General features: G+C 44.6%; 2 protein-coding genes and 1 pseudogene across 3 annotated transcripts; 2 read left to right on the top strand and 1 right to left on the bottom strand.

Annotated features, from left to right (window-relative positions):
- Positions 1-21532: 21532 nt before the first annotated feature.
- Positions 21533-31451, top strand: LOC138768765 (fish-egg lectin-like; annotated as a pseudogene).
- Positions 31452-41260: 9809 nt separating this feature from the next.
- Positions 41261-48654, top strand: LOC138768764 (fish-egg lectin-like). Its single transcript, XM_069946720.1, has 4 exons — positions 41261-41318; positions 42235-42465; positions 45353-45686; positions 48503-48654. Exons 1-4 carry the CDS (start codon positions 41261-41263, stop codon positions 48645-48647), a joined length of 768 nt encoding a protein of 255 aa, XP_069802821.1. The 3' UTR covers positions 48648-48654.
- A 2168-nt stretch (positions 48655-50822) lies between these two features.
- On the bottom strand, positions 50823-64628 carry CD79A (CD79a molecule). 2 transcript variants are annotated; one of them, XM_069947509.1, is made up of 5 exons: positions 64514-64628; positions 61911-62219; positions 60554-60672; positions 52306-52368; positions 50823-51460 (listed from the first exon to the last, which is right to left on the bottom strand). In XM_069947509.1, the coding sequence occupies exons 1-5, from the start codon at positions 64566-64568 to the stop codon at positions 51347-51349; spliced, it is 660 nt and encodes a 219-aa protein (XP_069803610.1). In that variant the 5' UTR covers positions 64569-64628; the 3' UTR covers positions 50823-51346. The 2 variants fall into 2 exon arrangements, with proteins under 2 accessions (XP_069803610.1, XP_069803611.1); XM_069947510.1 differs by lacking the exons at positions 50823-51460; positions 52306-52368 and adding an exon at positions 57814-58544.
- Between the last annotated feature and the right edge of the window lie 7461 nt (positions 64629-72089).

Genomic DNA, 72089 nt, shown 5'->3' with positions numbered 1-72089 from the left:
TTACATAAGTGTCCATATACCCCAATACGTCCTATTGCAGGATTAACCCCTAGACGACCCTGGACATAAATGTACGTCCTGGAAGTTTGTCACGAGACGACCCTGGATATAAATTTACGTCCTGGGTCTCTAGGGAGCTATGAAGCGCTCACCGTTAATGACAGGCTGCAGCGATCGAGCTGCACCCTCTCATTAACCCCTTAAACGCCACGATCGGGGCGCTACCGTGGCGTTTAAGTGTAAGTGAAAGGGGCCTCTCCTGTCACTTACTGATAGGGACCTGTGGGGGTCCCGATCGCTTTAATGGACTGCTGGAAGTCTCTTACCTTCCCCCGTGCGGTCCGATCGGCGTTCTGCTGATTGTGTCTGCCACAAGCAGGCTCAATCAGCTGAACGCCTATTGCACTGATCAATGCTATGCCTGTGGCATAGCAATGATCAATATATGTAATCTAGTAATTGTATGTAAAAGTCCCCCAATACCCCAAAGCCCCTCACCCAATAAAAGATAAAATCACCCCCCTTTCCCATTTAATAAATAAAACATATAAAAATAATTAAATAAACATATATTATAGCGTAGCGTGCGTAATTGTCCAATCTATTAAAATATAACAATCGTCATTGCGAACTGCGTAAACGAAATAAGGGAAAAAAGACCACAGAGATTACCAATTTTTTGTTACATTGTATATAAAAAAAAATTTAATAAAAAGTGATCAAAATGTCCGATCTACTTAAATAGGGTATTAATAAAAAGAAGAGATCTTGGCACAAAAAATGACACCCCATACAGCCCCATAGGTTAAAAACTAAAACCGTTATAAGAGTCACAAAAGGACCATTTCATTAATAACTAATTTAAAAAAAAAAAAAGGATTTCAATAAAAAAATAAATAAAAATAATGATCAGAATATCTGTTTAACCTGCATATGGTTGTGTTCAGACTGACCTATAGAATAATGGTATCATGTCGCTTTTACCATATAGTGCATTACGTGGACACAGGAACCCCCCAAAAGTTACCATAATGCATTGTTTTTTCCAATTTCATCAATTTACATTTTCATAAATAATATATTTGGGATTCCATCATACATGTTATGGTAGAATAAAAGATGCCATTACAGAGTACACCTGTTCCCACAAAAAACAAGCCCTTACATGGCCCTGTAGATAAAAAACTGAAAGGGAGGAAGAAAAACGAAAATGCATAATTGAAAATTGGTGCGGTTCACTAGATCATCTTGGGCTTCAAAGGATTAAGCACAGGTCAGGTGACTTCTTCGATAGCCTTTGTAACAAGGATGATTTAGGCAGGAGTTATAATGTATTTTTGTTTTGTTTCTAGTGTCCCCGGAAAGCAATGAAACCAATGGACATATTTGTGAATCCTGTTATATTAAAGACCACGGTAGCTGCACTGGTAGAGATCGTATCGCTTGTACCGGGAACGAAACGCAGTGTATTTCTTATACAAAAAGTGTAATAGAAGGTAATAAACAATTTAATTTTTTAGATTTTTAATCTGTGCACAATGGGGGTTGGAGGGTGGGAATATTTTTTTTACCTTGTCATTTAAACTATGTTTAAAATTCATATGATCAAAAAACAAGAGTTTCCATCCTTCTTGGTGGTCTTCTAATTTTCTAAGAGAATCCTAAATGGTTGTCAAATAAGGGCAGTATTAGATGACCCAACTGGTGCAGTAAGCAAGCACCAAGGTGCTAGACCAATGTAACTCAATAATCAGGCTGGCATTGGGCATCATTAGCGATGCCCATAGAGCCCTGCTTTAAAGGGGTACTCTGGCGTCAGTATATATATATATATATATATGAATAGATGTTATTCTTACCTCTCCACACTCCCCTGGTGTCGTCATCTTGCTGTGTCGCTTGGTCCCCATTGACTGCAGTGACAGCCCACTCAGCCAATCATTGACTGGGCAGTGTTGCGGCCAGTGATTGGCTGACCAGGCTGTAACTGCAGAAACGGGCTTATCTGCGGTAGTGGCAGCTGCTGTGATCAAGGGGCACCCAGAGACCAGGCACGAGGACACTGGGGGAGTGTGGAGGGGTGAGGATAGCATCTTCATTATTTTCTATATACTGATGCAGGAATACCCACACATTAGCTGCTGCTGATCTAGCTGAAGGCTAGATTAAGTTGAACTGGAAATGATCTGACCGTCGTGGTCAGTGGCGGATTAAAAGTACCCTGGGCCCTGGGCTGTCCACCCAACCTGGGCCCCCCCCAGTCAATTCGCCCACATTATAATCCACTACTGCCCCCCCAATGCTGTCCCCAATAAACATTGCCTGCCTCCCCTCCCTGCTGGCCCCAATAAACATAATGTTCGGTCCCTTGCTGCTACCCCCAGCAAGCATTGCCCACCCCACCTCCACTGCCCCCAATAAACATATTGCCACTTGTTCCCCCGCTGTTGCCCCCAATAAACATATTGCCACCTCACCTGGTCCCCTGATGTTGCCCCCCCCCAAGGTCACAGCAGCACAGAGGATGTCAGGAGAGGAGGGTGCTGATCTTATAGGGGAGGTCGCAGGTTCCCACAGCACAGAGGATGTCAGGAGAGGAGGGTGCTGATCTTATAGGAGAGGTCACAGCAGCACAGAGGATGTCAGGAGAGGAGGGTGCTGGTCTATAGGGGAGGTCACAGCAGCACAGAGGATGTCAGGAGAGGAGGGGGCTGATCTATAGGGGAGGTCCGAGCAGCACAGAGGATGTCAGGAGAAGAGGGTGCTGATCTATAGGAGAGGTCAGAGCAGCACAGAGGATGTCAGGAGAGGAGGGTGCTGATCTTATAGGGGAGGTCCCAGCAGCACAGAGGATGTCAGGAGAGGAGGGTGCTGATCTATAGGGGAGGTCCCAGCAGCACAGAGGATGTCAGGAGAAGAGGGTGCTGGTCTTATAGGGGAGGTCGCAGCGCCCAGCAGCACAGAGGATGTCAGGAGAGGAGGGTGCTGATCTATAGGGGAGGTCCCAGCAGCACAAAGGATGTCAGTAGAGGAGGCTGCTAATCCTATAGGAGATGGTCCCACTTTATAGATGGTCTCCCTCTTCCCCCCCTTATAGATGGTCCCCCTCTTTCCCCCCTTATAGATGGTCCCCCTCTTCCCCCCTTATAGATGGTCCCTCTTTCCCCCCCTTATAGATGATCCCCCTCTGCCCCCCCTTATAGATGGTCCCCCTCTGGCCCCCCTTATAGATGGTCCCCCTCTTTCCCCCCTTATAGATGGTCCCCCTCTGCCCCCCCTTATAGATGGTCCCCCTCTTTCCCCCCTTATAGGTGATCCCCCTCTGGCCCCCCTTATAGATGGTCCCCCTCTGGCCCCCCTTATAGATGGTCCCCCTCTTTCCCCCCTTATAGATGGTCCCCCTCTGCCCCCCCTTATAGATGGTCCCCCTCTTTCCCCCCTTATAGGTGATCCCCCTCTGGCCCCCCTTATAGATGGTCCCCCTCTGCCCCCCCCCCTTATAGATGGTCCCCCTCTTTCCCCCCTTTCCCCCCTTATAGGTGATCCCCCTCTGGCCCCCCTTATAGGTGATCCCCCTCTGGCCCCCCTTATAGGTGGTCCCCCTCTGCCCCACCTTATAGATGGTTCCCCTCTTTCCCCCCCTTATAGATGGTCCCCCTCTTTCCCCCCCCTTATAGATGGTCCCCCTCTTTCCCCCCTTATAGGAGGCCCCCCTCTCCCCCCCCCCCCTTATAGATGGTCCCCCTCTTTCCCCCCCTTATAGATGGTCCCCCTCTCCCCCCTCCCTTATAGATGGTCCCCCTCTCCCCCCTCCCTTATAGATGGTCCCCCTCTCCCCCCTCCCTTATAGATGGTCCCCCTCTCCCCCCTCCCTTATAGATGGTCCCCCTCTTTCCCCCCTTTATAGATGGTCCCCCTCCTTCCCTCCCCCCGTATAGATGGTCCCCCTCTTTCTCCCCTTTATAGATGGTCCCCCCAGTCAGTAAATAACACAAAAATAACAAAATACAACTCACCTGCCGTCTGTTCCCCCGTCGATCTTCTCTCCTTCTGCAGTCTCCGGCTGATGCGCGGCTGCCGGGGGTGTCCCGTCCTCTCCCCGGCAGCGCGCGCATCACACAGCTCCTAGTGCCGCCTGGGCCCTGACTTCCGGTACAGAGAGCGTCAGTACCGGAAGTCAGGGCCCCAGGCGTACAGGGAGCTGTGTGATGCGCGCGCTGCCGGGGAGAGGACGGGACACCCCCGGCAGCCGCGCATCAGCCGGAGACTCTTGTGACCGCAAGCGAAACAATGCTTGCGGTCACAAGAGTGCAGTGGCGGGGGGAAGGGGGCCTCCCGGGTGGCATTATAATGTGGGCGGCGTGGCATGGGCCCCCCCGGAGCCTCGGGCCCCGGGCGGCCGCCCAAACCTCCCACATTATAATCCGCCACTGGTGGTGGTCATATTCTAGTTTTCTTTCACAGAGGTTCTTTAGTAACTATGGGGGAGATTTATCAAACATGGCGTAAAGGGAAACTGGCTCAGTTGCCCCTAGCAACCAATCAGATTCCACCTTACATTCCTCACAGACTCTTTAGAAAATGAAAGGTGGAATCTGATTGGTTGCTAGGGGCAACTGAGCCAGTTTCACTTTACACCATGTTTGATAAATCTCCCCCTATGTGTATTATGGCCGACTCCTCCCCTTCTTGCTTCAATGTCAAATCTGGGCCTCCACTTACCATGTGCCAGTTACTGTATAATACTAGAGGCTTCTTATGTGGCCAATGGGCAACAAGTCTCTGTCAGAGACAAGACCTACAGCCGCTATATAACCTATAATCTACACCGCTGTATGGATGTGAAAAAAAATTTAAAACTCTCTCATACTACCTATAATTATTATTTTTATTATATTTTATCCACAGGGGCTTTTACAAGCAGAGAAATCTTCCATGGCTGCGCCCATCCCAGTATATGTCATGGTGGAAACATAAGTGTCACCTATAACCATAGAACCTTGGAGGAAACAAAGATGTGCAGAATTCCAGCAAAAAGCAGTGTACAACTTCCAAACATCCTATGCGCTTCCATCATGCTTATGCTATGGTCAAATTCAATATAAAAAAAAGATTATTCAAGGGTAAATATAGTCACCACTGACACCAGGGATAAGCAAATCCTACTAAGAGGAGTGGTAATTTTTTTTTTTGCTAAATATATTTGAATACCTATGTCTTTCCATAATACAGCATATTTCCTACGTAAGGGACCTGAAGGGCTGTAATTATCAGCAGGCAGGTAACGATAGGGTGTGCAGAAGGAGCAGCGCACCTGTGTTCTTGTATACAGAATCCCCTGTGCCTCATAAGAATAAAGCAGGAATGGAAATGGTAAAGGTTGGAGATCCACGCTGCACAAGTTATATCTCTGATAAATAAATGAATGTTGGATTCCTTGACCACTGAAACGTTCCAGAGTCCCCCCCCCTTATGAACCAGAGAGAAGAGCGTCTACCATTATATTATACACTAAAGCAGGGCCCCCACCAAACATCTCCCCATTTTTGATTCTCTGCAGCATTTACCCCTTGTATACATCTCCAACAGAGTTGACACCATAGACTGAGCTGTCTGTGCTGACCTCCATAATGCTCAGGTTTCTCTCTACTCGCGGCCTTTTAAAGTGTCACTGTCGTTTTAACTTTCAAAATTTAAATCAACAGTAGATGTGATATAGAGCAAGTTTGCAATTTGCATTCATTATTATTATTATTATTATTTCATTTTAATTATTATTATTATTTTATTTTAGTTATCATGGAAAACACGGCACTTCCTGTTTTCTGACACTTTTATTGTAAAAAAAAACAAAACAGGAAACAGTCAGAAAACAGGAAGTTCTGTGTATCTCAGGCCATCTGAGCGCTCACAGAGAAGGCAGTCATGTGACTGATGGACAGATTGAGCCGTGACTCTTTGTACTGGCCCAATAGGCTAAAGAGAGATGAGAGGCGCCATAGGGTAATACCATAAAAGCAGAGGTAGTAAAGGAAGACCAAATTGGCTACTTGTATGTTGTACAATAAACGGCCGCAGCAGCTGGTCCAAATGTTCGGTCAGGGATCCTAAGCCACGAGATCCAGGACTTTAGATAAGTAGAATAGTGTCACAGCCTCATAGCTTACCGAGGATGAGATGGAGTGGACCTGTTACAGCGCTGAATGGCACTAGTCACAGTTGGTAAAAGTAACAGTTTTTTAATTGTCTCATACAATGCGTTTCAGGGTCTGTGCCCTTTTATCAACTTAAAAGAGACAGGAGTTCTGGGCTCCTGTCAGTGTGGTTTCACAGGGAGTGGTGTTATATAATGGTTATTTAGCCATTTAAATAACCATTAAATTAGCCGTTTAATGGTTAGGTTGTTAGTTAGGATGGGATATTTATGTATATTGTATGCTATTGTGTATATACATATATATATATATATATATGTGTATATATATCTATATATATATATAGTGGTGCCTTGGATTACGAGCATAATTCGTTCCGGGACCATGCTTGTAATCCAAATCCACTCTTAAACCAAAGCAAATTTTCCCATAAGAAATCATAGAAATGCAGACAATTGGTTCCACACCCCAAAAATAATGATTTATTATTCTGAATAACATGTAAAACAGATTAAACAAACATTCAGAAACAGCAGAATATGTGATATTATAAGTTACTGGAGAGTAATGGAGAGGATGGGAAACACAAGGATGGACAGAGACTGCAGGGAGCATGAAGGAATGAGCAGGACAGATGTGGGCACATACATGCAACACTCTGTCCGGGGAGAGAGGGGTTACAGCTATGGAGAGATTACCTCCACAGTCCTGTCCCCTGATGTAAGCCCCAGCCTGAGGTAGATCAGCTATGATTTGGAAGGTGAGGGAGACTTCCTGGGTCAGAGTACAGGACTGTCGACCAACCTGTGCAGACCATGTCCCCCCTCCACTCCCCCTCCCACCCACTACAGGGAGCTCTTACACCAAAGCAATGCTCTTAAACCAAAGCAATGCTCTTAAACCAAGTTACTCTTAAACCAAGGTACTACTATATACTGTATATACACTGTGTGTGTATATATATATATATATATATATATATATATATATATATATATATATATACATACACTCACCGGCCACTTTATTAGGTACACCATGCTAGTAACGGGTTGGACCCCCTTTTGCTTTCAGAACTGCCTCAATTCTTCGTGGCATAGATTCAACAAGGTGCTGGAAGCATTCCTCAGAGATTTTGGTCCATATTGACATGATGGCATCACACAGTTGCCGCAGATTTGTCGGCTGCACATCCATGACGCGAATCTCCCGTTCCACCACATCCCAAAGATGCTCTATTGGATTGAGATCTGGTGACTGTGGAGGCCATTGGAGTACAGTGAACCCATTGTCATGTTCAAGAAACCAGTCTGAGATGATTCTAGCTTTATGACATGGCGCATTATCCTGCTGAAAGTAGCCATCAGATGTTGGGTACATTGTGGTCATAAAGGGATGGACATGGTCAGCAACAATACTCAGGTAGGCAGTGGCATTGCAACGATGCTCAATTGGTACCAAGGGGCCCAAAGAGTGCCAAGAAAATATTCCCCACACCATGACACCACCACCACCAGCCTGAACCGTTGATACAAGGCAGGATGGATCCATGCTTTCATGTTGTTGACGCCAAATTCTGACCCTACCATCCGAATGTCGCAGCAGAAATCGAGACTCATCAGACCAGGCAACGTTTTTCCAATCTTCTACTGTCCAATTTCGATGAGCTTGTGCAAATTGTAGCCTCAGTTTCCTGTTCTTAGCTGAAAGGAGTGGCACCCGGTGTGGTCTTCTGCTGCTGTAGCCCATCTGCCTCAAAGTTGGACGTACTGTGCGTTCAGAGATGCTCTTCTGCCTACCTTGGTTGTAACGGTTGGCTATTTGAGTCACTGTTGCCTTTCTATCAGCTCGAACCAGTCTGCCCATTCTCCTCTGACCTCTGGCATCAACAAGGCATTTCCGCCCACAGAACTGCCGCTCACTGGATGTTTTTTCTTTTTCGGACCATTCTCTGTAAACCTAGAGATGGTTGTGCGTGAAAATCCCAGTAGATCAGCAGTTTCTGAAATACTCAGACCAGCCCTTCTGGCACCAACAACCATGCCACGTTCAAAGGCCCTCAAATCACCTTTCTTCCCCATACTGATGCTCGGTTTGAACTGCAGGAGATTGTCTTGACCATGTCTACATGCCTAAATGCACTGAGTTGCCGCCATGTGATTGGCTGATTAGAAATTAAGTGGTAACGTGCAGTTGGACAGGTGTACCTAATAAAGTGGCCGGTGAGTGTATATATACACATTGTTTATACCATGTATGTTATTTGTTAATAAATGGCTGCTGTGGCCACTTTTACCCAAACAGGTTTCCATGTCCTATTTGGTGGTGGTGGGGGGGTTGGCCCAACAGGGTCCAAGGGGAGTTTGAGGTAAGGGGATGGGTGAACTTTTAAGGATAATAAGGCAATGGTCTGTTCTACCACTGTCAAGATTTTGGGGGATTTAGCTGCCTATGTGTTAGTATTTAGCTAGTTTTTTTTTTCCTTTTTTGCCCCAGAGTTTTAGGATTTAGCTTTCTATGTATATATTTTTTCTTCTTTTATTTGCTCTTGTTTTTTGGACTTAACGGTCTATAATAATGATAAAACTCTGAACGAAAGCAGGGAACCTGACAGGTCAGCGCTCGTTTGCTCCTCTGAATTAGGGGCTTTAGAGCTTGTACCCTCTACAGTTGTGCTGTCTGTGGCATGTATACATTGGCAAAATAGGATTCTGTCAGAAAACTACTAGGTGAAAGTTCAGCCCTATACTCAGTGTAACATGAGGGAAGAGAATGAGGCTGGTAACCAGTGTATGTATTATTTGAGATGATAATAATTTGATTTCACTAATGCCAAAAATAATATGATCCGTTCAGTCATTAATGAGGTAAGTGTTATAGATGGGGTTACAGGTTTTTCGTGTTTACAAATCATTATTTGCTTGCCTGCTATAAGGGTGGGTTAACATGTAACGTATCCACAGCAGACTTCACGCTGCGCAGTCGCAGTGAAATCTGCTGCGAATCCCTTACTGTCATTCTGAATAGGGTTATGTAAAACACGGCCCCCCTTAACCCGCGGCGGCCCGGTGCATACATAACTGGTCCGCACTCTGACCTCCTCCTGTGGCTCCCTACATCCTGATGTCCCGCTCAGCCAATCAATGCGCTGTCCCCCTGCAGCCACTGAACCATGAATGTTTACACTTAAAGGCTTGAACGACTATTAATGATTTTAAGGTTAGCTCAAAAGATGCAATCAATGACATACTAACGATTTTTTATTTGTAGTATGATTGTTGCCGCGTTTACACCAGAAGATTATCAATTAAATGATAACGATTTAACGATTTTATGCACGATAATCGGCCTATGCAAAAGGCCCTTACAAAAACAATATACTTGTGAAGATCAAAGGTGGAGTACAGCAGAGAAGGGACAGGGGAGGATGCAGATAGTGAGCCCCTGTAGGAGGAGTTACACTGGTGGAGGAAGTGAATCAGTCTTAAGTTTCTCAGTGAGGGAGGACAAGTTCCTGCTGTAGTTAAGCCAGGGCCTGGCTTATGCCAGGACCCCTGAAGGAGACCAAAGACAGATGCAGCTAAAGACTCTATTCTCTAAACCAGTGCTTCTCAAACTTTTTCTATTTGAGCCTCACCCAACACACCAAGGCAATGCCTGGGCCTCACCAGACTGACTAAGAGGGTGCCTGGGCCTCACGATCTGAGTTGAAAGTCCATTTAAAAGCTGAAAATAATGCTAGGGCTACCTTTCACCCATCTTCCAAGCTCTATACACTAATAAAGTAAGTACAAAATAAATTAATAATGTAACTAAAATGGAGATTTTTGCGAACAGTAAAAGGACTGTGCAGATTATAGTTACTTTGTGAAAACTGGCTCCTCAGCTGGGCCTCACCAACAACCAGGGGCCGCCTCACTGGTGAGGCCCGCCTCACAGTTTAAGGAGCACTGCTCTAAACAAGCAACTACTTACACTATGCAGTGTTAAGCAACAAGTAGGTGAGAGTAGCCACCAAAGAACACCCTAGCCCACACCAGGAACATGTCTAAAAAGTTCAGGACAAATTCCTGAAACAAGAGCAGCTGATCTCAGTAGGACAAAGCTACCGTTATCTAAAGGTCTACGTATCCTACTGCGGAGTGCAAGTAACTGGGAAGACTCGGACACCTAGCTACAGCCAGATAACCACGACTGGCACTCATGTTACCCACCTGGGACAGGTTCTATGATACCAGGGGGCGGAAGGCGGTCAGACATAGTCTAACCGTGAGTACGAGTATCACTTTATTACTTCTTCCGGATCCCAGAAGAAGGAGGAAGGGGGAGCGGAGGGGGCATGATGGCTGCACTGTGATGAGCGGCTCCCCCCTGTGCCCGGCAGCATCAGCGGTGGCAGGCATGTGATAGGGATAACCCAGCTACTACTCTCATCACCTGCTCATACTAAGAGCAGGTGATGGGAGCAGTAGTTCAGTGTATATAGTCCAGTGAGGCGGGGGGGCGACGGTTCGGCAGGTGATGGAGATCGGCCCTGGTACTACTCCCCCATCATCTGCCCATACTATGAGCAGATGATGTGAGGAGTAGTACTGTGTATATGTGGCAGCAACAGCACCGAGCAGGGAGGGAGGGGGAGGTAGATGCATAGGCACCTCTCTCCCTCCCTGCTTGGTGCCCTCAAAATGTACTGATTGAATACATTTATGGAATACTTTGGGGAGCAAGGACAGTTGCTCCCTAAAGTATTCCATAGATGTATTCATTCAATAAAGCACACTGTACATTACATTCCATTAGTTTACATAGACATCCATAGAAACAATGAAGTCAAATAGACTTCTACATATAGAGCGCCCCCTGCTTGACACTCCATAGGAATTACACCCTGGGTCGTGACGTTACTGTTTCTGACAGCATTCTAACACTCCATGATCTACTAAATTAAGGGAAATATCAGTATATGTGCATTTCCCATAATTAATGTACATTAGAAATTTGTATAACTTTCCATAAGTAATAACATATCAAAAAATTATTTTGGCCGGACTTCTCCTTTAATTGTGCAAAAAATATGTTTGGGCCCCCTTAACCTATTCGTTTCTCCACCTTTCTGCCTTAAAGGCACACACATATGTACGCCCTGGTATCCGGTACATGTATCCTGGTTTCTCGGGAATGCCCTACAGCACACCACAGGTTCCAGGGCCTACTAGAGGACTGTACTGCAGTCTGTGCAGGCCCCAGTGTGGGACTGGGGTACCTGTGGCCAACCAATAGAACTGATCATGGAGGGCCCTCAAATGAAGAACCCGTCAGAAGCGACATACTGACCTGGTCCCATCCTGTACTGATGTATCTGTGACCAAAACTCCCGAAATAACAATAACTACAACTCTCAGAATGCCTTACCCTTATAAAGCTCTCTTGTAGTTTCCGAGAGAACAACCCCTTGAGTTGTCTACTCATTTGTACCACTGTATGTGGTTGCACAGGTGGGATACATGTACTGTATGTGGCTGCACAGGTGGGAGACATGTACTGTATGTGGCTGCACAGGTGGGGTACATGTACTGTATGTGGCTGTACAGGTGAGGTACATGTACTGTATGTGGCTGCACAGGTGGGAGACATGTACTGTATGTGGTTGCACAGGTGGGATACATGTACTGTATGTGGCTGCACAGGTGGGATACATGTACTGTATGTGGCTGCACAGGTGGGATACATGTACTGTATGTGGCTGCACAGGTGGGATACATGTACTGTATGTGGCTGCGCAGGTGGGATACATGTACTGTATGTGGCTGCGCAGGTGGGATACATGTACTGTATGTGGCTGCGCAGGTAGGATACATGTAGTGTATGTGGCTGCCCAGGTGGGATACATGTACTATATGTGGCTGCACAGGTGGGATACATGTACTGTATGTGGCTGCACAGGTGGGATACATGTACTGTATGTGGCCGCGCAGGTGGGATACATGTACTGTATGTGGTTGGGGGGGCACAGTTAGGCAAAAAAGGCATCAACTTACAATCAAACATCAGCATCAGAGGGAGGGGGGCTCTTTGCTTTCTCTTAACCCTGCAGGATCCCTCCAGCCCCTGTCATCACATGCTCTCTCTCCTCCTTACACAAGGTATACTGGACAGTGGAGTACAGGAGGGGGAGGGGCTGGCAGCAGCAGCATGCAGGAGGAAAGGCGGAGAGAGGAGAACCAGCCCAGGCCGGGCACAGCATCCAGTCACAGACACGTGCCATGCTGAGCTAACACTTTAGAGTCTGAGCCTTTAGAGTCTCAGCGCTTGCTTACTCCTCATTTCCCGCTCGCTGCTGCCGCTATTACACACAAAAGCCACCTGGTAAGTGCAGAGGAGGCCACGGGAAGCTGTGGGGGGGCTGCCTGGGTGATCGCTAGATCGTCCGGGGAGTCCATAGAGGCCGTCTGCTGCCGCTGCTTATATTCCACGGACCAACGGCAGCAGATGGCTGCTATCACAGTCATTTGTCTTCCAACATGTTGAAAGAGAAACGACAGCAACAATCAGCCAACATCGTTCATGTCGGCTGATCGTTGCTTTCTATTACATGGGACGACTAGCGGCTGTAATGGCCGATATCGGCAAACTACAGCCGATAATCGTTCCGTGTAATAGGGCCTTCTCTCTCTCACTCTCTCTCATACAGTGGGGAAAAAAGTGTTTAGTCAGTCACCAATAGTGCAAGTTCCACCACTTAAAAAGATGAGAGAGGCCTATAATTGACACCATATGTAGACCTCAACTATGGGAGACAAAATGAGAAAACAAATCCCGAAAATCACATTGTCTGATTTTGTAAGAATTTATTTGCAAATTATGGTGGAAAATAAGTATTTGGTCAGTAACAAAATTTCATCTCAATACTTTGTTATATATCCTTTGTTGGCAATGACAGAGGTCAAACATTTTCTGTAAGTTTTCACAAGGTTGGCACACACTGTTGGTATGTTGGCCCATTCCTCCATGCAGATCTCCTCTAGAGCAGTGATGTTTTGGGGCTGTCGCTTGGCAACACGGACTTTCAACTCCCTCCAAAGGTTTTCTATAGGGTTGAGATGTGGAGACTGGCTAGGCCACTCCAGGATCTTGAAATGCTACTTACGAAGCCGCTCCTTGGTTGCCCTGGCGGTGTGCTTTGGATCATTGTCATGTTGAAAGACCCAGCCACGTTTCATCTTCAATGCCCTTGCTGATGGAAGGAGATTTGCACTCAAAATCTCACGATACATGGCCCCATTCATTCTTTCATGTACCCGGATCAGTCGTCCAGGCCCCTTTGCAGAGAAACAGACCCAAAGCATGATGATCCCACCCCCATGCTTTACAGTAGGTATGGTGTTTGATGGATGCAACTCAGTATTCTTTTTCCTCCAAACACCACAAGTTGTGTTTCTACCAAACTGTTCCACTTTGGTTTCATCAGACCATAGGAGATTCTCCCAATACTCTTCTGGATCATCCAAATGCTCTCTAGCAAACTTCAGATGGGCCCGCACATGTACTGGCTTGAGCAATGGGACACGTCTGGCACTGCAGGATCTGAGTCCCTGGCGGCGTAGTGTCTTACTGATGGTAGGCTTTGTTACATTGGTCCCAGCTCTCTGCAGTTCATACACTAGGTCCCCCCGCATGGTTCTGGGAATTTTGCTCACCGTTCTTGTGATCATTTTGACCCTACGGGGTGAGATTTTGCGTGGAGCCCCAGATCGAGGGAAATTATCAGTGGTCTTGTATGTCTTCCATTTTCTAATTATTGCTCCCACAGTTGATTTCTTCACTCCAAGCTGGTTGCCTATTGCAAATTCAGTCTTCCCAGCCTGGTGCAGGGCTACAATTTTGTTTCTGGTGTCCTTTGACAGCTCTTTGGTCTTCACCATAGTGGAGTTTGGAGTCTGACTGTTTGAGGGTGTGCACAGGTGTCTTTTTATACTGATAACAAGTTTAAACAGGTGCCATTACTACAGGTAATGAGTGGAGGAAAGAGGAGACTCTTAAAGAAGAAGTTACAGGTCTGTGAGAGCCAGAAATCTTGATTGTTTGTAGGTGACCAAATACTTATTTTCCACCATAATTTGCAAATAAATTCTTACAAAATCAGACAATGTGATTTTCGGCATTTGTTATCTCATTTTGTCTCTCATAGTTGAGGTCTACCTATGATGTAAATTACAGACGCCTCTCATCTTTTTAAGTGGGAGAACTTGCACTATTGGTGACTGACTAAATACTTTTTTTCCCCACTGTATATACAAATATACTACAATATACAATGTGGGATTGTTGGCGTGCAAGCAGTGGCGGATTATAATGTGGGCGGTTTGGGCGGCCCACATTATTAGTATGCAGGGTGTTACACGGCACCATGGAGTTGTTAGAAGGACCTGCCGAGTTTTCTGCAGAGCAATGGGGAAGGACCTGTGGTGATGTCATAAGGGGGCGGGGCTGAGAACGGGAGAGGATGCTAATGGATGAAGGACCTGTGATCATTGTCATGTGACATGAGGGGGCGGGGCTCACTAAACCTCCACTGTGTATGATGGGATTTGTAGTCTTTCTCTTATATCTCCTACTGTAATGTCCTCTGATCTCCCATAATAACAGGCTGTCCATGCTGGGAGTTGTAGTCCTTCTCTTATATCTCCTCCTGTAATGTCCTCCGATCTCCCATAACAACAGGCTGTCCATGCTGGGAGTTGTAGTTCTCCTCTTATATCTCCTCCTGTAATGTCCTCTGATCTCCCATAACAACAGGCTGGACATGCTGGGAGTTTTAGTTCTCCTCTTATATCTCCTCCTGTGATGTCCTCCGATCTCCCATAATAACAGGCTGGCCATGCTGGGAGTTGTAGTTCCCCCTGGTATACCTCATGTAATGCCTCCTGATTGTAATAATGTCTGGCAACTCCATTCTAGCCTGATCTATGGTGAACAAGCTAGAATACAGACTCCAGGGTGAGGACCTCCTTCTAACACCTCCATTCTAGTCTCATCGCTGCGGGGATCCGACCTCACCAGCAGACGCAGAGCGATGACGTCATCACGCCTGCTGGTGGATCCACAAGGCGCACACAAGCGAGAAGAGGACCCGTCCCCCGCCCGGATTAGTTAGTATGATTTTATTTTTTTATTCTATTGTGTTGAGGGAGAACAGGGGGCATTTCTATGGGGGCAGGGGACATTACTATGGGGGCATTACTATGGGGACAGAGGGCATTATTACTATATGGAGGGCACGGCATGGGGACATTATTACTATATGGGGGGCACAGCACAGGATCCTACATACGGGACCCACATACCTCCTTACTTTACTGCACATGACACCAAACAGTGCAGTTACTACTGTATTACTACTACGCTGCTCCAGGTGGGCGGGACGCTGCGCTGTGACGTCAAGTGACGTGAGCTGACTGAGTCTGCGCCGCCCATGACGAAGAGGAGCAGCAGCGGCCGCCTCCGGCTCAGGAGCAGCCTGTGTCTGTGTAAGACATTTTAACATTTAAGTTATTTTTCTTAGGAAATGGGGGTGCTGGGACCGGAACATGGACCAGTGAGGGCTTAGGGGAGGGGGGCTGGGCTGGCAGTGAAACCAGCTGCAATTGGGGCAGGTGGCAATATGTTTAGGGGGGGCTAGGGCAACAGCAAGGGACCAGGTGGCAATATGTTCATGGGGGGGGTGTTCATGGGGGGGGGGGGTAGGGGCCCAGGTTGGGTGGACAGCCCAGGGCCCATGGTACATTTAATCCACCACTGCGTGCAAGTGCCAGACACTGCATAGTGACATGTATGGAACACTGAGGACGGCACTGTAGATGTCTCCAAGGTGTCTGTAGCGATGAGTTCCTTATCAGATGTTCCTTATGTTCAATCTGGATAAGATAAATCCTGATGCTACTATCCAAGGAGAGTATACACTGTGTCCAGGATACATTTACATCTGTCCTTTGTCGTCCATTGTATGACCCCAGTCTCTTATCTCTTGCCCTTGTTTAATGAGTTGACTACTGTACATTGTCCCAGATCCATTTACTAGACATTGGTGTCTTTACATCTTCAAAAAAAATGGCAAGGTGAAGTCAGGTTGATTTGGAATATAGAGCAATGGATCTTTGTATTAAAATGACACTGTTGTTATAACTTTCAAAATCTAAATCAACAGTAGATGTGAAATAAAGCAAGTTTGCCATACACATTCATTATTTTTTGTTGTTGTTATCGTGCTATAAAAAAAGCTGTACTTATCAGAAATCCAGGTCCAGTCTCCTGAGGGCTGATTTTCTGACTTGTGCTGGTTGAAAAAAACAGACTAAACGAGAGTCACGGCTCAATGTGTCCATCAGTCACATGACTGCCTTCTCTCTGTGTGAGTGCTCGGATGACCTAGGAAACACTGGACTTCCTGTTTTCTGACTCTTTGAGAAAAAAAAAAGTCAGAAAACAGGAAGTGCCGTGTTCTTCATAATAACTGAAAAAAAAATGAATGTAAATTGAAAACTTGCTTTATAGCACTACTACTGGTTCAGATTGTGAAGGTTATAACAACAGGGGCACTAAATTCTGTGGAAATAGCTTGGTCTGCTACATAGGTAGATGCCAGGGCTCACAATATAACCTGTCCCAGAGGATTAGAAACTATGAAGCTCTCTTCTTCATAAACTTGATTTGGCCAACATTTCCTCAGCTTTACATGTGTTTATCTGTATGGTTTTTGCACAGATGGGATTGGAAAAACAAAGAAAACGTTTATTTTTACAGTGACAACGGGATTTAAAAGTCGACCGTTTTGCTCATCTGTAATGAAAATGTATAGAATATTTAGAACTACTGACAGTAGTACACAATTTTTTTTTTTAAAGTTTTTAAAAGGTAGTAGATACAAATGTTTTATTCTCATTTATTGCATTTTTATTCTTTTTGTTCTTCATCTTTTATGACTTTGCTACATTACAGGTGTAAAAATAAAAAAATCCCACTATGGTGTAAATAATGGTGTAAACATAGCAATGGTGTAAACATCTTTTTGCCATATCGGTTTTTCCCAGTATCAACATTGGGACAGTGAGTCTGAGATCCCCATTTTTGCTTTGACCAAAGACCAAATTGCCTATATATTTTAAGTGTACCTATCGCAATGGCCCCCTTCTGGATCAGCAGCGTGATCCCCTGTTAATCTGGAAGTTTTGGTCTCCATGCATACAGAGACACAATGAGATGATAATGCTCACGACCCCCATTAGGGGGGTCCAATGGGGGTCGTGCGCATTATGGTCCCATTGAATCTTTATATCTATGGAGATGCAAACTTCCGGATTAACAGAAAATCCCACCACTGATCTAGAAGAGGGCTGTCATGACAGGTACACTTTAAAGCCTAAGGGTACAAACCCACACACCGTATACACAGCAGATACGCAGCAAAAACGCAGCAGATTTGAAGCAGATTTGGTGGTGCAGATTTGATGCTGTGTCCAGTTATTTAGATCTAATCTGCTGCGTATTTGTTGCGTATTTGCTGCGTATTTGCTGCGTATCGTAGCAGTAAATAAGCTGCGTATACGGTGTGTGGGTTTGTACCCTTACTATAATTTCCAAAAATTTGATCAGTCAGGTTCTCAGTGTTCAGATCTTCACCAATCAATAGAATAAAGGCCCTATTCCACGGAACGATTATTGTTCGTATTCGGCCGATATCGGCCGCTACGGACGATAATCGTCCCGTGGAATAGAGTGCAACGATCAGCCGACATCGTTCATGTCGGCTGATCGTTGCAGTCGCTTGTTTTTCAACATGTTGAAAAACAAGCGACTGATATAGCAGCGATCTGCTGCCGTCGCTCCATTGAATAGGAGCATCGGCAGCAGACGCTGCTATATCCTATGGGCTGCCCGGACGATCAGCGATCCCCCAGGCAGCTCCCCCGCAGCTCCCCGCCGCCCCTCCCGCACCCACCCGCTCACTGCAGCCGCGTTGAATAGCGGCGGCAGTGAGCCGGGAACGAGGAGCAAACGAGCGCCGAGAGCGCTCGTTTGCTCCTCTAGACGACCCGTGTAATAGGCCCATTAGGAGAAGTGCTCAGTCATTTCTTAGCTCACTACAGGGAATAGATTCTATAGAAGTCTATGAATCCCATCTCCACGGATGGGGAGAGAAATCCTTAGCTCTAGCTTTTTCTTCTCTCATCTTTTCCTCACAATAATAATTGTAACTTTTTAATACTTGTAGATGTCCATACATTTTAGGGTATAGGTAAATTTGAAAAGTTCAGTGCAAATGTAAAGAATTTTCTCACAGATATCAACTGTTTCCATAAAAGAACATGCCAAATCAATGAACCACAATCTGGTAAAAAAGAATTATGCCAACAAATATCTCATGTCCAGCGAATCCCCATTATCTCCCATGCCCAGCTATAGTCAGATATAACAGTTCCCCATTCTACCATTCCTCCTAACTCTAAACACACACATATACTTGGCTTAGCCAAGCATGCAAGCAGTGGCATGGAGGTAGACCATGCAACTGCTACAGGGCCTGTGCGGCAGGGAGGCCCATGCCCCTCCGGTAAAACGTGATCTGCCTCCGTGGTAGCTGTGATTCAGAGCACCCAACGGCAGAACAGAACACCGCGGGACTGCACTGGGTCATGTAAGGGTGGAGGTGGGGGATGGTGGGGGCCCTACAGTATTCATGGGGCCCCCTACAGTTTCCCTATGCCCTATGAATCCTAGCTACTCCTCTCCATGCAAATTTTTTCAATGAGAAAAAGGAGGAAAGTCATTGAAAAGTTCTTCAGGTATCCAACATGGCTGATGTCTAGCATTAGGGGACAATCTGGTGACTTCCATACACACTGGAGAGTTGGCCAATGCCATTATGTGATTAACAATTTATGTAACGTAAATGGGAAACCAAACGTGTTCTGGAAGGACCATTTACACTTCACAAAACTGTCATATTCCGGAACAAATCCATTTAGGAGGTCCTGTTACACAGGGTTATTACCGGTCAGATTGCCCTGTGTAATAGGCCCAGTGATCAATGTACCAACGCACAAACACTTATTTGTAGGCCGATTGTATAGTTCTGTTGGAAAGACGAATCCTCTTCCGTAGGTTGTTCATCTGCCCCAAATAAGGGCCCTATTACACGGAGCGATAATCTGCGGAATCAGGCCAGCTTGGTAGATTATCGCTCTGTGTAATAAAGACAACGGTCAGCTGATGAAAACGATCATTGGGCTTTTTTAGTTCCGACCTAAAATCATTGGCCGCTGACTACTCATCGCTGCATGTAATAGTGATGCTGATGACTGTGTAAAGAAGATAATATAGTATATATGTTACCTCTCCATGCTCCCTGATGTCTTCTTGGCTCCTCCCCACAAACCTGGTGCAACTTCAGAGCCTGTCTCTTAAGTGACAGGATGCTCAGCCAATCAGTGGCCAGGACGGAACCGCCATGGGCAGTGATTGACAGAGCAGCCTGTCACTTCAGAGACTGGCCTTGAAGTTGCGCTGGTTGTCACGGGGAGAAGCCAGGAAGACACTGGGGAGCGTGGACAGGTATGTATATACTTTATTATTTTACACTTTTATTTCAGATTTATTTCACAGATTTCTGAGCCAGCCCTATATCTAAACAATATGAATATGCTGAATCATTTCAAGCTGCACATTGTGGGAAAAATGTAAGTTCTTAGACAGATATTTAAACTTTTATTTCAAAAATACAAAAAAATTCAAAAGAAAAAAAAGTTTTTATTCTGCCAAAAGAAGCTTATAAAACCATATGGATTTGTGATGCTGTAATGCTGTACTGTAAATAGTGCTGTTTATCCAGGTTTTACATCAGGACTCTGGACAGTTAGGGCCGACTTGCACAATGTCGGCTGATCGTGGTCTTTTAACAGGTTGGAAAATCACGATAACAATATCGACGCTCTGCTGCATATTGCTCTGTGTAGCAAGAAATCCTTAATTTGTGAAATTCACAATTTTCAAAAATTGTTCACTTTATTTTATCCTTAAGGGGTTGGGGATGGGAGGGGTGGGTTGTTACTGCAAACAAGTGTGTTCTTGCTGGGTGGACCTCCTAACAGCAGGGCGCTAGATAACAGATTACATTATATAATAATGAGGAGGAAGGCTTGAGACTGTGTTAGGTCAACATGCTAGATGGTAGAATTGTAGATTCAAGAGCAGATGTGAAGATTGTAAAGATTTGCCTCTGAGATAGTAAAATCCATAGAAATGTTATCATATAAGTGGCTTATCCAGGTAGACGCCCCAGGGACTCCTACATTATATTCCTGATTTTCCTGTACTGTATATACAATATAGTATACATAATTTTCTAATAATAAAATGAAATAATTAAAAAAAAAAGTTTTTATGGATAAAAAAAACTATTAATGTACACTAATGTACAATTTTTTTTTTCTGTCGAATGTTGTATTAAAATTTACAATTTTTTATCTGTAGATTTTTTTTGTGGGAATTCTTCCTTATAGATCCCTGCTCCTAAAAATCCCCGCCCCATGTGGACAATACAGATTCAGTGAAACTAGAGATGAGCGAACCTGGAGCATGCTCGAGTCGATCCGAACCCGAACTTTTGGCATTTGATTAGCGGTGGCTGCTGAAGTTGGATAAAGCCCTAAGGCTATGTGGAAATCATGGATATAGTCATTGGCTGTATCCATGTTTTCCAGACAACCTTAGAGCTTTATCCAAGTTCAGCAGCCCCCGCTAATCAAATACCGAACGATCGGGTTCGGATCGACTCAAACCCGAACCCGGTTTGCTCATCTCTAAGTGAAACATATGCACTAATATTAAACACAGGTTTCTGTTGTCCACTTTTTGGGGGACATTAAATAGCTCATATCTAAAACGGACAAAACAGCCATTGATTTTACAGCTGCCATTTTTATGGCCGTAAGATTAAGTGGCGTGTCCTTTTTGTTGGCTGTTTATAGTGGGGGAAAAAGGCTATAAACTTTTGTTTTTTTGGGACTATGGTTTATTCAGTTCTTATTATTAAGAAAATTACCTCCAAATGGGGTTATTTTCTTCTGGACATTTGAGGTCAATCATGGTATCAGCACCTTGACCTCCTGAAGCATCTACAGGTTCTCTGGTGGGCCAGTCTGGCCCTGGTTACTGATCTATTAAAAGTGTACCTGTCACAATGGGCCGCTTCCAGATTCTCTGTCAATCCAGAAATTCAGGTCTCCATGGATACGGAGATGCAATAATACCATTATGTGAGGGACCCTCATCGCATCCAATGGAGGTCATGCATATTATGGTCTCATTACATCTCCGTATCCATGGAGACCCGAATTACCGGATTAAAAGAGGATCTCGCCACTGATCCAGAAGTGGCCCATGATGACAGGTACACTTCAACATACCTGAATCAGTAACCCTCCAATGTATTAATTTGTAATGTGTTTTATGCAATAGGTAATGGCCGAGATATTTCCAGTATGTCCAATATAATAGGGTAATATATCAAGTAACAAGAAACTGAGTGGTCACCCCCAATGGGATTGTCTTCTGGAGACGACCTATTAATTCTCTGGTGGTCCAGTCCAGCCTTGATATGGATTTGTTTGGGCCGTATCCTGGGGTTTTATACATATACTATAAGTGGTGGTTACTAGTAAAAAGGTATATACAAGAGAGGGGGGGCGCTATTTTAGTTCTTTCACAGCCCTATACAGGAATAATATTTGTATTCTACACATAATTACATCTCTACTAGGAATCCAAAGGGGACTGAATGAAGGAGCAGATAATCTCCATTGTCTCCTGTCGTTGAGATTGCTGTGTGAAGAGGAGTCGGGGTCCTGGATAAATAAGGAGATTGAAGCTCCTGATGTCCCCGGCTCCATCTCCTCCAGTCACCATGAGCTTCATCCTTGGCCTCATCTTGCTGTGTGCAGGACCCTCCGCTGTTACTGCAGGTAAGACCACCTTCTCTTTCCACCATATTTCCTCCTCCATGTCTGATACTAATATAGAAGTAGAACTTTAGAATATTCCACCTTTTATATAATTTGTGTTTTAGTACTGGTATGAATCAGTTTTCTATACAGTGGTCCCTCAACATACGATATTAATTGGTTCCAGGACGACCATTATATGTTGAAAATATTGTATGTTGAGACCAAAATAATAAGAAAAACTGGCCCAGGTATGGAGCAGCACTATACTCAGAGAATCACTACTAGACAGACAACCAGTGCAAGTGTTTCACTAATACTGGGGTTTTACCAGTAAAATGGCCAGTTTCATTGGTCGATGATCGATCATAAGAACACATGCATGCTCTATGGAGCTGAGGGTATATTTGTATAGGGAGATAGCACTGGCGGATTAAACACACCCTGGGCCCCAGCTATCGACCAAACCTGCCCCCCTCATGAAAAGGAGCATTGACACAAGACCACAGAGCAATGAGAGCTCTATCAGTGCACTGTGTAGGTCCCCCTTTAGTAGATGGCCCCCTTTGTAGTCCCCCCTTTAGTAGATTGCCCTCTGTATAGTCCCCTTGTAGTAAATGATCACCTGATGATTAGTAGATGGCCCCCAGTGTAGTTCCCCTGTCAGTAGATGGCCCCCCATCAGTAGATAGCCCCCAGTATAGTCCCCCCTTTAATAGATGGCCCCTTGTATATTCCCCCCCGTCAGTAGTTGATCCTCCTTCAGTAGATGGCCCCCAGTATAATCCCCCTTAGTAGAAGGTCCCCTGTGTAGTCCCCCGTCAGTAGTTGTTCCTCCTTCAGTAGATGGCCCCCAGTATAATCCCCCCTTAGTAGATTGTCCCCTGTCCCCCTCCGCTTTAGAAGATGGCCCTCTATGTAGTCCCCCCCTTAAGTCCATGGCCTCCTGTGTAGTTCCCCCTTGTAGATAGCCCCCATTCAGTATATATCGCCCCCAGTGTATTCACCCCTAAGTAGAGAGACATAGTTTAAGTGTATGGCCAGATTTAAAGTTATATATATCTTATTACCCTACAGCCACCACGAGAAGGTCTCGCCTGTATTAGGGCTCTATTACACTGAGTGATAATCTGCTGAACCAGGCCGATCATCGCTCCATGTAATAAAGACAACATTCAGCTGATGCCAATGATTATTGGCTAATTGTGTCTTTAGGTCCTGACCTAAAATCATCAGCTGCCGGGCGCACATCACTACGTGTAATAATAATGCGCGACTGACAGCTGTTGACTGTGTAAAAAAAAAAAAAAAACCTATACATACCTCTCTGCACTCCCTGGTGTTCTGCTAGCTTCTGCTCACTCCCTGCTGTGTCTGGCTGCGGCACTGTCCCGGTGATTGGCTGTGCGGCCTGTCACTTCAGACACTGCGGGGAGCGGGCCGAAGCTAGCAGGACATCAGAGAGGTATGTAGAAGTTTATTATTTTACAATTATTAGGCAAGGGCTGCACGGACATCTCTAACTAAATATATATACAGTCTTTTCTGCACGATTATGGTGCTGTATATGGGCTCTAGCAGATCGGTGCCTGCTTACATTACGTGTAATACAGCCCTTAGGCCATATAAGTCTCCTATTCATCTAGGTGGCTAATATTCTATAAAGTCTTAGGAAAAACCTTTTAACTAATATGTTTTTTTTTATTTCATTGACTTTTTATACTGCAGTCTAAAAAAGAATGATGATACTGTGACTACTGTGCTCTGGTTATTTATATGTTCCATGTGGCTGTTCCGCATGGTGAACAGGAAATGAAGGCCCGACCTCACCTATGATGTCATATATATATTTACAAGCACTATCATTTATTTATTTTTTGCTTTTTTATCTTTTAGAATTAGTCTGTACTACAATACCTGGAACCCTAAAACAGATAGATGCCGGTGATGGGCAGGTGTATGGAGTGAGTAATAATGACGACATCTTCCACATGGTCAACAACACATGGGTACAAGTTCCTGGGAAGCTGAGCCATGTGTCAGTGGGACCGGCCGGAGTCTGGGGAGTCAATAGGACTAATGTTGTCTTTAAATTTCAAGATAACAGATGGAAGTCAGTAACAGGTAAGTGCGGTTTACATTACAGATATGTATAGGCTGAATGTTTGGGGATGAGGATCATTACCTGTGGGGGGAACATCTTATCTCAGTTGTTGTGTTGAGACTCTAATGGGTGTTTGGTGGCCTGCTATTCTTAAAAGTACAATCCCTACTTGTTCTAACAGTTGCCAGAAAGTTATATAGATTTGTAAATTACTTCTATTAATAAATCTCTAGTTTTCCAGTACTTATCAGCTGCTATATGTCCTGCAGGACTATTCTTTTCAGTCTGACACAGTGCTCTCTGCTGCCACCTCTGTCCATGTCAGGAACTGTCCAGAGCAGTAGCAAATCCCCATAGGAAACCTCTCCCGCTCTCCAGACTGAAAAGAATGCATAAATTCCTGCAGGACATACAGCAGCTGATAAGTACTGCAAGACTTGAGATTTTTAAACGAAAGTATATTACAGATCTGTATAACTTTCTGGTGCCAGTTGATTTAAAAACTTTTTTTCCTCCGGAGTAACCCTTTAACAATACGTTTCTCCCTTCTGGGACTCTACTCATCAGCTGTGATCTGTAAGAAAATTCGGCAAAAAGTGTGTATTTTTGGTACAGTGCCACCACAGGAGAAATTAGGTATTACAACTTGAGATGAGCGCAATTCAAGCATGCAGCAGTGGCTGAAGAAGTTGGATGCAGCCTTAAGACTGTTCTGGAAAACATGGATACAGCTATAGGCCATAGTCTGTATCCATGTTTTCCAGGACTCACTAGGGCTGCATCTAACTTCTTCAGCCAGCAGTATTCATATGCTACACGCTAGAGTTCAGATGGACCCTGGCACGTTCGAGTTGCGTTCATCTCTGATTACAACCTTATGCAACTTGTCCAGTGGCTCTTATGTTGTTTGTTGTGTCTTTTATTTGCAGGACTCTTGAAGCAGGTGGATGCCGGGGGTGATAAGTTCATAGCTTGAACGTCCTTTGCTTGAGGAAGAGCTGTACAGTGTCAAAGTCTTCCATCGTGACGTTCGATACTTTGGACGGAACTCTGAAATATTACAGCTGTGGATCCATGGGCTGCTGGGGAGTGAACAAAGATGAATATATCTTTTTCCGCAGCAATGTGAGCCCTGACACATGTGTAGGAAGTAGATGGGTGATGGTTGACAGCAAACTGGCCATGGTGGAGGTCGGCACAGACGGATCGGTCTATGGCGTCAACTCTGCAGGAAAGGTTTTAAAGCGGTAAGGGATTGACTCTATTTTTTGTATGATTTCACCTTTAGGCTTTACTCATTTAGTCTCACTTTCTATTGTACAGGACAACATTGTAATTGATAGACACAAGGGCCATAGAATGCTCCCACGAGGATCAACCTATTGGGAGAGATATATCAAACATGGTGGAAAGTGAAACGGGCTCAGTTGCCCCTAGCAACCAATCAGATTCCACCTTTCATTCCTCACAGACTCTTTGGAAAATGAAAGGTGGAATCTGATTGGTTGCTAGGGGCAACTGAGCCAGTTTCACTTTACCCCATGTTTGATAAATCTCCCCCATTGTTCCTATTTGATCACTCACAAACACTATATATAAGAGCCAAAAGCCTGAATACACAGCCTTATATGCTCCCACTGGCTTAAAATGTCACTTTTATTGGCTCTTGCTAAAATAGTAATAAAGAAACTGAAATGTTAAAAATGCTCTCTCAGCACTTGCCCTAAGTGATATTAGATATTATATACACCCTGGGGCGTAGGTTGGAGTCATGAGGCTCCATAGAAAAATACTGTATGGGGCCCCTTGAATCCTGTATGCCCTCCGGCCGCAGGATCGCAGACAGCCTCGCCCTAGTGAGGGACACGGTCCATTACATCCAAAGCCGCCGTGCACACGCGGCCCTGGTCAGCCTTGATCAGGAGAAGGCTTTCGACCGGGTCTCTCACGAGTTCATGGGCAGGGCACTGCGTAGGTTAGGACTTGGTGATATGTTTTGGCGTTTTGTTAACGTTATGTATTTTGATATTTTCAGCAGGGTACTGGTGAACGGCTGGAAGACTGACCCCTTTCCAGTTCTTTCTGGGGTCAGACAAGGCTGCCCTCTCTCACCTCTCCTTTTTGTTTGTGTTATAGAATCCTTCGCGGAGGCTATACGGCAGAACGGAGAGATCAGAGGGATCACCGTACCCAGACCCGATCGACACGAGGTCAAGTGCTCGCTGTACATGGACGACGTGACCGTCTTCTGCGCTGACCAGCGTTCGGTGACCGCACTCGTCCAGACCTGCGAGAAGTTCGGAAAGGCTTCAGGGGCAAAGGTCAACTGCGGGAAGTCGGAGGCTATGCTCTTCGGGGAGTGGCACCTGGCTTCCTCCGCCCCCTTCCCGTTTACCATCAAACCGGACTTCATCAAGATCCTTGGAGTCTGGTTCGGAAAGGAAGGCGCGGCCCTCAAGTCCTGGGAAGAGCGATTGGCTAAGGTCAATACGAAGATCGGGCTGTGGAGCCTCAGACACCTCACCATTGAGGGCAAAGCATTGGTCCTGAGGAACGAAGTTCTGCCTGTGCTCCAGTACACCGCACAGGCCTGGCCCCCCCATGTCACCGTCTGCAGGGCCATCACCAGGACCGTGTTTCGTTTCATCTGGGGCTCCAAAATGGACAGAGTGAAGCGCTCCGTGATGTACAAGGAACCCCGCAAGGGCGGAAAAGGTGTTCCGGATATCCCTACCTTGCTGCGGGCAGCCTTTGTATGTGACTGTGTGCGGAGGACTCTGCAACAGAACAATGGCTCTGCGGGCAGGTCCATGTCTCGCCTGTTCCTCCTCCCCCTCTGGAGGGGTCTGAGCTGGGACAAGTGGGACAGCTCCATCCCTTACAACTGGCACACTCCCTGGTTCTACGGGGGCGTCGTCAAGTTTGTGAGGGAACACCAACTGGAGGGACTCAAGCCCGACTTGTGGAAGCCAAAAACTGTCCACAAGCTCATCAGAGCACAGGACTCTATGGAGCTCGTTCCAGGGCTCACTGCGGCCACCGCAGAGACTGTATGGACTAATGTGGCTTCGGCGAAGTTGACCAACGGGCACAAGGACTTGTCTTGGATGGCCATTCAGGGGGGACTGCCTTTGAGGTCATTCATGCATGCCCGCAACCTGTGCAAAACGCGGTACTGCCCCCGGTGCCCCTTCGTGGAGGAAACATCTTTGCACCTCTTTTGGCAGTGTCCGTTTGCTCAGGGCCTGTTGGACGCCCTGGAACTTGAACTCAGTGACTGTGTGCCCAGGAACAGGCTAACGCACTGCGCGGTGCTGTACGGCCTGTTCCCTGGGAATTTCGGCGATGAGGCAACCCGGGAGGCCTGGCGCCTTATGAACTGTTTTAAGGACGCTATATGGCTTGCCAGGAACTGCCTCATTTTGAAGAAGGAGAGGATGTCCTTTCTGGACTGCCGCAGGCTGGTCCACAGCCTGCTCAGAGACTATTCCATCATGGACAGATCGGACCAGGAAGAAGAGGATTGATACCCCTCTCCTTCCCCCTCTCCCCTTGTGTTGTGTTGTCTTTCAATAAAGCTTCGGGCCTGTGATTTCCCCTCCCTACCCCCCTCTTTCCCACCCCCCTTACCCCATCACTTGTCTGTATTGCTTTATTGTTTGTTGTTTTAGGATTGTTAAGGTATGCGGGAATGTTAGTGTAGCGGGTGGTATGATGTATAGCGTAGGGAGCCTGTGCTGTATGTTGTACCATGGTGCTGAGTATGTTTTGTCTTATTTATTGAACTGTGCTGCGTCACAGTTTATGTATGCCTGACGACGACTGATTGTAATAAAGCTATTTTCAATCAAAAAATGCCCTCCGGGGGAATGAATGCCACTGGTGGCTGTCCTGGGGGGCAGGTAGTTGGTAGGAGCCCGCAGCTGATGCGGTCAGCAGCTGTGCCTGGGGAGGCAGCTGTCGTTGGTTGGTGTGGGCCAGCGGCTGTCCAGGGGGAAGCGGAGCGATGCAGGGGTTCGGTGCGGGCCGGAGGCTGGCCAGTAGGCAGGGGGGCTGGTGGGAGGATACCATGAAAGTATCATGTAGCAGCTGTGTGGTCCGCCTTCATAGTAGCTAACTCAGTGTATGCACCATATTGGCGTGTAACAAAGGTGAGATAAGCTGCAGACTACTGACTCATTGATAGTTTGCTAGTGATGGAGTGAAAGTTTAAAATAAACACGGCATAGCCCCCAAACCAGTTTCGCTCCTCAGGGGGCGTCATCAGGGGGTGGGCTTATGATGCTCTGGCTCCACATCTGCTCCTTTTTATATGCTGCATCTGTTGACCATAGGGTGATCATAAGGTCACCCTATTACAGACCAATGACCATGTCCCATGTTTAGCATCTAGAAAATATGCCATTAAAATGTTGCCATGTCAGACCCCAAAATAGAGGTCCTATCCATGCCGATCTTATAAGTTATGACATGGTTAGTGAACAAGCTGTTCTATTGGACACCCGTTTTATCTACCTATCAGAGAATCCCTCGGGAGGATGGTAAATACTCACAAATCTCCACTAAAGGATTACTACCAAGGTCCCGATTAGTCCGTCTATGCACCAGTGAATGACACTGGCCCCATATGTCATGCTCCTACTCCAGCACTGATTGCCTCTGCGCATGTGCGAAGGGTCAATAATACTGCGCATGTCCACAGACTAAGGGCCCTATTCCACGGGACAATTATCGTTCGCATAATCGTTAACGATAAACGATTTCAAACGACTGCTTTTGCGAACGGCCTGAAATCGTTCATCCATTTACATGGAACGATAATCGTTACTTATGATCGTTCTTGCGGTCGTCTTTTCGTCGCTGTTGCGTTCATCACTACTGCGAACGACCGAACAACGTCTTATTCAATGCGAACGATTTGTGAACAAGCAACAATAAAAATAGGTCCAGGTCTTTTTAAGCGATCAACGATTTCTCGTAGTCGTTTAATGGTTAACTGCTATTTAACCGAACGGTTATTGCTTAGATCCGAACGATGTAACGATAATGTGAACAATATTTGTCCGTGGAATAGGGTACTTCAGTAGGGTGCTACCACTACGCGTGTCTGGGGTTTTAGAATGTACAAAACCCCTACATAGCACTCATACCGCGCATGTCTAAGGACTTGATATCAAATACTGCTAAAGAGCACCCATCCTATCATGTCCGCAGACTCAGAATCCAGCACTCCAATAAGGCACCCAGATTGTGGAGACATTTTAGTTCCAACTTCCAGCCACATCATCTCAAGCCACAATGTGAATGAAACATTTTGGACAACCAGCACAATGGTAAGTATTGTCTTTAGAATGGCCATTAATAATTTAATCAATGCATAATTATTATTATTATTATTTAATAAAATAAACATAGGAAGTTGGAACTAACCTGGGACTCAGATGTTGTATTCTTTGAATGGACATTATCATATAAGAGAATTGAAGAGACATGATACATTGGATCATTAAGTATGAATTAAATACACCCATTATGTATGTAGGATATAGTACATGAGGGCATAGAGGGCACACATGACACTTAAAGCATCTACAATGAGTCTGTGTCACACACACAGCTACATTACATGGGGACCGCTGCTACTAGGCCACAACGGAACGCACTAAACTAGCTTAAAGGTGAAGTACACTAGCAGTCAACCATATCTATAATGATGACTGTCAATAATAATTCTCTCATCCGAAATGCAAGTTCGTATGTTTATCATCAGACAATTCCCTGGAGTAAATCTATTGGTAAGGTACTCAGCAAAGTGTACACGGCCCCCCCATATCATTACATAGGTTATCATCTATATTTATACGTGACAAACAGAGAAACATTACTGTATATTAGCCCCTTATAACATTATCAATAGGTTATATCCTTAAAGTTATGGAGAAACCAAGCAAAGCAGAACAGATGGGAGAAAATCTTCACAAAAATGTCATTACAGAAAAGCCACGAAGGAAAAACCTTCATTAAGGCCCAACGGGCTCATACAAGATCCCTCTCGCCTCATCACGCAGTAACAGACTGTACAAGTTGCCTTTACTCGGGCTCAGTTTAATAATAATGTTTTTATTTATATAGCGCACACAGATTCCGCAGCACTTCACCTATCTGTATGGGGTTTTTATTGGGGTGTGGGAGGAAACCGGAGTGCCCGGAGGAAAATCATGCAAACATGGAGAGAACATACAAACTCTTTGCAATTGTTGCCCTTGGTGGGATTTGAACCCAGGACTCCAGCACTGCAAGGCTACAGTGCTAACCACTGAGCCACCATAGGTTGACTAATGCCCCCAAAAAAGTTAGGGCTTCGCGTTTCCCATCGTGGAACGCATGTACATGTCTGGAAAGTGGCGTGTCATCAGCCATTCTTATCGTGCTGAGATGTTTAGAGATGCGCCTCCACAATTGTTGTACTGTTTTGCCCACATTGATTTTTGGGTAAGTACAGGTGGCTGCACTTACCCTTGATTTGCACAAGGTGCAAGTTATGCTCGGCCAATCGCAGCTGAGCACAGTTATGACGCGGCAGAGGGAGGCCGGCCTGAGGGACGGCAGGAGCGGTAGGCCAGCCTCCAGAAGATGACGTCTTTGACGGGGTCGGTCGACACGGATCAGGTATGTATACTGCACTACACTTTCGGGTCTTCGGGCGGGGGTCGGGGAACACGGGGAAGGGGGCCATTCACATACATAACATAGATTACAAAGTTGTATAACTTTGTAATGTGTGTTATTTTCTGAATAATTTCTTAGCGTCGCACTACCCCTTTAATTTTGCCTGGACACCCTCTTTAACGATGGTTATTCTATGTCTCAATAGGAAGGACTGTAGAGTTGCCCAATAGACTTGCCTTCATGTTGCATCCTATGGTTAGGTGATATATAGCATTGTGTGAAATCCCTTTAATTTAAACCATATGGATAAAATTGTTCTTTTTACGAACATAAACTGTGTAGCTTCATGTCTGTAACACTGACCATCTTCTTTCTATTAGGGAGGGTATCTCTGCTAGGACCCCCGCTGGCTCATCATGGACCTCTCTGGATTTCTGTACAGACATAAAGCATGTCACTTACGACGACGGATCCCTGTGGCTTCTGTCCCTAAGTGGAGACATTTTTAGATGCTTCGATGACAAGTAGAAAAATCCCAAAACAAATGAAAACCATAAACATCAATATGGAGTGCTGTGGTGGCCAGCCAATGGATGTCTAGTGTTTTTATATTGTGTTTTTTTATGAAAAAGGAATCAAGATCTGTGCAATAAAAGGAAGGTATATTAAGCTGCTGGAACAAATAAAGATATTTTTGAGTTATGGTTGATTATTATTATTTTTCAGCTACCAGACCCAAGTTCCCATTTCTGATACCACTTTAGCTGTTGTTTCCTTAAGAAAACACTAGGTGGCACCAGAGCTCTACAGATCAAACAAATATACCATATCTGTGCAGTGGAAACCAAACAAAGAGCTTTAAGGGATTATCCAGATAAATAAACACGCTGTTATGGCTGTGGGGAACATAACAAAATGTATACTTACCTGTCCTATTCTGCTCTCATTTTACATGCAGCTACAGGCTCTTACCTCCAGCGGGGTCCCACCTTTGCGGCTGACTGGCTGAGCAGGCCTGGATCATCATGTCCCAAGTCACCTTGCTAACTTACGAACATGTCATTAGACAATTACTTTTTTTTTTTAATTAATATTTTTATGTTAAACATATTTTGTTAGACTTTTTTTTTACTTTTTTACCTAATTTTCAATTTTTCTTGTTATATTATAAAACAGTCCTGATATCTTGCAGTCTTCATTCTCACCACTGGGGCTAAAACTAAGCTTATAGCCCTACTCCACGGAACGCTTGTCCTTCATAAACTCGCTCAAACGACCGCTCGTTACAGCACCTGTGCAGTGTTCAGCATGGAGAAAATGTTCCAGTGGTATTCCTAATGATGAAGAGGGTGGGGAGGAGGGACGGAGGGTGGTGCAAAGCTAGGGCACAGATATTCTAAGCCACGCCTGTGGGGCACCCAAGTTTAAAAATAGTTTTTTAGGACAATAACTGCATCCCCTGCCGAACAGACCCCAGGACAGATCTTGGATTAAAAGCAGCTATCCGAAGGTACAAGTGGTTTGGGGGGGGGGGGGGGGGGGGGGTGAGATTGTGGTTACAGAGTCGCTTGAAAATAAAACAACATTTTCTGGATGAGATACAGCAGCTAATAAGTATGGGAAGACTTGAGATTTTTTTAATAGAAGTAGATTATAAATATACAGTATATTTGTACGCCAGTTGATTTGATGGAAAAAGTTTTTCACTGGACAACCCACTTAACCCCTTAACGACATCGGGCGTACCTATACGCCCCCGCAGGGTGGGCTTTAACGCAAACGGGCGTATAGGTACGCCCGATGTTTCCCCGATCGCTGTGTGTTCACACACAGCGGTCGGGGAAGATGGCCTGCTATAAATCATAGCAGGCCATCTTAGCTTCACGGCACGGGGGGTGGTTAACACCCCCCGTGCATACGATCGCCGCTATAGGCTGTTCAATTCAGATCAGCCAATAGCGGCGATCGGAACCTTTCCGGGTCATGACCCGATGACCCGGAAAAAAATGGCGGTCGGTGCTGTCCGAGGACGGCACCGACCGGCATTACTGTAAAAAGTAATGGTGGCCACCGTGCCACCGGCCCGATCGCCGTGAACGGCCGGCCGGCCGTTCACGGCGATCGGGCCGGTGGCACGGCGATCAGAGTCCCACAAAATAGTAAATACCTGCCCTGGACCCCTCAGCTAGGTAGCCGAGGAGTCCAGAGCAGGTATTTGTACATTACTCAACTGTCCCGGGCTCCTGATCGGCGTCTTCCGGGTTCGCGGCGTCCTCGTGTTCGTTCGGGTCTTCGGCTTCCTCCGTGACGTCACGTTCGGCTTCTCTCGGCTATTTTCGGCTCCAGCGTCGGCTTTTTCCGTATTTTGCGCTCTGCTGCCCTCTAGCGGCTGATATGTGTAATACACTTATCAGCAGCTACAGGGATGTTCAGAATGTAGAAAAAGTTTTTTTTTTTTTTCACATTTTTTTTTTTCTATTTTCCGCACCCTATCGCCGCTGAGTGTTGATCAGCATTGCATGAAAGTGCGCTGCTAATCAGCAACTCCTCCTTTTTGGCGTAGGGTGTTTTTTTTCTATATTCTACTGCCACTGTCTGCTGATAAGTGCCGCACATAAGTGCGGCATTTATCAGCAACTCCTTTGTTGGCGTAGTTTTTTTTTTTATACTTACTGTAAAAAAACATGTAAAAAACACTACATTACACCACACTACATTGAATAAAGTTTGACACTACACCACTACATACCCCATATACTAGTCCCCATATAAAGATGACCCCCAGGGTGTTTTCGGTGTCGGACGCATACGTTATTATTGCCTCCGACACCGAAACAGCCAGTAAGGATGAATGGGGGGGATCCTTCTTTCCTCCATTCATCCTCATCATCCTCATCATCCAGTGACATGTCTGGGGGGTAGCGTAGCGTACGCTGCCTCCCAGACACGTCTTTTCCGCCAGTACCGTCCCAATAAGAGATCACGGTATGGCGTGAAATTCTCCAAACTCTGTGAGCGTACCTCAGGGTACACTTACAGATCCAGGGTACGTGCACACTGCGGAATGGCAAAGGATAACCCTTCGTGCATTCCGCAGCTGGCACCCGCCGGCGGACTGATGCGGGCGCATGTCTCCACCCGTGTCATAGACTCCATGTTATGCATGGGCGGATTCTATCGTCCGTCCAAAGCATGAACACATTGGACGGAGAGCGGAATCCGCCCGTGCATAGAATGGACTCTATGACACGGACAGAGACGTGCGCCTGCATCAGTCCGCCGGCGGGTGCCAACTGCGGAATGCACGAAGGGTTATCTGTCGCGATTCCGCAGTGTGCACGTACCCTTAGAGTGTATGTAGGAAGGGACACCCGAATCCAGCCCCAGATGCCCCCTCCCCCCCCATCCTCGGAACAAGTGGGAAGATCGTCCGGGAACTGATCTTCCCACTGCTGGATAAAGGTCACCACCTGTACAGGGATAACTCTTATGCCAGCACCCCCTCTTCCGCTCCCTCGCTGCCCGAGCTACTGTAGCTTGCGGCACGATCCGAACATATCAGAAGTAGTAACAGAGCCCTAATATTTAGCAGCCATGGAGCGGACCCAGCGCTTCTGGATATGAAGGACCCCGTATCGCACCAGGGCAACATTTTCCAGGTGACGTCCCGCACACAGGAGAACGGGAGACCCCAGAAGAAGTGCAGAGTGTGGCGTAACAGGGGGATCAGGAAGGAAACCATTTTCCAGTGTGACACCTGTCCTTATCCCCCCGGCCTCTGCATACTGGATCGCTCCAAGGCGTACCACACGTCATTGGGGTTCTACATTATCTAAATTCTGTCCCTTATTCCTATTTCAGGGGTCACGTTGGTCCGGGGATTATTCTGATCGCCATTATGGAGTCGGGAAGGAATTTTTCCCCTGTGATGAGGCTACTGTTGTCTGCCTCACGAGGGTTTTTTGCCTTCCTCTGGATCAACACAGGTTGAATTTGATGGACACCTGTCATTTTCAACCTTATAAACTAATAATTGGCCTAATACCCCCAAATAAATTAGAATTGTCCCTTTTCCCCAGCTAAGTAGGTATGGCCGCCATTCCCATTAGAGGATGCCATGATGCAATTACAAAGCCTCTGTGCGGCCAGGACAGTAGAAACCCCCCACAAGTGACCCCATTCTGGAAACTACACCCGATAAGGAATCTAACAAGGGGGGCAGCGGGGATATGGCCCCCTGGTGACGGCCACATTTGGGACGTGAAAATGAAAAAAAATTGTATTTTTTATTTTCTCGGCACATGTTCTACGTAAGTGCCCGTCACCAGTGGGGTCCATATCCTCACTGCACCCCTTGTTAGATTCCTAATGGGGTGTAGTTCCCAGAATGGAGTCACTTGTCGGGGGTTTCTACTGTCCTGGCAGCACAGGAGCTTTGTAATTGCGACATGGCCTCCATCCTCCATTCCAACCTCTAAATGGCGCTCTGTCCCTTTGGTGGCTTGCCCTGTGCCCATATGGCACATTATGCCCACATGTGGGGTATTTTCGTACTCAGGGGAAACTACCCTACACGTTTTGTGTTCATTTTCTTTTTTAACCCCTTGTGGAAATGGAAAAAAAATCAAGGCTAGACCAACATTTAGTGTAATTTTTGTAAAATTTTTACTCTAAATCATTAATCTTGTCATGATTTTTTCATTTTCACAAGGGGTTAAAAGATAAAAAAAAACATTTAATGTGTAGCGCAATTTCCCCTGAGTACGGAAATACCCCACATGTGGACATAAAGCGCCATGCGGGTGCAGGGTAAGCCTCCGAAGGGACGGAGCGCCATTTGGTTTTTGAAGGCTGGATTTGGATGGAATGGATTTCGAGGGGCCATGTTGCATTCAAAAGGCCCCTGTGTTGCCAAGACAGTTGAAACCCCCCACAAGTGACCCCATTATGGAAACTGCACCCCTCAGGGAATGTAACAAGGGGTGTAGTGAGCATATGGACCCCACTGGTGACGGGCACAAATGTGGAACAATGTGGCGTGAAAATGAAATATTACATTTTTTACACTATAATGTTGGTTTAGCCTTGAATTTATCATTTTCACAAGGGGTTAAAAGAGGGGAAAAAAAAAAAATGTGTAGAGCAATTTCCCCCGAGTCCGTAAATACCCCACATGTGGACATAAAGCGCCATGTGGGCGCAGGGCAAGCCTCCCAAGGGAAGGAGCGCCATTTGGATTTTGGAGGTTGGATTTGGCTAGAATGGATGATGAACGCCATGTCGCATTTACAGAGCCCTCGTGCTGCCAAAACACTGGAAACCCCCCACAAGTGACCCCATTATGGAAACTGCACCCCTCAAGGAATCTAACAAGGGGTGCAATGAGGATATGGACCCCTTGATGACGGGCACATTTGTGCCATGAATGTGAAAAAATGAAATTTTTTACTTTTACGTCACATTGTTCCACATTTGTGCCCGTCACCAGTGGGGTCCATATGCTCACTGCCCCCCTTGTTAGATTCCTTGAGGGGTGTAGTTTCCAGAATGGGGTCACTTGTGGGGGGTTTCCAGTGTCTTGGCAGCACGAGGGCTCTGTAAATGCGACATGGCGCTTGAAATCCTTTTCAGTGAAATTCAGCTTCCAAAAGCCAATTGGCGCTCCTTCCCTTTGGAGGCTCGTTCTGCGCCCGCTTGGCACTCTATCGCCACATGTGGGGTATTTCTGTACTCGGGAGAAACTGCGCTACACATTTTGTGTCTTTTTTTGCCTCTTATCCCTTTAAGAAAATGAAAAATTGAAGGCTAGAACAACGTTTTAGTGTAAAAAATAAATTTTTCTTTTTTCACGCCATATTGTTCTGAAAATCTGTGAAGCACCTGTGGGGTCCAGATGCTCACCGCACCCCTTGTTACATTCCTTGAGGGGTGTAGTTTTCTAAATGGTGTCCCTTTAGGGGTGTTTTTTAGGTTTTGGCACCCCAGAGCCTCTGCCAACCTGAAGTGGTACAGTCAGAAATGACCAAATATAACTGAGGCGTTGAAATTCACTAGGCGCTCCCTTATATCTGAGGCTTGTGGTTGTGTCAAATAGCACAATAGGGTCACATATGGGGTATTTCTATAAACTGCAGAAACGGGACAATAATTATTGGGGTGCATTTCTCTGGTAATAGGTTTATAATTATGAAAAATATTGGATTACAATAAAATCTCTGCACAGAAAATTAAAATTTTCAAATTCCTTACACACTTAGCTTTTATTTCTGTGACTCCCCTAAAGGGTTAAAACACTTTCTGGATATGCTTTTGCAGAGTTTGGGGGGTGCAGTTTCTGAAATGGGGTGCTTTGTGGGGCTTTCTAACATACAGGCTCCTCAAATACACTTTAACCTGAACAGGTCCCTAAAAATATCTTATTTTGAAATTTTACTGAAAATTTGGAAATTTGCTGCTAATGTTTTAAGCTCCCTATTGTCTAAAAAAAAATGAAAGTTTAATAAATGCCGCCAACATAAAGTAGACATGTTGCTAATGCTATTTAATATATAATTTATGTGGTATAACCACTTTCTGTATACGCAAAAAAGTTTCAAAGTTGGAAAAATGCATTTTTTCACATTTTTCACATTATTTGGGTTTTTTTCATAAAGATTTGTTATGAGTATCGACTCCAATTTACCAGAAATGTGAAGTACAATATGTCACGAGAAAACAATCTCAGAATCAGCCGGATAGGTAAAAGCATCCCGAAGTTATTGATGAATAAAGTGACACTGGTCAAATTCATAAAATTTGTCTCTGTCATTAAGGCCATTTCAGGCTCTGTCCTTAAGGGGTTAATTAAATAAAAAATCTGACTTAAAAAAAAAAAAAACTGATTATGCGATGGTGATTTACACTGAAGAATGCGACCAGGAATGGTTGATTATTGATAATTGGTGAATGTTATCATAGGTCACCCTGGAGGGTATCTACCTGTCATTCAGGACACATTTGTGCTTAGGGTCAGTAATAATGTTTATTACACACTAGAGGAGCCAAACTGGAACAACCAGAAACCTATCAGCCATGGCCATAATAGGCGCAGGCTCAAAAACTCAGTCCCACAAGCACAAAAATCGGCAGACAGGTTTGAAGGGGGGGGGGGGGGATAATAAACAAGTAAACCCACCCCTCCTTGTGCCTCATAGTGCCGCTGCCAGGTCCCATTCACAGCAACCGGGGTCCTGCAGCTCTGCTAGCTGCAATGTCACATCCCAGCTGAGTGATTGCCTGCTCAGCCAATCAGTGACTGGAGTGCAACACTGCCCCAGTCACTGATTGGGTGAGCGGGCAATCACCTAGCCGGGCCATGACGTTGCTGCTGGAAGAGCAGGGTACATGACGTACCTGGTTTATGGCAGAAGATGACAGCTGGCTGCTGTGAGCGTGACCCGGGAGCGGCACAGCGGAGGCACAAGTATGGGTGAGTTCATTATTTTCTCGCAGCCCCCCGCCTGCTGATTTTACTGTCTGTGGGACTTCTCCTTTATCCAGGAAACTGTTTACTTGAACAGTCTCTCTTTAATACAAGTCCAATATACAGAAAAATACTAAGATCCCTTGAGCTAGGTACTTGGAATAATACAGTGGTGCCTTGGACTATGATCATAATTCGTTCTGGGACCGCGCTTGTAATCGAAATCCACTCTTAAACCAAAGCAAATTTTCCCATAAGAAATCATAGAAATGGAGACAAATGGTTCCACACCCCAAAAATAATGATTTATTATTCTGAATAACATGTAAAACAAAAGACACAAACATTCAGAAACAGCAGAATATGTGATATTATAAGTTACTGTACAGTAATGGAGAGGATGGGAAACACAAGGACTGACAGAGACTGCAGGGAGCATGAAGGAATGGGCAGGGCAGATGTGGGCACATACATGCAGCACTCTCTGTCCGGGGAGAGAGGGGTTACAGCTATGGAGAGATTACCCCACAGTCCTGTCCCCTGATGTAAGCCCCAGCCTGAAGTGGGTCTGCCATGATTTGGAAAGTGAGGGAGACTTCCAGGGTCAGAGTACAGGGCTGTACACCCCGCTATGCAGACCATGCCCCTCCCCCACTCCGCCTCCCACCCAGTAGAGGGTCTCTTAAACCAAAGCAATGCTCTTAAACCAAGTCACAATTTTGAAAAACTGAGCTCTTAAACCAAAATGCTCTTAATCCAAGGTACCAATGTACTTCAAAAATATACTTGAGACAAAAGACTTGAAATATTTTAATAATCACAGCTAGAGATGAGCAAACCTGGTTCTGGCTCGAGTCCATCCGAACCCGAACGTTCGGTATTAGATTAGCTGGGGCTGCTGAAGTTGGATGAAGCTCTAAGGTTGTCTGGAAAACATGGATACAGCCAATGACTATATCCAGGATTTCCACATAGCCTTAGGGCTTTATCCAACTTCAGCAGCCACCGCTAATCAAATGCCGAAAGTTTGGGTTCGGATTGACTCGAGCATGCTCCAGGTTCGCTCATCTCTAATCACAGCTTCTTGCTGGCGGAATACATTTAGATAAATCACAGTCCTGGGTGAATAGGAAAAGTCTCTGAATACTTAAAGTTACCTGACTGACGTTAAACTGGAGGTTGGAGCAGTGGAATGACAGATTCAGGGTGAATGGGGCCTTATCCTTAGGTACTCAACTGTAGGGGCTATTTGTGAAAAAATACCTACGCCCACCGGTTTGAACATTCACCTAATGCTGTCGGTGGTCACAGAGTGACACGTGATCCAGTGACACAGGCACACCTAGTGGTTAGAGCTAGGTGTCAGGGAGACCCCTATAGAAACATAGCAGTTTGCAGTAGAGTTTTTGGCTTTAGTTGCGCCAACCTAGCTACTTATGTTTTACCTCTCTAGTTATCAGGCTTGAAGAAGGATTGCCACCCAGCATGCATAGGGATTCCTGTTTTCTCTTGTTACTACAGCCTCACCACCTTAGGACTCTAACCAGATGTGGCTGAGGTGAAGGTGCTTGAAAAAAAAGGGAGAAAGTTTCTCATATAGTCCCCACAATGGCTCCTAGCTTCCAGGCCAGGCCCTTGAATAAACTGCAGTAGGAACACTCATATCTGGTACACTCTCTCTGGAAACACACTGACTAGACCCCCAAACTAGTTTTACCTCCGTATAAATACCTCTAAGGGCTACCTGATTGGGCATGAACACTCTAGAAAGTGTTAAACTATAGCTTTTGATAGGCTACAACAGAGGGTAACAGTGGCAAATATGAGAAATCACAAGTACATGGTTAACCCTTTCAATACGTTTCCCTTCAGCTGTTCCATACAGTACATAGAATACAGGGACATCTAGTGGAGGGAAGGCAGAATGCAAGAACTTCACCCCAGAGCATACCTGACAATAGTATCGACCTACAGGTGTGCTGAAAAGCGTAGTGATACACCGCCTCTAAGAAACTGCATGACAGTCTATCAAGTTTTCTTGGAGGACAGAACTAGAGATCGAACATCGGAAAATCGTAGGTTCAATCGAACTCGAACATTCTCGAACCTTCCGCATTAGATTGCTGATGCCTTCCCGGTCCGTGCGGAAGGAGGAGAGTGCCCGGAGAATCAGGCAACAGCAATCTAATGCGGAAGGTTCAAGAATGTTCGAGTTCGATCATCTCTAGACAGAACATGAGGGGCTTCTTTCTCCCCCACTCACCCTGGAGTAACAATAGCCATGCCTTGATGCTGCTAGCCACCATGGTTTGTCTTGTGGGTCTATCGCGCTTGAAGTTTATCTGATACTTGAGGATTATAGCCGCCTTATGGGATTTTTCTATGTGATATTGTGATTATTATATTCATGATACATTTTTTATCACTCAACATGTGTTTTGGACCTCGCTATTTGTTCTCCATCTAGGTAAGTATATACTCATCAATAGTCCAGGAGCACCCACTCCACTCCGTAATGCTACCATAGCAGGATCCCAGCACATCTGGTCAATGGGTCATAGTATGGGGATAGTCAGGAAAGAAAGCATAAAAATAGTAATAACCTAAAGATGTACACCTGTCCGTGTTCGTCCTCAGTTATAGAGAAAGTATACCAGGGTGAGAAGAACATTGGATGGGGGATTGTTCACTCTGAGGATGAACCTGTCCATCTAGTCTCAACCACTTAAAGTGGAAATCTACTGACCATGTCCTCCAGTCTTAGTACCGGGAGGGGATTCCTAAGAAACCCAACAGGAATAACAGGAAACATAGAGCCAAGAACTGTATAAAAGCCGCGGAGTGCCGGACATCCCCAGCTCCATCTCCAGTCACCATGAGCTTCATCCTCGGCCTCCTCTTGCTGTGTGCAGGAGCCTCTGTTGTTGCCGCTGGTAAGACCACCTTCTCCTTCTACCATGTAGCTGCCTCCATGTCTGACACTTATAGCATTAGAACCTCATTGTAGTAGCAGCCATATTGAAAACACAGTCTAATCGTATGGCATCATGTTACAGAGCGGGAGGAGCTAAGCAGATTGATATATAGTTTTGTGGGAAAAGTTCCCGGATAATTTGTCATTCATGTAAACCTCCAAGCTAAGCAGTCATGTGGGCGGTCCTACTCATTGATTGACAGCTCTCTTTATATGCATACTTACACACAGCTGTCACTCACTGAGTAGGATCGCCCACATTGCTTTCCTTCACCTGGAACAAATATTAAAGGGGTACTGCAGAGAAATAAATCTGTCAAAAAGTTGTGTTGATCTGTAATTTACTTCTATTTAAAAATCTCCAGTCTTCCAGTACTTACCAGCTGCTGTATGTCCTACAGGAAGTGGTGTATTCTTTCCAGTCTGACACAGTGCTCTCTGCTGCCACCTCTGTCCATGTCAGGAGCTGTCCAGAGCAGTGGAGATTTGTTACTGTTCTGGACAGTTCCTGACATGGACAGAGGTGCATTGTGTCAGACTGGAAAGAATACCCCACTTCTTGCGAGGCATACAGTAGCTGATAAGTACTGGAAGACTGGAGATTTTTAGATAGAAGTAAATTACAAATCTGTATAACTTTCTGACATCAGTTGATCTAAAAAGTAAAGTACCCCTTTAACACTTTGGATGCCCTATAACATGCCAGGTCATGTGAGCGCTGAATTGAAATATTAAGTAATGTGTAAGAGTTTTAGGCCGGTGTGAGAGGAACATGTTGCAATGTAGGAACAATGGAAGTCTTCCTCGTTTATTATATCAATTAACAAATTGCAAAATGTATGAACAAAAGATAATTTTTTTTCTTTTCATCTCAGATTTTCATAAGTGCTCAATAATACCGGGAAGGCTGAAACAGGTGGATGTGAGCGATGGGGAAGTCTACGGAGTGAATGATGAACAGCGTGTATACCGCATGGTAGACGACCAATGGCAAGAACTCCCTGGGAGGTTCATTCATGTGACGGTGGGTCCGGCGGGCGTGTGGGCAGTCACTGAAGAGAATCACATCTACACACTGCAGGACGATCAGTGGGAGATTAAGTCAGGTAAAAGAAACCAGGATTCTATGGGGGAGATTTATCAAACGTGAGGTAAAGTGAAACTGGCCCAGTTGCCCCTAGCAACCAATCAGATTCCACCTTTCATTCCTCACAGACTCTTTGGAAAATGAAAGGTGGAATCTGATTGGTTGCTAGGGGCAACTGAGCCAGTTTCACTTTACACCATGTCTGATAAATCTCCTCCCATGTGCTTTATTGTTTCGTACTGAAAACCTCCAAAGCCACTTAACCCATAGGCGACCCTGGACGTACCCGTACGTCCAGGGCCGCCTCACCGCATTCAGAGCGGGGCTGCGCGGCGGCCGTGCTCTAAACCGCCGCAGTTTCGGGTGCCGCCCGTAGCCCGGGACCGGGGGTATTAGCGGGCACGGTCCGATCGCCGTGCCCGCTAATACAGTAATCAGATGCAGCTGTTAAAGTTGACAGCTGCATCCGATTACTGAATGCAGCCGTTCCCGTTGTCCCGGAGGAGCGATCCACACATCTTACCCCTTCATTGATTGCTTCCGGCTGCTGCAGCCGAAAGCAATCGAGTGCCGAGCCGGGATTAGCGCCCCGACTCGGCACTCGATTGCTTTCGGCTGCAGCAGCCAGAAGCAATCAATGTGCCTATCTCATCGATCTATGCTGCATATCTATGCAGCATAGATCTGTGTGAGAGATCAATGCACTTATACTAGAAGTCCCCCAGGGAGAATAACCCTAACCCCAGGGGGGATTCTAGTATAAGTGTAAAAGTTAAAATAAAAGTATTGTTATTAGTAAAAATCCCCCTCCCCTAATAAAAGTCTGAATCACCCATGTTATAAATAAAAATAAACAAATAAATAAATAAACATGTTTGGTATCGCCGCGTGCGTAATCGCCCGAACTATTAATTAATCACATTCCTGATCTCGCACGATAAATGGCGTAAGCGCAAAAAAATCCCAAAGTGCCAAATTGCGCATTTTTGGTCGCATCAAATCCAGAAAAATTGTAATAAAAAGTGATCAAAAAGTCGTATATGTGCAATCAAGGTACCGCTAGAAAGAACACATCATGGCGCAAAAAATGACACCTGACACAGCCCCATAGACCAAAGGATAAAAGCGCTATAAGCCTGCGAATAGAGCGATTTTTAGGAACATATATTTGTAAACAATGGTTTGAATTTTTTACCGGTCATCAGATACAATGAAAATTATACATGTTGTATATCGTTGTAATCGTAACGACTTGAGGAACATATATAACAAGTCGGTTTTACCCCAGGGCGAACGGCGTAAAAATGAACACCCCCAAATAAAAGAAATGCATTGTTTTTTTTCAATTTCACCACACTTTGAATTTTTTTCTGGTTTCGCAGTGTTTTTTATGAAAAAATTCAGCCTGTCATTGCAAAGTACAATTAGTCGCGCAAAAAATAAGGGCTCATGTGGGTCTCTAGGTGAAAAAATGCAAGTGCTATGGCCTTTTAAGCACAAGGAGGGAAAAAAGAAAACACAAAAATTTTAATTGGCCCGGTCCTCTAAGGGCTAAAGAGGTTGTCCAGCGAAAATATTTTTCTTTCAAATCAACAGTTGGCAGAAAGTTATATATATTAGTAATTTACTTCTATTTAAAAATCTCAAATCTTCCCATACTTATCAGCTGCTGTATGTTCTTCAGGAAATGTTGTTTTATTTTCAGTCTGACACGGTGCTCTCTGCTGCCACCTCTGTTCATGTCAGGAACTGTCCATGAGAGGTTTTTTATGGGGATTTGTTACTGATCTGGACAGTTCCTGACATGGACAGAGGTGGCAGCAGAGAGCCCCATTCTCTATTCTATTTGGTCAGTCATACACTTAGGGCCCTATTACACGGGACGATTATCGTGCGAAAATTCTAATTTAAATGATAATCGTTCTGTGTAATTGCAGGCAACGATCGAAAAATCGTTCGTATGTCGTTGATCATTGATTTAGATCTGAACCTAAAAGCCGTATTACACGGCCCGACTCTGAGGAGCAAACGAGCGCTGTCAGCGTTCGTTTGCTCCTCGTTCCCCGCTCGCTGCTGTCGCTATTACACACAGCTTCAGCAAGCGGGTGAGTCCGGAGAGGGCCGGGGGAAGCTGCGGGGGGGGGGGGGGGGGCGCCCAGGTGATCGCTGATCATCCGGGCAGCCCATACGATATAGTGGCGGTCTGCTGCCGCCGCTCCACCTCCACGGAGCGGCTGCAGCAGATCGCTGCTATATAAGTCGTTTGTCTTTCAACATGTTGAAAGACAAACGACTTTAACGATCAGCCGACATGAACGATACAGGACGATTATCGGCCAAAATGGCCGATGATTGTTCCGTGGAATAGGGCCTTAAAATTATCGTTAATCGCTCGCTGTAATTCCACGTTTGTTCGCTCAAGTTCTGCATTTTTTCACTAATCGTTCAGTGTAATTGCACATTGTTTTGCTGAGATCATATTCTGTGTAATATGGTGAACGATTTCAGGTTAACGATAAATAATCTCGTTTGGGATCGTTCATCGTTAGTTGTTAATCGTTAAAAATCGCTCTGTGTAATAGGACCCTTAGATCAGGAATGGGGAACCTTCGACCCTCCTACTATTGCAAAACTACATTTCCCATCATGCCTGGACAGCCAAAGCTTCGCTTTGGCTGTCCAGGCATGATGGGAATTGTAGTTTGGCAACAGCTGGAGGGCCAAGGTTCCCCATTCCTGACTTAGATGGTCATAGCAAATCACAAATCAAGTTGAAATAAATCTAATGTGTAAAAAAGAAGTCAAGGACCACAGATCTGATTCACTACAGGTATAAACTTTGGCATAGACTCCATTTCCTCCATTGCATTGATTTCTATAAATCCTTCCACTCTCCATCCCTCCAGGACTCTTGAAGCAGCTGGATGCTGGCGGTGATAAATTCCTGGTCGGAGTGAACGCTGAGGACAGTATTTATTGCTTGAGTCCAAGTATGACTATGTCTACGTCTTCAGATGTAACGTATGACACTGTGGATGGCGCTCTGAAGTATTACAGCTGTGGACCTCTGGGCTGCTGGGGAGTCAATAGTGAGGAGAAGATCTATTATCGCAGCAATGTAAGCCCCCTATCATGCCAGGGAAGCGACTGGCAGCCTATCGAGGGGAGCCTGGTCATGGTGGAGGTCAGCAGAGACGGCTCGGTCTATGGTGTGAACTCATCTGGAGACGTGTACAGAAGGTAAATGCTACCTACAGATATTGTGTATAGCCCAGCCACGATCCTATCACTCATTAGACTATTTGTTAAGGCATTTAGAAAACATTATTGCTGAAGTTGCGCCTGCCATATGCTCTTATCCTTTGGTTTTAGAAAACGGAGACCCCATAACAGAAATCAAAATGGTTCCCCCCCCCCCCATTAGTGGTGTATGGCAGGGATGTATGGTAGTGGTGTATGGCAGCGATATATGGTAGTGGTGTATAGCAGTGGTATATGGCAGCGATGTATGGTAGTGGTGTATGGCAGGGGTATATGGCAGGGATGTATGGTAGTGGTGTATGGCAGCGATATATGGTAGTGGTGTATAGCAGGGGTGTATAGCAGTGGTGTATGGCGGCGGTGTATGGCAGTGATGTATGGCAGTGCAGTATGGCAGTGATGTATGGCAGCAATGTATGGCAGTGGTGTATGGCAGGCAGCGATGGATGGTAGTGGTGTATGGTAGGGGTGTATGGCGGTGGTGTATGGCAGCGATGTATAGTGGTGTATGGCAGCGAGGTATGGCAGGGTTGAATGGCAGCGATGTATAGCAGTGATGTATGGCAGGGATGTATAGCAGTGATGTATGGCAGTGGTGTATGGCAGTGGTTTATGGCAGCGATATATAGCAGTGATGTATGGCAGTGATGTATGGCACCGATGTATGGCAGTGGGGTATAACAGTGGTTTATGGCAGTGATGTATAGCAGTGGTGTATGGCAGTGATGTATAGCAGTGCAGTATGGCAGTGATGTATGGCAGTGGGGTATGGCAGCAGTGTATGGCAGCAATGTATGGCAGTGGGGTATAAAAGTGGGGTATAACAGTGGTGTATAGCAGTAATGTATGGCAGTGAGGTATAACAGTGGGGTATGGCAGTGCAGTATGGCAGTGGGGTATAATAGTGGGGTATGGCAGTGCAGTATGGCAGTGATGTATGGCAGCGGTGTATGGCAGGGGGTGTATTGCGGTGATGTATGGCGGTGGTGTATGGTGGTGATGTATGGCAGTGATGTGTGGCAGTGGTGTATGGCAGTGGTGTATGGCAGCAATGTATGGTAGTGGGGTATAACAGTGGGGTATGGCAGTGATGTATGGCAGCGGTGTATGGCAGTGATGTATGGCAGTGATGTATGGCAGCAGTGATGTATGGCAGTGATGTATGGCAGCGGTGTATGGCAGCGATGTATGGTAGTGGTGTATGGCAGGGGTATATGGCAGGGATGTATGGTAAGGCTATATGGCAGGGATGTATGGTAGTGGTGTATGGCAGCGATATATGGTAGTGGTGTATAGCAGGGGTGTATAGCAGTGGTGTATGGCGGCGGTGTATGGCAGTGATGTATGGCAGTGCAGTATGGCAGTGATGTATGGCAGTAATGTATGGCAGTGGTGTATGGCAGGCAGCGATGGATGGTAGTGGTGTATGGTAGGGGTGTATGGCGGTGGTGTATGGCAGCGATGTATAGTGGTGTATGGCAGCGAGGTATGGCAGGGTTGAATGGCAGCGATGTATAGCAGTGATGTATGGCAGGGATGTATAGCAGTGATGTATGGCAGTGGTGTATGGCAGTGGTTTATGGCAGCAATATATAGCAGTGATGTATGGCAGTGATGTATGGCACCGATGTATGGCAGTGGGGTATAACAGTGGTTTATGGCAGTGATGTATAGCAGTGGTGTATGGCAGTGATGTATAGCAGTGCAGTATGGCAGTGATGTATGGCAGTGGGGTATGGCAGCAGTGTATGGCAGCGATGTATGGCAGTGGGGTATAAAAGTGGGGTATAACAGTGGTGTATAGCAGTAATGTATGGCAGTGAGGTATAACAGTGGGGTATGGCAGTGCAGTATGGCAGTGGGGTATAATAGTGGGGTATGGCAGTGCAGTATGGCAGTGATGTATGGCAGTGATGTATGGCAGCGGTCTATGGCAGGGGGTGTATTGCGGTGATGTATGGCGGTGGTGTATGGTGGTGATGTATGGCAGTGGTGTATGGCAGCAATGTATGGTAGTGGGGTATAACAGTGGGGTATGGCAGTGATGTATGGCAGCGGTGTATGGCAGTGATGTATGGCAGTGATGTATGGCAGCAGTGATGTATGGCAGTGATGTATGGCAGCGGTGTATGGCAGGGGGTGTATTGCGGTGATGTATGGCGGTGGTGTATGGTGGTGATGTATGGCAGTGATGTATGGCAGTGGTGTATGGCAGTGGTGTATGGCAGCAATGTATGGTAGTGGGGTATAACAGTGGGGTATGGCAGTGATGTATGGCAGTGGTGTATGGCAGTGATGTATGGCAGCAGTGATGTTTGGCAGTGATGTATGGTAGCGATGTATGGCAGTGGAGTATAACAGTGGTGTATGGCAGCAATGTATGGTAGTGGGGTATAACAGTGGGGTATGGCAGTGATGTATGGCAGCGATGTATGGCAGTGGGGTATAACAGTGGGGTATGGCAGTGATGTATGGCAGTGATGTATGGCAGCGGTGTATGGCAGTGATGTATGGCAGCGATGTATAGCAGTGGGGTATAACAGTGGGGTATGGCAGTGCAGTATGGCAGCGGTGTATGGCAGTGATGTACAACCCCTATCATGCCTGGACAAGCTTTGATAGGAAATGTTTTGTTGCATGGTTGCCCTGTGCTCTATGGCCTATACCATTGCATGAACATCTTTGGATTTATTGTAGATTTACTATATAAGGGTCAAACCTGAAAAATTCCATTCACTATAACTATTCTCATCTTTCTGTATCAAGTATATAACTAAAAATGCTCTTTCTTACAGGGATGGTATCTCTGTGAGGAGCCCTGCTGGTACATCATGGAGCCCTATGGGATTCTGCACCACCTTTAAACATGTCAGCCATGATGGCGACTACCTGTGGCTCATATCCAAATGTGGAGAAATCTACAAGTGCCTTGCAGTCTAGTGTGAAGCTATCTGTCCTATTGTTTCTAATCAATATGGTCTTTGTCCATTAGTCAATGCAAATGTATTACAATGGTAGGATTGTAGGCATGTGCGGCATTGGGGTCAATCAATGCTAATTTAGTTTGCTTGCTCAAAAAAAAAAAGTTCAGTCCAGTGAAAATCTTTTTCCTTTAAATCAACTGGTGTCAGAAAGTTATATAGATTTGTAATTTACTCCTATTAAAAAATCTCAAGTCTTCCCATACTTATTAGCTGCTGTATGTCCTGCAGGAAATGTTTTATTTTCAGTTTGACGCTGCTCTCTGCTGACATCTCTGGCCGAGAAAGGAACTCTGTCTCGGTTTTCTATGAATCTCCATAGTAAGCCTCTCATACTCTGGACCGTTTCGGTCTCAGCCAGAGAGCAATGTGTCAGACTGAAAATAAAACAACATTTCCTGCATGACATACAGCAGCTAATAAGTATGGAAAGACTTGAGATTTTTTTTTTTAATAAAAGTAAATTACAAATCTATATAACTTTCTAACACCAGTTGATTTAAAGGAAAAAGATTTTTCCTTTAATGAATCTGTTATCTCTTAAAGGGATTGTATCGCCCAGATTTTGTTACTGTTTATAGCCAGATACTGAAATATGTTCTTTTTTTCCTAATCTGATTGTATTCCATTATTATACATTATTAAAGGGTACTCCAGAGAGAAAGAAAAATTCAGATCAACTGGTGCTACAGAAGTTATACAGATTTGTAAATTAAAAAATAAAAAATGTAATTCTTTATTTTATCGAACAAGTGGAGTTGGTGCGGCAACATGCCCACCAGTCCGCCGAAAAAAATGCAGAATCAATGTATAACATGCAGTGAAAAAAAGCACAGCAGGAAGTAACAATCATCAAGCACTCTACCATGCCTCATAAGGAGTCCGCATGGGCCGTACCAGCCCTGCCCCCACTGTCCAATGCTTTTTATATTTGTAGAAGAAAAAAGAGAGAGGATGAAGAGGGTAAAATAATAAAAAGAAAAGGAAAAAATTATAATATGGGGGGGGGGGGGGGGGGGGGTATGGGGAGGGAAAAGAAGGGGGAAGGGAGAGAGATCAATGCAGCATAAGTGAGAGACAGAGAATGACGGAGAGTGCCACTATCCAGACATAGGTTTTCAAAATAGGTCTTTGGGGTATTATAAGAGGACGGGGCGGCAATGTGTGGAGAGATGACACAACTGTGTTATACGCCAATGACTATGCGGCACAGGTTCTGAGAGTAAATTGCTTCAATTAAGAAATCTTCACTCTTCCAGTATTTATCAGCTGCTGTATGTCCTGCAGGAAGTGGTATATTCTCTTCAGTGTGACACAGTGCTCTCTGCTGCCACCTCTGTCCATGTCAGGAACTATCCAGAGCAGTAGTAAATCCCCATAGAAAACCTGTCCTGCTCTGGACAGTCCTTGACATGGACAGAGGTGGCAGCAGAGAGCACTGTGTCAGACTGGAAAGAAAATTTCACTACAGCAGCTGAAACGTACCGGAAGTTTTCCTTTAAACCCTTAAAGGGGGTCTCCATACTCCATACTTATTTGATTAAAGGGTTTCTTGATAATAAAATGGTCATAAAGTTTCACCCTGCTCGTCTATGGAAAAACCAGACAGTGGGTGTTCAGTTTTCCTACAGCACCACCATAGGGGAAACAAAGTATTACACAGTGCTCATTCAAATGAATAGGTTCCCTCTGTAAGGGCGGGTTCACACTACGGAATTCTCGCGGACAATGTCCGCGGAATTCCGTCAGCTGTCCGCCCGCACATCTGGGCTCCTTTCCGCCGGCCCCATAAACACCATTCTATGGGCCGGCGTATTCCGCTATACGCTGAAAGAAGTGTCATGTCACTTCTTTTAGCGGATCGCGGAATACGCCGGCCCATAGAATGGTGTCTATGGAGCCGGCGGAAAAGCGCGTGCCCGTGCGGGCGGACAGCTGACGGAATTCCGCTGACATTGTCCGCGAGAATTCTGTAGTGTGAACCCGCGCAAAGAAGTGACATGACACTTCTTTCAGCGTATAGCGGAATACGCCGGCCCATAGAATGGTGTCTATGGGGCCGGCGGAAAGGCGCCCAGATGTGCGGGCGGACAGCGGACGGAATTCCGCGGACATTGTCCGCGAGAATTCCGTAGTGTGAACCCGCCCTAAGGGTATGTGCACACTGAGCAATTCTCGAGGAATTGAAGCAGAATTCAAGCAGAATGCAAGCAGAATTCAAGCAGAATGCAAGCGGAATTTAAGCCCCCATTGACTTCTATAGGATTCCTCTAGCAGAATCCCCAAAGATTCCTCTTCAATTCCTCACCTTTTCCTTAGTGTGCACATACCCTAATGCAAGACAGGACAGGTCCTCCACTCATCACTCTGGACAAGAGACAAGGACTTTGAGCAGAATATTGCCCTCTTTGAATTCTATACCAATATGTGGACAACCCCTTATAGCTACCATTTTGGGTAAATCCACTAAGGTTACATTGACTATATTACACTTTACAAACACTACAAATAAGGCAAAGCTGTACATAATATAATGGTACAAACACAAGACGGAGATGTGTGGTTGTGGTGGTTCTGCAGACACCCGTGATGTCCTTACAGTTGTTCTGATGGGGTTACCCCATGCGGCTGGGATCGCTCCAATACAGATGACAGGAGTCAGGGTTTCTCCAGCTGAATGTCTGTTACTCGCAAGGTGCCCACATCTTCGTAGGTGGCTTGTAGGCCACGGGAGATGTCTTCATACATTGAACAATCCTCCAAGTTAAGTCCCTTTAAAATACCAGATACATTATTATTAATAGAGTTTCAGTGACGAATCCAACAAGGTCCCCCGTATTCAGGTATAGACAGAAATCCCATCCGCTCATCCAGGTCTATAACATGCCCTTCAAATAATTCAGATAGGAGTATAGTGGATAGCAGCATGAAGCTGGACCTCAGCTGAACTATGGATAGGGGATGAGATGGGGATACCCCTTTAATGGTGACCCTGTCTTATCCCGTTATTCTTTCCAGTCTGACACAGTGCTCTCTGCTGCCACCTCTGTCCATGTCAGAAACTGTCCAGAGAAATCCCATAAAAAAACCACTGTTGCTCTGGACAGTTCCTGACATGGCCAGAGGTGGCAGCAGAGAGCACTATGTAAGAATATATCACTTTCTGCAGGATATATAGTAGCTGATAAGTACTGGAAGAATGGAGATTTTTAAATGGAAGTAATCTGTAAAAATTTCTGATACCAGTTGATCTAAACAAACAAAAATCTTCGGAGTACCCCTTTAAGGGGTAATCCCTGCTTGTTAAAAGGGTCCCTACACAATAAACTGATCGGATATTAAGTATGCAATTTCCCTGCAGTACCACCACATTACATTGTGCCAATAAACATCAATGGGATGTCTGGTAAATGCAGACAGGACAAGTCCTCCATGACTAGAGGCATTCTTTGTATGCCCTCTCTGTTCTGGCCAAGAAATGAGGATCCTGGACAGAGCACCTTCTTCTATTAACGTAATATTCACTCATGGGGTGTATGACATGGTGTTTTCTGGACTACCCCTTCAAGTGCAATGTCTGTTTCTTGTCTTGTCTTTGCAATCTGATACATCCTTACCTCATAGAGATTCTCTCCTTCCGCTTCCTTCAAAGACATTGAATTCAAATTTTCCCAACGTTTCTGTAGACAAAACATGGAAGACAAAGCGTTACTGAGCTGTATTAGAAAAGCCCAGATGTAGAAGGAGCTGGAGATTACACAGACTCATTGGCCGGCAATAAGAGCGAAGAGATGGATTAGGATCAATTGCACACTAGGGTGGATCCCGGTCTGTGGAGGGTATAAGGCAGGGATGGGGAACCTGCGGCCCTCCAGCTGTGGCAAAACTACAATTCCCATCATAATGGGAATTGTAGTTTTGCCACAACTGTAGGGCGGAAGGTACCCCATCCTCGGTCTAGAGCAAAAACACTATGGCACAAACCAGTGAAAACATAAACCACAAATAAAATTGATATGTATGTAGTACCTAAAAAGTTCAGAAGATCAAGATCAAGAAGACCAACTTATGGGCTCTTACATGCTCTCACCTCCCCGCTCCAGCGCTGGTGGCTGCATATAGCTGATCCGGTGTCAGGGTCCCTGGCCGCTTCCTGATCTGAGCAGTGACTCAGGTCGTGACGTGTGAGGTCCGCACAATCAGTCAGCGGCGAGGCGGGACCCCACTATGGCTGCTGAGCGGACCTCAAGTCACCGCTCAGACAAGGAAGAGGCCAGGGAGCAGAGCAGCGGTATGCAGCCACCAGCACTGGGGCCGGGGAGGTAAGAGAACTTTATTTCTTTTATCATCCCCAGCACACGAAAAATGCTAAGAAACTAAGAAAATGGGCCTGGCCGGACTTCTGCTTTAAATCTCCCGCCCATCGCCCCATCCTCCCCACACACCAGAGGGTTTCCATACTTAGGGCCCTATTACATGGGACGATTATCGTGTGAAAAATCGTTATATCGTTCAAATTAAACGATAATCGTTCTGTGTGATTGCAGGCAACGATCGAAAAATCGTTCGTATATCATTGATCATTGATTTAGATCTGAACCTAAAATTATCGTTAATCGTTCGCTGTAATTCCACGTTCGTTCGCTCAAGTTCCCCATTTTTTCACTAATCGTTCAGTGTAATTGCACATTGTTCATTGTTTTCCTGAGATCAGAAGGAATAAACGATCGCAATAACGATCATAATACATATCGTATCTAACGATTATCGCTCTGTGTAATATGGTGAACGATTTCAGGTTAACGATAAACAATCTCATTTGCGATAGTTTATCATTAGTCGTTATCGTTAAAAATCGCTTTGTGTAATAGGATCCTTAGGCTATGTTCACACTACGTAAATGCACGGCCGTTGTTGCCATCGGCAACAACAGGCGTGCTTTATGCAGTGTGGAACATTGCCTACATTTCTATGGGATCCCGGCCGGGATCCCATCTGGACCCGCAAAGAATTGACATGTCAGTTTTCTGTGGCTGCAATTCAATGTATTGGGGCCGTAGGAAACCCTGTCAGTTCACACAATGAAGAGAGCGGCTCTGGCTCAAAGAGATGACACAATCTAGCCAAATAGCACCACCTATAAGTGAGTCTTCAAGGCCAGTCAGAAGCTCCAACAGTGCTTAGCCTAGTCTTTGGGACTTAATCAGTATTTCTGACGACTGCTGCAAACATCTTGTAAACTCTTGTAAATCTTGTAAACTTGTAATTAAAGGGGGGGGAGGGGGTCCTAGTAAATGATGTTTTGGGGCTGAGATGAACACAAAGGGGGAGATTTATCAAACATGGTGTAAAGTATTGAGTGTATTCAGGAGGGTGGCGGGGGGAAAAAAATACTCACAAAGATATATAGGCTATTGGTTAGCGAATACTCAGTCCCCCAATTACTTAAGGTCAGGGCTAGGTGGGAGGAGACCTTGGGACGGATCCCGGATGAGATCTGGGAACTGACTATTTAACTTAGCTAGGGGGTCAGTTGGAATGGCACATAGGGTGATACATTTTAAGCTGTTCTATTGGCTCTACTATACTCCAAAGATTATTTCTAAGTTTGGGAAAAGGGGATCCCTGTGCTGCAACAAATGTGGTCTGCCGGGGGCTGACCTTGTACATCTTGTCTGGTTCTGTCCCAGAGTGCAGGAATTCTGGGGAAGGGTTATGGTTCATGTGGAGTCCTGTCTCAATAAAGAATTACACTTAACATCTGTTGAGGTAATTTTGGGGGGGATCACGGATGATGGGGAGGGGGGTACCTTATTGCTAGGCATTGGATTGATGACCTCCCCCCTCCTTACGAGGAGTGGGGAAGGGTAGTTAGTAAAATTCTGAGTTATGAGAAATTATCATCCAAATCATCCAAGAAGGCTGAAAAACGGTTTAAATCTACCTGGAAGTTTTGGAAGGAGTTATAATTTTAAGTATTCTAGTTAAGTATTCTAGGTTTTTTTTTGGCCGTGCCAGGGGGAATGTGAGGGGGGAGGGGGGGGGGGGGGGTAGTGGGTCTATTATGGAAGAAAAAAAAAAAAACATGGTGTAAAGTGAAACTGGCTCAGTTGCCCCTAGCAACCAATCAGATTCCACCTTTCATTTTCCAAAGAGTCTGTGAGGAATGAAAGGTGGAATCTGATTGGTTGCTAGGGGCAACTGGGCCAGTTTCACTTTACACCATGTTTGATAATTCTCCCCCCGGTGTCTAATATTCACCCCAAAAGGAAGAAAACTATCTGATACTGTCCAAAGCAGAATCCAAAAAGATTAGACACCATCGGTAGATAGCTGTACTGGGGGTCTTGCTCCTCGCCAGTACAGAGCAGCGGTACAGTACTGGTTGGCTAAAGTGATACATATAAGGATGCCCATAGACCATCAAAATGATTGTTCAGCCAACAGTTTTCTCTTCCATCCTCAGTATGTCCGAATGTCCCTGCGTTTTCTATGGGGACGGGTAAGTCTCCATTGGTTCGGGTTACTTCTGTATGAGGCTATTCTCACATACTAATTCACTCCAATGACATCAATAGGAAATTGGATGACAGTGCTCCTTGGTGAACTCCAAGGTGGAAACCAGGAAAAAAATGGGCTTTAAAGGGGTAGTGCGGCGGTAAAAAATTATTCACAGAATAACACACATTACAAAGTTATACAACTTTGTAATGTATGTTATGTCTGTGAACGGCCCCCTTTCCGTGTCCCACCACCCCCGCCCGTGTACCCGGAAGTGTAGTGCATTATACATTACCTGATCCGTGTCGCGCCCGTCCGCCATCTTGTGCCAAACGTCATCTTTGGCCGGCCCGAACACCTCCGATCTTCCCGAGTGCCGGCTGCCTTCTGCACAGTTATGCTCAGCCAATCGCGGCTGAGCAGCTGATGATGCGGCAGAAGGCAGCCGACACTCGGGAAGATCGGAGGAGTTTGGGCCGGCCGGCCGAAGATGACGTTTGGCACAAGATGGCGGACGCGTGTCGACAGGGATCAGGTATGTATAATGCACTACACTTCCAGGTACACGGGTGGGGGTGGTGGGACACGGGGAAGGGGGCCGTTCACAGACATAACATACATTACAAAGTTGTATAACTTTGTAATGTGTGTTATTCTGTGAATAATTTTTTACCGCTGCACTACCCCTTTAATTTATTGTGTATTCTCCTATCTATAGGACCACCAAGCATCGGGACCCCCATGAACCCGAGAACAGGGTAGGAACCATCCCCGCAATGAATGGGGTGCTTATTCTATATGAACGAGAGGTCAACTCTCTGAAACATTTGTCAGACCTAAACGGCCTCAAACACATTTGGGAATTACTGACATGGGATAGGGGATGACAAGCTGAGATGGAAGTATCCTTCAAGCTTCAGCGAAGGGAATCCATTAATCTCCAACCCTTGCAGGAACCTTCTGGTAAAGAAAATGGTAAGATTGGGTTGGTAAAAGACATCGGCATCCTTGGCCAATTATTGTGTAGCACTTTTTAGGGCCCCTGGATTATAGAGGAGGTAATGTAAGGAAATGTGAAAACAGGAGATAATATATGGCTACCAGAAGTGTTACTGTCAGCCAAGATTCTAAGTTGTTCTTTGATATCATTAATCAACTTTATGCTGCGTTTACACGGAACGATTATCGCGCAAATGTGCACGATAACGATCGAATTCGTACGATAATCGTACGTGTAAACGCAGCGAACGATCAAGCAACGAGTGAGAAATCGTACATTTTGATCTCTGAACATGTTCTCAAAATCGTCGTTGGTCGTTCGCGAAAAATTAGCAGATCGTTCCGTGTAAACAGTCGTTCACCGATTTAACCTATGTGCGAGATAGGCTAAAGGTCCTATTCCACCAACAGATCTGACCAGATTATCTGCCAAAGATTTGAAGCCAAACCCAGGAGTGGATTTAAAAAGAGAAGAAATTCAGTCTTTCCTTTATGACCTGTTCTCTGATTAGAGTCTGTTCCTGGGTTTGGCTTCAAATCTTTGGCAGATAATCTGTCGTCAGCATCTGATTGGGCGAATTATCGTTCTGTGTGAATGCAGCATTAAAGAGGTATTCCAGCTGCACAAAAATATTATCCCTGCAGGAACTGCCCACTTAACCTGTCACTGGCTGGGATGGGTCATCACTGTGGTCAGTGACTGGCTTAGCAGGGAGTTCCTGGTGCGACAACAGGAAATAGCCAATAGCAGCAAGGATCTGGAGCCATCAGAAAAGCAGCTGTAGAGATCAGGGCAGGGGGAGTATGGCTTCTTTTTTACTTTTATTTTTACAGCACCTTTAGCCACATCTAAAAATATTGTCAAGTTGTCATTCAACATGTTTGATTTCCTTTGTTCTCAGAGAGATAAACGGTCACCGGGGTCTGGCAATGTCTTTCTCACAACCTTCTCTCCAGAATACAGTACATGCATACACAGCACATGTATGGATGTCTAAAGAGAGAGGAAGCAATGCTTAAAGGGGCTATCCAGCGCTACAAAAACATGGCCACTTTTCCCCCTCTCTTGTCTTCAGTTCAGGTGTGGTTTGCAACTAAGCTCCATTTACTTCAATAGAACCGAGTTCCAAACCCCACCCAATCTGGAGACAAGAGAGGGGAAAAAGTGGCCATGTTTTTGACAAAATATTGTCAAGTTATCATTCACCATGTTTGATTTCCTTTGTTCTCAGAGAGATAAGCGGTCACCGGGGTCTGGCAATGTCTCTCACATCCCTCTCTCCAGAATACATGCATACACAGCAGACCGCCATTCCCATATGTATAACTTCAGACCTGGTCAGATTTCCTTAGATTTTGTACAGGTAACAAAGCAGGCGCTATGAAAGAGACCAGGATTTATTGATAGAATTCCTCCAAAGAAAATAAATTCACAGAAAACAATAAAAAGAAGGCACTTTTTTTTATTTCTTTGTCATTGGCACAAGTATGGAGGTCTAAAGAGAGAGGCAGCAATGCTTAAAGGGGTTCTCCAGCACTACAAAAACATGGCCACTTTCCCCCCTCTCTTGTCTTTAGTTCAGGTGTGGTTTGCAATTAAGCTCCATTTACTTCAATGGAACTGAGTTCCAAACCACACCCAATCTGGAGACAAGAGAGGGGAAAAGTGGCCATGTTTTTGTAGCGCTGGATAACCCCTTTAAATGTAAAGACAGCGATATATATAGTCACACAAGTCGGGAGCCACATAAAGCGGTTAGCACAGTGTTTGACAGTAAGGTGTTCAATTGCCCTTCAGCACCCCCCAGTGGACAAATCAGCTATTACATATTTCTCAATTCTATCAATAGCCTGGCTGTGTAACGCATGGACATGGTGGGTCTCATGGTGGGCTCTCTAAAGATGTGCGAATCTCAGGCACAGTCAGGTTTACCTGAACCCGAAATCTTGGCATTTGATTACTGGTGGCTGAAGAAGTTGGATGCAGCCCTAGGGAGTCCTGGGAAACATGGATACAGCCATAGGCCATAGGCTATACCCATGTTTTCCAGTTGTCAAATGGAACTGTCCTTGGCTTTGACTAGGCAATCTGTATGTAAGAAGGGGCCTTGTCCAATAAAGTGATCATGATGTGTCCTCCCAGTGACAGTGATGAAGGCACGTAGGCAATAAAGAAGACCGTCGGGCAGAAGGACGATAATGCTGCTATAATGAGGCTGTTCTACATTGTGGTACGTGCCCCTTCGATTGACAACAGCTGAACAACGGTCAGGGGCGTGTAATCATTACTGGTGGCTCTGGCTGCCGTGGAATAAGCTTCCCATGTACGCTTGTACGCTTCAGCTTGGTGACATCGCTATAAGACAGGAATGGGGAGAATTGTCTTAATATTGTGGAAAACTAAAGGGGGTTCATGTATAATTATGCTTCTAGCAAAGATAGAAATATAACTTTTCATTTTACAGAAACATAGGCTCAGGGACAGATGTAAGTCAATGGAAGCAGCATAGGTGCATGGAGATGATGTAGATTATGTCTCCTGGGGGTCGGGTTACCAAGTCAATAGACAGCTAACCCCGCTCCCAGAGAGGAGATCACATGTCCTGTGACTACAGAGGAAGAGGGAGCTGAGTGTGGTCAGAGTGGACCCAGAGTAGAAGATTTTAGACATCCAGAGCTGATAAGAATGAGAAAAAAAAACAGGAATAGGGTGCAAGATAGGTTATTCATGTATATTAGACATAGGGTGGTATTGGGAAGGGGGATTGTTTAGAGTATTGTTTTTGTTACCAGGATACCCCTTTAACTACAAGAACTGCAATAATAGGGGCATTCAGCGGGGTGGGTGGGGAGGATAACTACAATAATAGAGGGATTAACTACAATACTATAGAAATCAAGGGAGGGATCAGGAGGAGCACATACTTCGCCTTGCCCCATGCACTGCCAACCCATGCTATGCCACTGCAGGGACCCCAGTCTCCCTTAAAGGGGTACTCTGACAAAAATCTTTTTCTTTCAATTCAACTAGTTTCATAAAGTTATATAGATTTGTAACTTACTTCTTTTTAAAAATCTCCAGTCTTCCAGTACTTTTCAGCTGCTGTATGTCCTGCATGAAGTGGTGTTTTCTTTCCAGTCTGACACAGTGCTCTTTGCTGCCACCTCTGTCCATGGTATGAACTGTCCAGAGCAACAGCAAATCCCCACAGAAAACCTCTCCTGCTCTGGACAGTTCCTGTCTCAGACAGAGGTGGCAGCAGAGAGCACTGTGTCTGACTGAAAATAAAACACCACTTACTGCAGGACATACAGCAGCTGATAAGTATGGAAAAATGTAAGATTTTTTTTTTTTAAATAGAAGTAAATTAAAAATGAAAATAACTTTCTGAAACCAGTTGATTTGAAAGAAAAAGATTTTCCTGGGAGTACCCCTTTAAGAGTCTCCTGTAATAACCTTATATCTATAAATGTCCATGTGCCACATGCCGCAGCTATGAGCTCATGTAGATTTCGGCTACAATATACACCAACTGGCAAAGGCTATAGTAAATGCATCAGGTCTCATGGGCCCTCCCCCTCCTGATAAGTCCCGCCCACTATTATACCGTATACTAAAGCAGTGTAATAGAAGAAAAAGTCACAAAGTGAGGTTTTTCCTTTACTCAGAACCAAAAAAATACAAGTATGTAGCGCATGTTTGCCCTTTCATGGCTTCTTCTTCCAGGGGGATGAATCCACACATCAAACATGGTGTAAAGTGAAACTGGCTCAGTTGCCCCTAGCAACCAATCAGATTCCACCTTTCATTTTCCAAAGAGTCTGTGAGGAATGAAAGGTGGAATCTGATTGGTTGCTAGGGGCAACTTTACACCATGTTTGCTAAATCTCCACCTACAAGGTTATATATTATCTTTATAGGGAACCCGTTACCAATAAAATGCTACCTAAGCTTCAGCATCATGTTTTAAAGCAGAAGGAGCTGAGTGGATTGATATATATCTTTATGGAAAAAGATTCAATTAAACTTTATTTATTGATTGAAATCTCTGATGTTTCCAGGCTAAAGAGTCCAGGCCACTGAGTGACACCGCCCACTGGACTCCTTAACAGAGATTTTACAAGTTATACTGAATCTTTTCTCCAGAGTATCCCTTTAAGATTTCCAAATAGTAAAAGGTCCAGTTTTGGCAGTTGTCATATTTGTGACAAATGCAGTTCACGTACACAACGTCCATTTTGCAGTGACGTCGATTTCATTTACACAATGTTAAGAAATTACAGATCTGTATAACTTTCTGAAACCAGAAAGAAATTGATTGAAATAAAAATTTTAGTAGCCATAATATATAACACTATCCTTACCCTGTACAGAAGGAAGGTCCCCGGGATAATAGCACAGAAGAATAGTATGATTCCCTCGGCCGTGATGAGTCTGTTTTTTGTACGTTCTGCAATGTTAAAGAATAGGAACGTAGGAGGATCTGAAACGGAAAACACAGAAGGTTATCGCCATAAATGGCTCCAACAACACTGGATGTCAACCAATTTTTTGCCAAGGTTTTTTGACACAGTCTTTGACAAGTGGGTGTGGTTTAACACAAAAGGGCGTGGCTTTTAACACCTGTCACCTGGTGTGTTTACCTGACAGATTTTTGAAGCCAAAGCTAGGATGGATTTGAAAAGAGGAGAAATCTCAGTCTTCCCTTTATGACCTGTCTCCTATTTATAGTCTGGTTTTGGCTTCAATAATCTGTCAGATAAAACTCTGTGTGTAAACGCACCATAACACTGGAGTGGTCCAGTGGTCCCTTTTTTTTCCCATGATGCTTATTGAAAGCTTACATGTCAAACTCTTAAAGTGATATTGTCGTCGCCCCCCCCCCCCCCTTTTTTTTTTTTTACATATCAGGAGTTCTTAGACCATTCTCAGCTTATATTCTGTACATTTGATAACTTACTGTATAAAGGATTTCTTGGTGGTCTCTCCCCTCAGAAATGCATGTTATTGTTGGTGGACAGTGCAGTATGGGTGGGGCTTAACAGCTCTATATCCTGGCCTACATTGGCACAGTAGGCCCTGCCGCCTCCACAGAGTCATCAAAATGGGCCAACCTAGTGTCCTAGGCGCTGCCCCTCTGTGAAGTCCAGATGAGAGGGTGCGGGGCCTAGGCGTCTTGGTCGGCCCATTCTGATAATACGGAGGAGGAGGCGGGGCCTATGGCGCTGATGTGGGTGGAGATATGGGGCACCATGGCTGTTATGTCCCACCCATATGGCACTGCCCACCAACAATAACATGCATGTTTTAGGGGAGAGACCACCAAAAAATCCTTTTTACGTAACATATGAATTGTCCACAATATAAGCTTAAAGGGGTTATCCAGCGCTACAAAAACATGTCCACTTTCTTTCAGAGACAACACAACTCTTGTCTCCAGTTCAGGTGCGGTTTGCAATTAAGCTCCATTCACTTCAATGGAACCGAGCAGCAAAACCTGCACCCAAGCTGGAGACAAGAGTGGGTCTGTCTCTGGAAGAAAGCGGCCATGTTTTTGTAGCGCTGGATAACCCCTTTAAGAATGGTGCTGAGAACTGATATGGAAAGTGTCATATCAATTCTAGTGACTCCTCAATATAGGCGCAGACATAAATCATTCCCAACCAGTCAGTGATATCCTATGACCTTATTCTATGGCCTAATGCTTGGCCTCCCACTTACCCTTCACTCTCAGATAGGTTCCACAGGACTCATATACTTTATTGTCTGCTTTCAGGACGCACTGGTAGACCCCGCGGTGAGTTCTGTTCACATTCTGCAAGATGAGGTTTTTGGAGGTGTCGGGTAAATAACCCCTCACATTGTTCAGCTTTTTGGTTGCTTCGTTCACCGTGTTATAGTACCAGATCCAGGAGATCTCCACTTTCTCATTGTTCTCTCTATGGAAATTGCAGGGAATTGTAGCCTCCTCTCCAACGTATACGGATATAGAAGTGGGTACAAACTGCAATTCCAGACCCCAGCCAGGAACTGTAGAAAGACAATGCATAGCTGCTGTTATAGACACATATACTGTCCATAGCTGTATGTACATCTGTATCAGATGTATACTGTCCACCTACATTGGAATATAACTATGGAAACACATATCAATTATCCATTGTTCTTATAGTCACTACAGAAGAACTTAGAAATATTGGACAGCAAAAGTGGTTTTGAGACAACCATAAAAATCCCATTGAAGTCTATGGGAGAAAAACGCCACCCCCTCAGCATGCTGCATCTTGGAAAAACTGCCTCAAAAACACTAGAGAGGAAAGGAAAACGCCACACCAAAAAAACCGCCATGTGTGTAAGACATATCATAAACTTCCACTGACTTCCAGCTAACATCTGGCCACCGGCGGTTTAGCCATGGCATTTTTCAGGATTTTAAGGCAATGTGAAGCCAGCCTTTTTGTAATAGTTATCAGGGAATCCTTCAACAGCGTTTTTCCACATCTACCTTAAAGGGGTACTCCACTCAAACATAAGTTTTGCTATGTTACTTCCCATGGTGAGACTAACAATTCCTTCAATACTTGTTATTATCTATTCAGTCTCCTTCCTCCAGTTCTGAGCTGCTGGTTTCTGCTGAAAACACAAAAATCTGTGTTTGATCTTCTCTCTCTGTCTCCCCCTCCTCCCACCCTCCCTTTTGAGACAGCTGAAGTAAACTGGTCCTTGGCAGGCTTTATCTGTAACATTGTAGCTTCTTTGTAATGCTGGGAGGGTTATTCTGAGGTCAAGTGGCTGCTGAACTCACTGTAATTAACCCTCCCAGCATAACAAAGAAGCTACAATGTTGCATATACAGCCAGTCAGGGGCTTGTTTACATCAGTTGGGAGGGGGAGGAGGGAGAGGTAGAGAAAAAAGCTCACACACAAATTTTTGTGTCATCAGCAGAAAGCAGCATCTCAGAACTGGGGAAAGGAGACTGAATAGATAATAACAAGCCTGGATGGAATTGTTAGTGTCAACATGGGCAGCAAGATAAGTTGCATCAAAAGTTATGTTTGAGCAGAATACCCCTTTAAGTACTGTACATCTGTTTTCTCATGATATAAGATGAGACTAGTCAATAGGACATGTAAGTATTTCTGGAGATTGTGCTTTAATAGGAGCCAATGGATGGATTTGGTTCCCCAGATGACTACCTGCCTCCTCTCTGCCGCACGTCTGGGAATTAAAACTTTATTTTCTGATTGGTTCCCTTTAAGATGTTATTTATATGATGTTATTAATAGATGGATTGGCAAAAAGATTAATACGCTCATATTTTAAGTAAAAAGTAAAAAAAAAAAAAAGTTGATGCGTGACATGAGACCAGTTGTGCGCTCCCTAGGGAGGGTCCCATAATATATACAGTGATGGCAGGTGCTTCCTGTTCCTCTTTCCGTCATATTCTCAAAAAAGAAGACAGAGATTATAGTTAAACATTCTCTCACTGTGATCAGTCTGCCGTAAGTGTGTGTGGGCGGAGGGGTCACACATAATACCATTTACCAGTATAGTCAGTAAGTATGGAGGCTGATGTCGCAACATCCACTTCTGCCTATAGGGGGCAGCACATGTCTGAGACGTCCTTATAGATTTTGCTTGTGCTCAGTAATACTCTTCATCAAAATCTATTAACTGTGCCAACAGATCTGTGACGCCATCTATAACTTATATATCATTGTAACACTACTGCCTCATTGGATGATGGGAACAGAAAGTCCAAAATCCCATTCTGATCATTTGTATACTGCATTATTATAGAGAACTGGTTTCTTATATAGAGCATGGAATCCCTTCACTCCCATCACAAAAGCTAACATTCTGGCTTTTTTCAGCCACCACTAGAGGGAGCTCTTTACATACAAAGCCTCCATTGAAGTCAATGATAAGTGTGTATACCCTAAGCCTACTTTAGTGGTTGCTGTACACAGCAATCATTAGTTTATTCCCAACGTCATTCCCAAGCTTCAACCTCTTTGGCTATAAAGTTAAATTGCAGGAATAAGCTGTGCAAAATTTTCTACCTTCAATGAACATTCTTCTCCTATCTTATGTTGTCTTAAAGGGGTTATCCAGCGCTACAAAAACATGACCACTTTCTTCCAGAGACAGCACCGCTCTTGTCTCCAGTTTGGGTGGTTCTGCTACTCAGTTCCATTGAAGTGAATGGAGCCTAATTGCAAACCGCACCTGTGCCAGAGACAAGAGTGGTGCTGTCTCTGGAAGAAAGAGGCTATGTTTTTGTAGTGCTGTATAATCCCTTTAAGTTTCATTTGGGACATACCTGGGAGGAGTATCAGGAACATGGCTATAGGCGATGTCCATTTCCAGTGCGCCATCTTCTCCAGTCTGATGTCTCCTCCAAAATGACCTGCAGGAGTCAACAAGAGCCTGCGCCCGACTGATACTGGTGAGGTTTGTTACCTCTATGTTACTGGTGAGCAGATGGGGGAGGAGGGAGGATGTGAGCAGGAGATCAGCTCCATTGCTTCAAAGAAAATATGAGATGAAAAACTTTTCCCTTATCTATATATATATATATATATATATATATATATATATATATATATGCCCTGTTAGTTGACATCACATGCCTAGGTGCTTGCGAATGGCCTAATTTAAAAACACATAAATAGAAAGGACGTAGTAAAAGTACAGCTAAGGAAAGCCACCATACTGTATGTCACCATAGTGCACAACTAAACAATGCTGCCATATAGTGCTCATGCTCCCTCCATGCTGATATTTGGTCTTTTCTCTATTATAAAAAAGGAGACCAAACACAGGAAGTCCCAGTCCTTTGTGCGCTCACAGACATGGCTTCACTGCACATGTATACAGCTGTGCATGTATACAGAAAATCCTGGGGATGCTTGCATTGTACGGTCAGCTCTCCTGTCACACAGCACCGAAACCTCTGTAACCACACAGTGACATTATACTGACGGAATTGTTACATAACCAAGACCATTGTCTCCTGATAAGCTGCAGAGCTGACAATATAATATAATTGTTATAAGTTAACGGCCCTCAGTTGGTATACAACCTGCAGCAGGGGACTTATCTTGCATGAGCGCACAAAGGACTGGGACTTCCTGTGATTGGTCTCTTTTTTTTTAGAACAGAGAAAAGATTAAATTAAATTAAGTTTTTAATGACTACATTTTACATGTCATGTCCGTCTGCCTGCAGGCACCACTAGGGGGAGCTCACTGCATACAGACTTATACAACACCCATTAACCTCAATAATAAAGCAGTGGTCTCTCTCTCTTTCTCTCTGCTGGTGGTTGTAGGAGGGCAGATTTATTTTTTTATTTCTATGTGGATTTGGTGATCAGTAAGTTGAGTTACAACACAAAATGCTGGACCTATAAACCACATGATGATAAAAAGTAAATAAAACGCACTGACGGAGTAACATTGTGTCAGACGGCTAACAATAGAATCAGCCGGAACAATCAAGAAGGAAGTAAAAATTGCAAATTGAAGAAGATAATGGGAATAGAACAATGAACCAGACGAGTAACCACTTCTCTGTATTATAATGGAGACGGAACAAACTATTAACCCCTTCTCACCGCAGTGAGTTTTGGAAAGAGTTCTCCTTTTTTTTCTGGCTTTCTAGGAGCCCGTGTAGTGTGTGAGTCTTCCCGCGTACACCGCGCTCTAGCTGACATTCCGTTAACATAAATGGCAGCACAGTTTCCACATCACAATTCATCATTGACAATGAGTGTCCACTCATACACTTTCACCACAGCAGCTTGTGCACTGTTCACACACAACGCCGCAGGTAATGCCAATGAATGGTGTCGCATTGAGACAGTTGTAACAAATACGTCCTTTTTGTTGACAACAATGCATGCGGACTGTGACCTGTTTGCATCTTGGCTGATTTGGTAACGGCCAAATATAATAAAGTGAACGTGAATTGCAGACGACAGATTCATTTAAAGGAAACAGTTCACCTGCAGTTTGCAGCATCCCCAGTAGATGGCAGCATACAACTACATAAGGATCCATTGCTTTCCTTAGATTGTTCCGTATGATGAGCAGTACTGGTGGAGCTTTTCCTAGGAGAGTATATAGAGAAAGAACAGTATAGAAATGACCGTGCTGTAACTCCATCAGAGGATCTGCTCATCCCAACAACTTAAAGTGTCACTGCCGTCATTCCAGTACTGCTGTCTTCCAGTACTTATCAGCTGCTGTACGTTCTGCATGAAGTAATATTTTTTTCTAGTCTGGAGAGCAGGAGAGGTTTTCTCCGGGCGATTTGCTCCTGCTCTGGACAGTTCCTGACATGGACAGAGGTGGCAGCAGAGAGCGCCGTGTCCGCACCACTTCCTGCAGCACATACAGCAGCTGTTAAGTACAAGAAGACTGGAATTTTTTTTTTTTATAAAAGTGAATTGCAAATCTCTGGCACTTGCTGGGATCACTTGCTTTGAAAGAAAAAACTAATTGGTGAACTACCCCTTTAAGGCTAAAAGATTGATTTGAATTTTGGAGGCTTCCTCCAGTAGGGGGCACTGTGGAGCAAGTTCTTTAGGAAATGAGATACTTAGCATAATTGTTTTTCCTGTGGAGCACTGCATGGCTTGTTCATACAGCAGTTTGGTGGTCTCCCTGGGAAGACACACTTCTCCCCTAGTCCCCAGGGTTACATATGACATCGATTCTCTAACAATTTTGTGGTTACAGAGAGGATCCTCCTTTGTATATTCTTCCTCTGTATACCATAGTACTGGATGGCATGTAGGGGGAGAAAGGGTTACTGATGCATTGGGTATGCAAAGTGCTATGACGGCAGAAAGAAAAGAACACAGGTATTTGAACATAATTGCACAAGGGACAGTTTCCCCAATTTTTCATGCGTGGTCAGTAATGAATGGGAAGCCTTGATTTACATTTAAGGAACAGTGTGGATCATCATAAGCAGGTAGTCTGGTTCACAGCTTGTAGTTACACAGCACAGGCCTTCTCCAGCTTTCTCCCCTCTCTCCTGCATATAGCACATGGTAAACCCCACCCCCAAGTCCTGTCATTTGTTCTGACCTATCTGTTACTGGATAGGAAATTTCTAATATGCAGGAAAGTGAGACACCTAGTGGCCAAGACTTTATAGTTCTTTTTCTGGTTCATCATATGTAGAGAAGTTGTTTGAAACGACAGTGACCATTTCAATTTGGTTATTTTTGAGGAGTTTATAGTAATATTATCTGAACACACTATGGCAGTTTTTCTGAACAATATACAGCGGTATTATGCACTATATGGTGGTATTGGAACAGTATATAGTGGCATTTTTGTAGCAATATGGTGGTATTATATGAACACCCATATAGTGGTATTTTTAAACATCCTACAGTTTTATTACTTGAACACTATATGGTGGTATTATTTGAACACTATATGGTAGTATTATTTGAGCACTATGTGGTGGTATTATTTGAGCACTATAAGGTACTACTATTGTAGCACTGCTTGGTAGCAGTATTTGAACACTATGTGATGGTATTATTTGAGCACTATAAGGTACTACTATTGTAGCACTGCTTGGTAGCAGTATTTGAACACTATGTGGTGGTATTAGTTAAACACTATGTGGTGGTATTATTTGAAGACTATATGGTGGTATTATTTGAACACTATGTGGTAGTATTATTTGAGCACTATGTGGTGGTATTATTTGAGCACTATAAGGTACTACTATTGTAGCACTGCTTGGTAGCAGTATTTGAACACTATTTGGTGGTATTACTTGAACACTATGGGGGACATGTATCAAGCAGTGTACCTTGTGCTCCTTAGTATTTTTTGGCGTAAGTGTGATGTGCACAGCCCTTCGTCAGATTTACTAAACAGTGTAGCTCGGTGTATGTGTGAATATGACAGCTTACTCCAGTTTTTTGCCTTCTTGACATTTGTGGGCGTGGTTATCCATAAGAATATTCTCAGCCGGGATTTATCATGTGAGAATTTTTAATTTTTCGCATTTTCGTTCGCATCTGTACTCCAGTCCCAGGGTAGCGGAACTTTTTTAACCAGGGTCAATTCATGAATACCTGCAGTAAAATGCACAGCGCCAGGGAAGCTATAGCAGGTGATTTATGAACCAACATGTGAATGTTCATAAATACCTTACTAGGCTGCAAACATATAAGCCAGTGCACAGTGCTAAAAATATTCGCAAAAAAAGGTGCAAATGATAAATGTCACCCTATGTGGTGGTATTATTTGAAGACTATGTAGTGGTATTATTTGAAGACTATGTGGTGGTATTATTTGAAGACTATGTAGTGGTATTATTTGAAGACTATGTGGTGGTATTATTTGAAGACTATGTAGTGGTATTATTTGAAGACTATGTGGTGGTATTATTTGAAGACTATATAGTGGTATTATTTGAAGACTATGTGGTGGTATTATTTGAAGACTATGTGGTGGTATTACTTGAACACTATATAGTGGTATTATTTGAACACTATGTGGTGGTAATACTTGAACACTATATGGTGGTATTATTTGAACACTATGTGGTGGTATGATTTGAAGACTATGTGGTGGTATTATTTGAAGACTATGTGGTGGTAATACTTGAACACTATATGGTGGTATTATTTGAACACTATGTGGTGGTAATACTTGAACACTATATGGTGGTATTATTTGAAGACTATGTGGTGGTATGATTTGAAGACTATGTGGTGGTATTATTTGAAGACTATGTGGTGGTATTATTTGAACACTATATGGTAGTATTATTTGAGCACTATGTGGTGGTATTATTTGAACACTATGTGGTGGTATTATTGGAACAATTATTTGCACTGAATCATGTTGGAAAGTAGTAGTCATTATCTTGAGTAAATCTGTGGCATGAACATCAGGGGGCACTGCAGACTCATAAAAATAACTGTGTAGTTTGCTGCAGTCAGCAGGCAGTTGCGCTTTGCTCAATAATGCGAGTTATGTCATTATTATGTCATTTAGCTGCATTCTAAACACTTTACTGCTGTATTTATTACACTACAGCATCTCATCACCCTCAGGACTCAGGAGGACACACCTCATAAAACGTGTATTTACAAAGGGAGGAACGTTCTTTGCGTGTCGATTAAGACTTTTACGAGAAATGGCATCTACAGGATAGAGAATGCTGACAAGACAAGCTGAACAGAAGCTTCAGAGCAGAACTCAGAATGGGCCTCACTAAGTATTGAGACCTGTGCTAAATTTACAGCAGCTGTAATGTCTACAATATTATTTTTAAGTCCTAAAATCTGGGAATTTGTTGTGTAGAAGAACCCTATTCATCTGTTCTGGTACATTATATAATTCTGTCTGCTTGCAGCCACCAGTAGGGGGAGCTATTGCACACCTGTATTAAAGTTTTTTTCTGGGACTCTAAGGGTGGTATTACACGAAGCGATTATCGGTCGAATAATCGTTCAATCGGTCGTATTTGAACGATTATCTTTAAGTGTAATAGTAGACAACGATTAAACGACGAACGATTTGTCGTTGGTCGTTTAATAGGTTTTGAATCTATTTTTATCGTTTGTCTTTTACACATCGTTCGCACATCGTTCGTTTGAATAAGATGTCGTTAGCCGTTCCCTGTTCATTCGCAAATTGAAAGGGGAGTGTTCTTGAATTTTGTTGCTCCAATATAACCGATAATCTTTCCGTGTAGTAAAACGAACGATTATTAGGCAACCGCTATTGCGATCGTTGGAGATCGTTTATCGTTAATCGTTAATTGAAAAAAATCGCTTCGTGTAATACCACCCTAAGGGTCCTATTTCACAGGCCGATGGGGGGCCCGACCAACGATGTTAACGAGCGCCGATCTGCTAGGTCAGCGCTCGTTTACTGGGCCTATTCCACGGCTTGATGATCCTTGAGCGAGGGCTGCAGGGACATCGTTACCGATGTGTTTGCAGCCCTTGCACCATACATTACCTTGCAGGACTTCTCCTCGGCTCCGTCTTCCTCCCCGGGTCCCGATTCGGCCGATTATCGCTCGGTGAAATAGAGAAAACGATCAGCCGATGATCATGTCTGGAGTCTGGGCCAGTCAGCTGATTTATGGGCTGTGGTGCTGGGGTGAGAGCTGTAGCCTCCTCACTGTTTACTAGGCCACAGCGCTGTACACTCTGTAGTGGCTGTGCCTGGTACGGTACTGGTGTGATGCCGCTTCCTATACTTACTACAGAAAGGCTTCACAGCCGCTGAAGAATAGATGGAAGCTTCTATGTAAGCTCATATAGATAACACAGCCCCGAGTAATAACAATGGCTTGTATATATTTAAAGGGGAACTATGGGCTGTGGAACCCCTGTGCTCTATATTGTGAGACAGATATATAGATGATAGATAGATAGATAGGATATAGATAGATAGGATATAGATAGATAGATAGATAGATAGATAGATAGATAGATAGATAGATAGGAGATAGATAGATAGATAGATAGATAGATAGATAGATAGATAGATAGATAGGAGATAGATAGATAGATAGATAGATAGATAGATAGATAGATAGATAGGAGATAGATAGATAGGAGATAGATAGATAGGAGATAGATAGGAGATAGATAGATAGGAGATAGATAGATAGGAGATAGATAGATAGATAGATAGATAGATAGATAGATAGATAGATAGATAGGAGATAGATAGATAGGAGATAGATAGATAGATAGATAGATAGATAGATAGGAGATAGATAGATAGATAGATAGATAGATAGATAGGAGATAGATAGATAGATAGATAGATAGATAGATAGATAGATAGAGGATAGATAGGAGATAGATAGATAGATAGATAGATAGATAGATAGGAGATAGATAGATAGATAGATAGATAGATAGATAGATAGATAGATAGATAGGAGATAGACAGATAGATAGATAGATAGATAGATAGATAGATAGATAGGAGATAGATAATAGATAAATAGATAGATAGATAGATAGATAGGAGATAGATAGATAGATAGATAGATAGATAGATAGATAGATAGATAGATAGGAGATAGATAGATAGATAGATAGATAGGAGATAGATGATAGATAAATAGATAGATAGATAGATAGATAGATAGATAGATAGATAGGAGATAGATAATAGATAAATAAATAGATAGATAGATAGATAGATAGATAGATAGATAGATAGATAGGGACATAGATAGGAGATAGATAGATAGATAGATAGATAGATAGATAGATAGATAGATAGATAGATAGCAGATAGATAGATAGATAGAAGATAGATAATAGATAAATAGATAGATAGATAGGAGATAGATGATAGATCAGGCCGGCATACAGTATATGCTGTATATGTAGCGTGTGTAGTGGGCAGCGCTGGGCCCGGCCTCCTCTCCATTATGTGTGACCATTTCTCGGAGCGGATTCCTTTGTGTAATGACTGAAGTTTTTCATTTTGGTGTACGCTATAAATAGTCATGTGAAATAGTTCTGGGCACATCCCCCTGCCCTGTAATCCTGGGAGGGGGAGACATATTTGCTGTATCTGCGCTCTGCTGTTCCGCCGGCCTCAGTGTCTGGCTCCTTTCCCTTCTATATCCCAATTCCCAGCTCACTTTGCTCCAATCTGGGACACAGAGGAGAGCGCAGCTTGTGGCCTGACTAGTTGTCACGCAGCCTTCCCTCCCTCCTGCCTGTCCCTGTGTGTCTTTCCCTCTCAGCAGGCTCGCTTACAGCCTTCATTTCCTTTTTCTGTTTTCAGGCTGTGGGGGTCCCTGGAGGATCCATAAATAACCCCTTTTATCAGCCGAGGCTAAAGCCAGCAACAACACAGGCGACACCAGGCCGCATT

The sequence above is a fragment of the Dendropsophus ebraccatus genome, chromosome 12 (assembly GCF_027789765.1).
Source record: "Dendropsophus ebraccatus isolate aDenEbr1 chromosome 12, aDenEbr1.pat, whole genome shotgun sequence".
Lineage (NCBI taxonomy): Eukaryota > Metazoa > Chordata > Amphibia > Anura > Hylidae > Dendropsophus > Dendropsophus ebraccatus.
This window is presented reverse-complemented; position numbering and strand designations above follow the sequence as displayed.

Coding starts and splice junctions, on each gene's coding strand:
- LOC138768764 (XM_069946720.1), top strand. CDS start 41,261: ATGAGCTTCATCCTCGGCCTCCTCTTGCTGTGTGCAGGAGCCTCTGTT. Junction 41,319..42,234: donor AGCCTCTGTTGTTGCCGCTG/GTAAGACCACCT, acceptor TTTTCATCTCAG/ATTTTCATAAGTGCTCAATA. Junction 42,466..45,352: donor TCAGTGGGAGATTAAGTCAG/GTAAAAGAAACC, acceptor CCATCCCTCCAG/GACTCTTGAAGCAGCTGGAT.
- CD79A (XM_069947509.1), bottom strand. CDS start 64,568: ATGGCGCACTGGAAATGGACATCGCCTATAGCCATGTTCCTGATACTC. Junction 52,369..60,553: donor GGACCTTCCTTCTGTACAGG/GTAAGGATAGTG, acceptor TTTTGTCTACAG/AAACGTTGGGAAAATTTGAA. Junction 51,461..52,305: donor AAGGAGAGAATCTCTATGAG/GTAAGGATGTAT, acceptor GGTATTTTAAAG/GGACTTAACTTGGAGGATTG.